The sequence below is a fragment of the Anomalospiza imberbis genome, chromosome 3 (genome assembly GCF_031753505.1).
Source record: "Anomalospiza imberbis isolate Cuckoo-Finch-1a 21T00152 chromosome 3, ASM3175350v1, whole genome shotgun sequence".
In the NCBI taxonomy this organism is placed as follows: domain Eukaryota; kingdom Metazoa; phylum Chordata; class Aves; order Passeriformes; family Viduidae; genus Anomalospiza; species Anomalospiza imberbis.
In genome coordinates, this window is record NC_089683.1 from 10,075,227 (window position 1) to 10,147,315 (window position 72,089).

Consider the following 72,089-nt stretch of genomic DNA (forward strand, 5'->3'; position numbering starts at 1 on the left):
GACCCTCTCAGTCTGCAGATGAGGTTTTGGAGAGGAGAGAAGGATGCTGTATTGCCTCATGCCTCAGGAGAGGGGAAATAGCCCAACAGGCCCCATTAGGTGCTGCTGGTCTGGCAGCCAATTGCACCCACTGCTTGTGGACATCAAGATCTGCTTAGGCAAAGTCTCCCTCCAGCCTCTGGAGAGGCCCAGGATGTGTGGCTGGGATGAGAGATCTGTGCCAGATCACCCTCCATCGCTGCTGTCCCTGCCTGGACAGCCCAGATGAGTGGGAATCCATGTCTGGAAACCTTCCTTGACCTTCCTTGCCCTTGACTTCTCCACTCTGCCAAAGCCCACTGAGGTTTGTCAGCTGACCTACAACCAGAGCAGTCTCAGTTGATGGGATACTTTATGCAGACACAAGTTACAGTGTTATGTGAGCCTTACAAAGGCTCTCTCTGACTTTTTTGGGAGTTATAAATTAATTACCAGAGTTTAATTTAAATAAATTTCTGTGAAGACACAGGAAATTTCGGCCCATGAAATGTTTTTGGTATAAAAAGCTATCAGGTCTTATTGTGCATGGAAGATTATTTATATACTTATATTTTTCTAAGATGTCAGAAACTTGTGTGTTTAATAAACCCATTCAGGACAGTCCTGGAAAGGAAGCAAGGAGGAAAGATGTCAGAGGGGTTATTGCAGTTTCCCAAGCACACAAGAGGTTTCAGGTGGCCATGAGGTAAAAGTTGATGTCTGGGTCACTTGCCAGCATCGTCACTGGCTGCATGTTCTTTGCAAAGGAAAAAGCCCATGAAAGGTCGTCAAAGCAAAAGAGAGTCTGAGTGAGGCTGGGAGAGAGCTGTGCACAGGACACAACATCCCTCAGGAAAGCGTGGGATCAATAATCCTGTCTGTTATGATTCCAAATTCGATCAACAGGGCAGCCCCTGTCACTGCCACCCTTCCATTCTATGCTGTAAGTGATTGCAAGCATTTCAAAGATTTTCATTTTGAGAAGTATTACATAAATAATTCTGGGATTTGAAATGTTCTTTAAAACTTTAAGAAAAAAACCTGAAAAATCCCCCCCCCCCTTTCAGGAATTGTCCGTTCTTTGTCCTAACAGAAAATACATCAAGCAAAGAACATTTGGGGTAAAGTCAGCAAGGCTTTTAAACTGACTATTTTTTATTGAAACCTTTGTTATGAGTATCAGTGATCAAATACATCATATCAGTATAGATAAACCAAAGTAAATGTCCAAGCTGAACCTTCAAACAGCCTGAGCACACTGTTTCTTTCTACTCATGATGATGAATTTGGTTCTAAGTTTTTTATTATTGAAGTGCTAATGACAGAACTGGATGAGTAATTCATAAGGAATAATTTACTCACTAATTCAGCCATTTTTCTGCTCTCTAATTTTTCATGAGGAGATTGTAATAGTCTCATATTCCTTCCCTCCTTGAATGTCTTCATCAAATAAGCTCATCATTTTATTAACTGCTTGTAGCCCTGCCTAGATCCCACTGGAGCAAGACACAGGATGTGTTCAGGGGCACACAGCAATCGCCAGAGAAAAAAAGGCATAAAGATGAGGACCCCTTGTCTCAGAGAAAAGGTGATTAGGAGACAAGTGGTTGAAGCAAACAAAATAATACAAGGGTAAAATGCTGGAAAAGGCTGTTATTTTTCCTCTCATAACATAAGAAGAGTATTCAATGAAATTGCAAGCCAGAAACTACACAATGTCAAAAAAAAAAAAAAAAAAAGGCAAAAAACCCCATAACAAAACCAAAAAACCCCCAAAAAATTACAACATTGGAATCTACTTCACAAGAGCATACCAGTGCCAAGAGCTTAGCACAATCCAAAGGAGGATTAGACATTTATATGGATAATGGGAATAACGGATCTGAGAAAATTATTTTAAAAGCAATATAAACCCTTTTGTTTCAGGGCATTGCCAAGTCTTGCAAGGTCAATTCTTCATGAGTGTTTGTGTTTGAAATTCAGAATATGAGTGTCTTGTTCTCTTATGGTCTAAGGACACAGCTTGCATGGAGTTTTTCTGTTGCTTGCTGGGAGAGGTGGAAACAAACTGGGTGCACAGTTATTCACAAAGCCCTGTCAATTTATTTTGTTACAGCACTGTCTACAGCAACATCACTTACCCCAGTGTTCCCAGGGGTGGGGAGGGCAGCCAGGTCATGGTCTGGATTGCAGGCTCTATTTCAAAAGGACATTTCTGGAGGCCTGTGTCAGAAGCTAACCGTGTTCTGTGGCATCAGCTGTGGCTGCAGGGGAAGGTGAAGCCAATTCCCATTTGCAAAGGACCAGGGAAGGAGGAGGGCTGGCAGCTGTGTCTTCACTAGGAGTAAGGGGCAGCACGTGGAAAGAGATGGAGACCAGGGAGAACCATCACCTTCCATCCTTAGTCTTCTCAAAGCACTTAGAGTTTGTATCAGATAATGAAGGAGAGACAACTCAAAAAGGCACCCAGAGGTCCCCTTCCCATTTCAACACCTAAATGTTCTGGATGTCAATGCATTCAGAAACACATTTCCTCATTTTTGATACCCAGCGTTTTGCAGCACCAAGAAAAATTGAAGCTTTTTTATGGGTGGGGAGATGAAGATCTTTTCCAGATCCTGTTTTGTATAAATTTCAAACCTTTAGAAATGAACCATCAGCTTTTGTCCTTTAGATTCACCACCTTTAAGAAATTTTCCCTCTCTTTTTCATAGCACACTAATTTATGGGATGCGATCTGTGAGAAGGTAGGCATTTAATCAGCTTAGGCATTAAATAGGCCCTGACACAGGAGCCTGGACAATGCTTCCACAGTTCCAGTTCCTTTCAGACCTGCTGTGAAAAATAGTCTCATGTCCTGTAATGAGAACAGTAAATTACAGGAAAGCATGCAAAGTAAAATGGCCATGAATCTTCCATGCTCCCCAATGAGACCCCCCCCCCCCCAACTAATTAGAAAGGTGAGAGTGGATTTTCCTGGAGCAGACCCAGAACTGGGCCTGCATCACCATTTCACAAAGTTACTTAGTGGCTCATGTCACTGGGTTTCCATTTCTCCAGGGTATTTCAGTCCTCCCGTAGAGGCTGGATCTGGACGTGTTCTGCTGATGCTCATTAAGTGATGTCAGCCAAGGCCATGGGTCAGGATTGCTCAGGGGAATTTTTCCTATTCTGGTTTCACTATAAATAAGTGCATAACATTGTAAATGCAAGGCTCCTAACCATCTGGACTCCAAGCACAGTTTTGACTAATCTGTTTCTTTCCCAATCATTTTGTCTGATAAATCCTGTCCTGTGCCTCTGTGTACCTACACTCACACTCAGAGGCCCCGGTGCACCTGTGCCCCATCCTGAGAACAAATGGCATGGCCTGGCCTCCACCATGTTACTAAACTCTCCTGACCTCCCAAATTGCGTGGCTGCTTCCAGGCAAGCCCATGGGAGTGGCCTCTGACCCAAGCCTGAAGTCCCTGAGATGCTGCCAAGGAACCTTTGCCCAGCACTGGTTACTATGAGGCAGATTCCTGGGAAAAAAAAAATAAGGACTGTACAGGTTACTGCCTGGCTCTAACAGGCAACTAAATACCATATGGGAGGATAAAGTCTTGCTTTAGAGGTCCGCATTTTCTCTGGGGCAAGGAGCACAGTTTGGTCTGGTTTGTTACTAAAAAAAAAAAAAAAAAAAGCAGAACTGACAAAATTATTTAGGAGACTGTGATTTCCCAGTCTGTTCATCACACCCTATCCTGGCTGGGCCATCCCATGTGAGCTAACACTTTGTATTGCTGCATCTCACTTCCATCCACCTGTGGGAACTCAAAAGAAACCCCATAATATTAACCCAGCCTTTGACCAGGAGAGAGTATCGAGTCACTGGCAGGGAGTAAATATCCTTCCTGTTAGCCAGAGATAACATTCATTTTCTCCATCAGCCTCTCAATGCACAAACACTGTCTGTCACTAGGAACTGATCTTAGAAATCTCTCACAAAGAACATCCTACACAGTAATGAAGTTTCAGGAATATAAAAAAAATCACTTCTATAATTTTCAGTCAGGTCAGTTGTGTTTAAACAGTACTGTCCACACACAAAATAAAACCAGAAATTTGCCGGCTATCCCGTCCGTCTTCCTATTTTTCCCCTCTGTTTAGGAGGAGCTGCTACATCAGGTGTCCTTCTCTTTCCCTTCTTAAGTAATGTCACTGCACTTTGTGGAACATGCCCCTTGCTAGATCCCCTAGCTGAGTCAGGCAGCCAAACCACCCAGAGACCAAGGAAATTACCAGGAAGATGTCTAAAGCCTCTTACTAAAACAGTCCAATTGGCGTGATGCCAAGAACACAGGCTCCACATCAGGGACAGACAGCAACGTGGGACTCTCATACCAGTGAGAGTCCATCATCAGCTCATGGTCCAGCCTCACACCACGAGCAGAAGGAGCCATTCTATTGACTACCAAGTCCATCAGTCTTCCTGTGGTGGAGAGAGAGGGGGCAAGCTCATTTTAAGGTATCACTACTGCTTACATAGAGAGCTGGCAGTCACATCATGAGATTACAGCTCCCAACACCATGAAAGCCCACAAAGCTCCTCTGCTTCCTCTCAGTGACTCAGGCTACAGGGAGAGGATGCATGAGTATTGTTGTAGGATACTGGAGTATCTGTGCTGTTATCAAGGTGCCCACAACAGTGACAAACCTTAAGAGTTCAGGCTGGGACAAATCAATCAGTCTGGCTCGGTACCTTTGGTGTACTTCTACTGGAAATTTAGGGCCATGCTAAAAGAAAAGGCTTGTGTCTTGTAACAGACATACTGCTCACAGCTCAGGCACTCCATATATGCAAATAAATATACTGTATGTAGTAATCATGGAGACTTTGGCACACACGTTCTCTGAAGTCTTGAAATGTGTGTGCTAGGAGCCAAACCTGCATCCTCAATTCTAAATCTCAGGGTGTGCTTTGGAAAGGTTGCTAGTCCTACTCAACACACTGGTTTGATGCACATTCAAATAAACCATGTTATTTGTAAAGGATGTGATAGACCAAGTGTGAACACTTGGAGGTATGAGGTGCAGAATTCCAGTAAAGTGAAAATGCCAGGGCACCAGACTGGACATGGGAATTCAATTTTCTGTTGGCAGAATTTTCTTTCTATTTTCTTTTGTTTGCATCTACTACTGTCTCCCCACAGAGTGCTCAGGAGATAGCAAAAATCAGGAATCATTCCCAAAAGCAGTCTGGTTAGAGCCACACAGATCTGGAGGTGAGGAGAGGTCCATAGCTTAGATCAGGGCAGCCAAGCCAGCCTAACTCAGAGCAGGGGCCAAGTTCTGGCCAGGCTTGACTAGTGTAGATGAGGCTAAAGTCCTCTGGGTACCAGAATTTGGTTTCTCTTTGGCTTACTTTTAGAAATATAAGGCTGAAAAGGGAAAATGTTTTTCTCTGTCACTTCATCCAGCCTCTCTACTCACTGCCAATGCCATCTGCAACAGCCCAGTGGTCTGCACTGCTGTAACGTGTTTTCTTGCAGAAAAGCCATGCTCTCCTTGAACATTCAAAACACCTTGCAGCCACCTCCAGTGGATTACAGACACTGCTGGCACACGCACCATAATGCAGAACCTGCAGGCATTGAAGGGAGGACATCAGCAAGGGACCATCATCCTCGGATGCACCTACAGTCACAATCCTTCCCATTCCCTTTGCTGTGAGCAGAGAAGTGCTGAGATTCCCAAAGGTTTGAAAAACATCCTTACATGCTTGGAGCAAGTGGGATTCATATGCTTTCTTCATCAGAATTCCTTCCATTTGCCTGATTAGCTGCTCTAATCAGAGAGAAAAGAGATGCAGATCCACCAAAAGAGTCAGATACCATCCTGTCTCCTGCACTTCCCCAGGCACTGACTGATGCACCTGAGCTAGAAAAAAGGATGGTGGGGAGAAGTGAAGAGCTGGTCACACACAAACATGCGTGTGCACAGACACAGGAACAGCAGACTGTAAGAAGTGACCTTTGGGGAAGCACACAGAGGAGCTTTGTTGTTCTTCCTCTTGGTATCAGAACTCAACATGTAAAACAAGGGGTTTCTAACTTACATTTTCATTCATGAGTGTCTGCTATACAGAGCCTAATTAAAGCCCCTCTGTTTCCAGATCAGTGAAAATATGCAACCTGTATATAAATGGTTTCTCTACAAGCTGAAAAGCCAAAATGACATTATTCAATTATATTAAAAAAAAAAGCAAATTTTAAACCTGGAGCAGTCTCAGAAGTAACTTCCAACTATAAAACAAAGCAATGTGGAAGCACAGCTTTGAGAAAACATGGTCCTGCTTCTCATTTAAGCAGACATATTTATTGGTGGTAAGACATAATGTATTTCAATCTCAGCTGAATAACTCACCTCAAAGGTTATAAAAGAGACACAAATCTGTTTTGAAAATACATTTCCTTGTGTAAGCATAAAAGATGCTTACACAAAAAATTTACATTTTTCAAGTATGTCATCTTTTCTGAACAGAAAAGCACATTAAAAGGTGAAGGCAGAAGTGTGCAAACTCCCAAGAAGATGTGTTTTATTTGTGACCCTAATAAACATAAATAAAGCAAGGCAGCATCTAAGAAAATTAAGAGCTAGGCAGAAATGTAGAGGAAGGTCTGACAGCAACACATCACAATAGTAAGAATTCTTTATGTCTAAAAGTGAGTTTTGGGAGTGTTTAGTGCTTTGCAGTGTAATGTGCTAAAGCAATTCAACCCAAAGAGGAAAGAGGAATTTGGGCTATTTGGATTCATTTGCCAGGAAGAGAAATCTTCTTGGTTTTTATATCATAAAAAATAAATAACTGACATCAAGGCACCATCCTTAAAGAAGACCCAGCATACGGATTCTGCTCTGAGCAACTTTAGCCTTCCAGGCTACCTCAGTTTTTACTGCCTTTTACTGCCTTTCCCTGCAGTACTATGTAGCACCAGGAAAAACAGAGATCCCCTTCACCATCTGAAAACAGCTGAGATGCATTTTCACTTCCTTGTGACATTTAGTCATCTTTCCCTGTTAGATTTTCATGTGTTTTACATGCAGTAAGGATTGAATTTCAAAGCAAGTGGTGGCCTCAAGGGGTGGGGAGGGGGTTTCCTGGGAAGAGGGGTTCTGCAGGGCTGGGCAGCCCCCAGCCCACATGGGCAGCTTGCAAGGATAAAGCTGAAGTAGGTTTCCTCCTGCAGGATTCACCTGCTCACAGATGGCTCTAGGCTAGGACTTTACCATTTACCATTTACATGTGCCATTACAACTTCATAGTTGATATCTGATGATCAGCTGCCAGGAACAGCACCAGCACATCCCCAGCCATTTCCTGGGGGAGGAGGTGACAAACCTGACACTGTGGCAGCTTCCACTGTGGCAGAGTGGGCGCAGCTCTGTTACACAGCAGATGCCATCACTTCCGATGGGATGGGAGGCAGGGTGCCCATGGCATCCTCAGCCTCCTCTGCTAAACCCATCTCTGCATTTATTTATTACTAGTGCCTAGCAGTCCCCTGTAATACTAGAGGTGACATTTTGGAAAGGAACATGTGAGAGGACGAGATGCTGGCACAAAACCTGGGAAACACTTCCTCTTGCATTGCACAGGAGATCCTGAACCCCTGTGCTCCTGTGTCTGCTGATGCAAATGTACCAGGAAGGACAGGCAGGAACTGTGGCTTGCCCATCTCTCAACTCTCTCAGTGACACCTGTGGGCCATTTGTTGCCTGAACTATTTTTGCTGTTTGCTGAGATTCAGTGAGGAGCACGATAAATATGAAACATAACAACTAGGCCACATTCAGCTCCTCACATTCTCAAGTATTTGACACCTTGAATGTGAAGAAAAAATAACTTACTGAAAGCAAATATGTTGAGTAAGAGCACTGAAACACATCTATAAGCACTGAGGTGTCCACAGACATGTCCCCATTCCTCCATCCCTCTATCCTTCCCTCCTTCCCTTTTTCCCTACTCTCTCTGTTTTTCTGAGGATGAATCGCACTACCCATGCACCATGGCCTCTTTTTTCAGCAGACCCCATCCTTTGTCACTTCTTCCATGCAGCCATTCAGGAGCCATGAGTTTGCTGGCTCTGTGCTGGCCTCCAGCAAGCACAGCATCTGAGAGCAAAGCCTACACACTTTTTGTAAATTTAGGTTCTAATCAAGCTGTGGCTTGATTCCCTGTTTGCAAAATGAGCATATTAATCCTTCCTTTATCCCACTGTTTATCAGCCTTGACTTACAAGATTGTAAATTGTCTCCGGCAGGGTAGTCTGTTAGAATGTGTGCTTGCTTCAACAGAGCCTTGAAACCCCTAGGAGTTTCTAAATACTGCTGTTCATGTATTATCATATTATTCATCCTGATTAATTTCTGGTTTGTATCTTTAAGCAAGACTGCTGTTTCCCAAACCTTAACTTCAGAGTCCACAAGCCAGATTTATCCCTGCTGTCGTGCCACTAAATTACATTACTGTTAATAATTCCTTGCTCTGAACACACTGGCTTGTACTACCCCATTTTGTGCTTCTTCTACAAGTGATAAAGGATAGCTCTGAGGAATTTTCATTGCAAAAGAAATCAATTCTCAGCTTGCAGAGGAAGATAGCAAGGGCCATATAAGGTGATCTCACACCACCACCACTCCCTTTAACAAGACTGTAATTTTTTTGCAAGCTGTACATCTGGATGCCAGCTTTCCAAGCACTGGGGTTGATCTATCGAATGCTGCAAAACAATCTATCTTTAAAATGAATGACGATGCAAATTGTTCTCAGAAAAGAAATCTATATAAAAAAAGAATATAAATTAAAGACTGGACATGTTGGCAGAGGAGGAATGCTATATGGTTTACATCAAGTTAATCCACTGCCAAAACTTTCTCTGATTTATACGCTAAAATGGCAACCCTAGACCAAAGGTAAAAGGGTCACATTGCCAACACAGAGCCTGTTTCTGCAGAGGCTCTGCACATGCCTAACTCCCTGTGTGCTCCTAGGCTGCTTTGTAGAAGAGCTCCGTACTGCACCACCACCTTGGACGTGGTGCTGTACCGTCCAGAGCCAGAGAAGGAAGAGCTGCTCAGCTGGATGCCCAGGAGCTGAGAGGAGTTTAGCGAGTGATGGCATCTCCTCCACACCCAGCAGGCCTGGACCCAAGCTCAGCCTTGCTCCCAGCCACTGGTGGCTTATGCAGGCAGGGAGGGCTGTCCTGGAGGCCCCCTTGGTCCCAGCACCTCCACCACAGCATTGGAAAGTCTCAGCTGAGAGGCTCAGCCCTAGACCCAGTGCAGTGACTGCAGTCCTGATCACATCCCTGTGGGATCCCAGACTTGATCCAGGGCAGTGTGCTTCTCACTAGCAGTGAAATCATGAACAGCTACCAACCTGTCCCTGCTGTGACTCCTTCAGCCACTAACCAGACTCTCCCCTTTGCAAAGAGGCTCGCAGCCAGCCGTGCAAGGTCCTGCACCAGCAGCTCCTGCAGCAAGGAGCTCCACACTAGAGAGGACAGGGAACCCTGTGCATGGCTATGGAGGGTGGATGTTCAATGGGACCCGGCCAACCTTTGGCCCGTGGGACAGGAACACAGCGTGATTTGTTACTTACTGTAGTTAGAGACAATATGCAGTGCACAGCTGAGACCCCTCCCTCCTTCAGTGGCAGGGGGGCTTTGGGGGTCATTTAATACTGTCCATTACACAAAAAAAATTTGCAAGAACCCTGAAACTGCAGCATGAGGCACTCATGAGTTGAGATGTGCCAGAAATAGGATTGCTAATCTGTTCTTTATTTAGTCTACTTTTGCATGTGTACTTGATAAGGTCTTTAATTACAGAATCTCATGTTTGCAGTTCTGTTACAAAACAAACACAAGGAAGCCCAAATCAAGCTGTACAAGAGCTCAAACAAGGGTTTTGCTAATTTCCCAGTTCTTAGTGTGAGTGAGAGCAGCATTTTTGGCCATCAAATTCTCATTTGCCAAACCTGTTGTGCTCCTCCTCCAGTTCTGCTATGCAGCCCCTTTGCTGATATAATGGTAAGCAAAGCTATTAGGAGTGCTGGGAAGAGCCATCAGAAGCCACATGTGGATTTGCCAGCCCCTATTACAGGCTGAGCAAGGTCCCAGCTAATTGATGAGACAAAGCAATTTCTGTGATTGAAAGTCTATATAGAGATAAAGTACTGCATTTTTATCAGGTGCAGCTTTGATTTTTCGTTAATTACTATACTAACTTTGGAAGGAGGGAGGGAAGTATTTATCCCACATAAGGCAAAGAAAACCAAAGAGTATACTTGGCAGAGACACACTGTATTTGTCTGGGATGAAAAACAGGACATATCTGCTGGTAGACAGCTATCCAGGGAGGTATTTTTCCCCTGCTGCACTGTTTCTTTTGGCAGCACAATGTGCTAACTTTAGAAGTGTCTGAATGCCTTTGCTAAACTATTAGCACAAAATAAGCTCCTTTGTGTTTCACCCATTCATGCCTCTTAATTTATGTTCTGGCATCACTTTTCCTTGTATTGTGCTAGTCAAGAGTCTGCACATGGGACCAAAATGTGTTTGTGCACAGGCGAGGATCAGGACAAGTGCCCCCTGAAGTCGATGCAATGGCACCAGAGAGCCAGACCCCACCGTGTCTCTTATTTACAATGAAATTCACATGTGCCTACCTTGAAATATTGCTCAGAAAGTAACAGTCTACCTTCCCCTGCCTTGGGGTTGATGGCAGGCTAACCCAAACCAGGAACAAGCCGTGGTAATGGGGCCAGAGCTGTGCTCCCCTCTGTCTGGGGTCCCTGCTTGCCCCATGCTGGCCGAGCCAGAGGCCACCATGAAGTCCATCAGCAGAGCCAACACATGCCTAAAGTGAAGGGATCCTTCTTCTTTTGATTAGTGTCTGTGTTACAGCAATATGTTTTATTGCCTGGGAAAGAGACAATAAAAAAAATCTGCAGCAATAAATAATGTGAAACAGGATATTCAAGAGCAATAATCCAAAGCACTGCATGAAGTGAGGGCCTTTCCCTTTAAACGCTGCACACTGCAAGTTCCCTGGGGCATCAAAAACCCATTCTTTCATGTTCTTTATGGAACTAAGGGAATTGCTGGTGCTTGACCTATCAAGAAAATATATATTTTTTAAAGGATGTTACTGAGCCAAGAAGTCTAATGCTCTGAAGTTTGACTGACACAGTTTGCAGAAACAGCTGCAGCCCAGGAAGTTTAAAACTTCACTTTTCCAAACCTAAAGTAATTCACCACCTTTCCAGTGAAAAGGACAGGGAAGCAGAAGTGCTTTGGGTGCATTTACTTCTGGGAAGAAGTGTACTGTTCAAGTTCCCTGAAGGCAGCTCCCAGGATTGTCCCTTAAGGCAGGCTGCTGAGCGCTAGGATGGGAGCTCACCTGAAAATCTGGGCTGCTGGAAAAGGCATGGCCAAACCCCAGGTAAACAGGCTGCTGATGCCTGTCTGGGACCCTTTTTACAGATGGGAGCAAAAAAAGGAAAAGTCCCCTTAACAGGAGCCTCCAACTTCCTTGGCTCAACCCATCCTTGCATAAACCAAGCTGCAGCTCTACCAGTTTGGAGGCCTGAGTTGGGCTTGGGGGCTTAGAGCTGTAGCTGCCTGACCCTGCTGCCCCCACACCTTCAGGGACAGCTAGGGACGACTGATGTCTTTGAAGCCACCAAAGTGGCATCCCCAGAGAGCTGAGCTCTGACACTGACATTTTCTCTCACTCACACACGTGTCCTGAGGCTGCACAGCTGCCAGAAACCATATGCTGAAAACACACTCCTCCATCCTGACACCTTAAGGGCTTTTTCTCAAATTTCAAGCCCTAGAAATAGGTACTTTTTATCCTTAACTGTGCCTTGTTCTACCTCCTTCACAAGGCGATGCTCCTGCAATATCTGTGAAGAGCTGCAGCTCCAAAGCAAAGCTCAGCTCACACAGGCAGCTCAGACCACAGATGTCTGGGAAAGAGGGAAAGAAAGATGGAAAGCAAGCACCAGTGCACCAAGTCTTGTTTCAGCCTTCCAACATAGGCCAACACAAAGACAGGATGACTGCAAAGCTGGCCGGCAAAAGTTAAATAAAGGTACCTGCCAGTTGGAGGGTCAATGTGATGCTAAGAAAACACAGCTAAGTGCAACATATGAAGTGGTCCAATGGAAAACAAGAAAAGCATCTACATTATCTCTTTTTGAACTGTTTATAGCTGGGTCTAATCACAGTCCTATTAAGGTCAATGGACAAATTCCAGGTATCCAGGGCTGAAGCTTTGGCTCCATAGCTTTGTTCAGGGGTATTAACAAATATGTTTCATGGTGTGTAATGTGTAAAAGCACCACTGCTGCCTCTTGGCTGCACAGTTCAGAACAAGGAGCAGGCTCAACAGCCCTAGAGCAGAAAGGCAGCTCTGTCTGCTGCAGGAACACATCACTTGATTCAGATGCAAACTCTCTAATTTATGCAGACAGACATACTTGTACACAGACAAACACGCTGGGTTTTCATCCCAGCGTATGGATGAGTGGGCTAATGAAAAGAGATGACAACTTTCTCTTACACACACGCAGTCACCTACACAAAACCATGCTAAAAATATTTTGTAAAGGCAGCAGTCAAGTACACTGAATAGGGAACAGCAGAATTAAGACTGCCTATTCATTTTGATACAGTTCTAAGAATTAAAGTTAAGCAATAATAGTATTGTCCTCAGTGCTACATTAACAATTCTTGCTGTATTTGTTCTGAAAGTACATGCTTTGTATTAAAAATATCTTCTTTTTTTTTTCTTTTTTTTTTTTTTTTTCCTATCTGAAATCTTGGGGGAAAAAACAGGAAACAAAATCCAAGTCTTTACTTGTAAAATTTTCTGGAGAGTTTTCTCAGGAAAAGCAAAAGCAAAAACAAAAATACTGAGATTAGGAAATGTCAGAGTTAGGGCTGCCCAAACATGGAGACACTTTTGATTTACTCACATGTCCATCACCAAATAAAGTGAACAAAAAATGCACAGCCAGCCCTGGCTTTTGAATTACTAACTCTGCAACCTCAGAGGCAGTCTTTTAACCAAAGACATCTATGCATTTAAATTCCAGGGGAAGATTCCCCTATTCATTTTTCTAAAAGGAAGATGAATCCTGTGCCAGGGTGCTTCCCCCACCTGAGTCACTGGCAGTGGTTCAAGCTGCCACCCCCATCTAAGAGCAGCCTGAAGGAGGAGACACTTCAGCCAAGTTTGGTGAATAAGCTCTTACATACTCTCCTTCAAATCCATTCCACACTTAAGCTGTTCTGTCCTTTCCCCTTAAAATGTCCCAGTTCCAGGCCTGTCACATAATTTCTTCACTCACTGAAGTCCCAGAATCCCCATCCTGCCAGCCATATCCCTGTTTCTCTCCTTCCCACGAATCTCATTGCTCAGACATTCTCAGCTCCCCATTTCCAGACTCTCTGCTATGCATTTCCAGTTCTCCCTTATTTTCCACCCTTTCTATCCCTCATGTCTCACCACCCCATTCATCTCTCTCTGTTTCTCTTTCAATTTAGTTCAGGCAGCAACATCCCTCCTGCCTGGGCTGAGCAGGATTCAGGGACAAGGTGAGGCCAAGCCCTGTGGTCTCAGTGCTCTGCCATTGCCAGGATGGTCCTGAACCTCCCTGCACTGGATCTGTGCAGATACACCACTTGGAGTGCAAATTAAAAAGTTCAAGTAAGTCACTGCTGAGCATGTGAAAATAAGAATTTTTCCTAAAACTCGACACCAAGGCAGATTTTAGTGACTACTGGAATTTGAGGGAAGGAGTAAAAAACACATGCTGAACATGGGATCTACCTGTGCCAAGCATACTCTCCCCATTCAAAAGCAATGATCCTCCCATCTTTGGTACAGACAAGCAAATAATTTAGACTCTTAGCTGTTTCAGGAATGATTCAACAGTAAGAGTTTTTTACATCTCTGTAGCATATCTTAACCAAGGCTTTTGGACATGGCTTGTAAGCCTTTGACAACTCTATTCTCCCAGAGGGCAGGAGAAGGATGGATAAACAGATGGAGAATGATGAACAAACCATCTGTGCACCCACAGTAACCCACCAGCTCCTTGGGGAGCCTGCAAGGACCCTCTGGGCAGCTCCTCAAGGGTGGGATCTTTCTAGATTACACCTTAACAGTCACATCTAATAAATGGTGGGAAATAGAAGGTGTGTTCCATGCTTATTGCCTCACAATTAATTATTTTACCTAAGCACAACACAAAAGCACATTCTTAACACGATGCTGAGACACCCATCTCCTCCTTCAGAATAGAACAACCATTTATTTTCTTGCAGGAATAAACACAAATGCTTGTCTTCCCTGACATAACTCCCTCCCTTAGCTAAGCCAGGGTCACTCACAGGACTTCTCCCCAGAAAAACCTGACCCTCCCTTCCTGCTTTCATGGATTCAGCTCAAAGCAATTCTCATACAGCTCTATATGAGCCGGCTTCTAGATATTATCTGTTCTGTTTCATGCCTACTTTTCTTTCCAGTGTCTAGAAGATATCCAGAACTTAATTTCAAATCATATTATGAAAGTAAATTCATAAGGACTTGAAAGACAGCACTGAGTCTTCCCAGACTACCTACCTACATTGATTTTACCACTTGGACCTGAAAAGCCTGAACAACATGTTTTGGCTACTACAGAGAACTTCACCAAAACAGGCAGGTGCTGGCATGATTTTAGGGCTGCAGGTAAAGTTCTCAGAGGAAAAGTTGTGCTCCATTTGCCAGCCTGTCTCTCCAGTTTATTTATTTGTGCAGCCATAACTAAGGAAGCTTACATAAAGACCATGAAATGCTGCTAAGAGGAAATGCAGTAACATAAATTGGCTCTCAGTGAATGCCAAGAGAGAAGGTGGGTAGAAAGGGACTTCTGTTGATGTGTGATTAATTTTGGGGGCTGGTGAACCACAGAATTAGGATCCCAACCAAGGATTTTCTGAATTTTTATAATTGTAAAACTGAATCCCAGAGCCCTATGAGGTGTTTGTACTGTTTTTATTCAGGTCCTCTATGGAGTATAGAGAAACATTTCTATTCTATTCACACATCACTTGGCTTATGTTGTACAGCAACAAATAAGTTTGTGATTCCTCCTGCCATCCCTTAAGTCTGGGTTGACACAATCACATCTGAGATTTCTCAAGATGAGATATATGTCCACATGTTCAGGAAGTCTGCAGCTACCATGGTGGGAACGACAACCTGCTGCTTCCCGCTGGCCTGAACACATTTCATGATGACTCTACACATCAAGCAGCTACAGGCACATCATGCAAGTCCACTGCTCCCCAGAATGACCAGTTTACTGTACCTGCAGTGTACAACCAATGCCAGATGTGCAGTAAATCCATCCAGCATAGCGGGAGTGGGACCTATGGCTCAGGCCCTCTGCAACAGGGCTGCGGTGGCACAGTAAAGTGCACTGCTTTCCAAAAGCACCAGACTTGTGCACAGGCCGTGGCCAACAAGTAGGCTCCTGGACACATGGCAGCCCAGATAGATCTATTGCCTTTTAACTCCAAACTGGTCACTTAACTTCTGGAAACTCTAGGCAAGTACAGAAAATACTTAAGACTTTCTGGGTAAGGCTTTGGTCAAAAAAAGTGATTACACCAGTAGAAGTGAACAGAACATCATGGCTAAATTTCAGCTTAAATTTCAGTTTGACACCAGGATCCACTGGTATGTTCTGCCTGCATCACAGGCTGATGCACATAAGCCATGGGCAAATGACTGGCTGCATAGTTTATAAATACTTTTTTTATTCTTTGTGAAAGAAAACGTTGTTTGAATGCATATTGCCAATGAAGCAGAATTACTTGCACTCAGTCTTTTGACTGTCACCTATGACAGATCTACAGCAAAACATCCTTTTAACTAAACATGTGACTGTTGGGCATATTTGATAATATATTTCAAAATTATCAAAGTCAGCTGTCAGAGAAATTAGATTAGTCATTATAAGTCTTCAGTAGTTCCCATGAGAACCTTGAACAGTTGGTGGCTCTTCTTAAAAGATTACAGTAAGCCTTGTAATGTGTTGTGATGAAAGTGGTAAAGATTTGGAATAAAGGGCAGACTGCTGTCTTTATTTCTGAAAGTAGATGGTTTCTAATTGAGACTTTTAATTATTCTGAATTTTATCAGTTTGTGATCAGAAAACATTGAAACATTGAAAAAAGACTTATATCTTTCCATGAACTGCTGGAAATGGTATTTTAAATTAATTCCTCTGAAAGAATCTGGTTCCTAGCAGCCAGTGTCAATGCCAACAGATATTCTTATTTCCAGACCATTTCTCCTTGTTCTCCTACTAATGCCAAGATGAGAAACTATGCTGATATGTGTTCACAGGACTATTAGACATTGGATCTTACAGTCTTATCAGTGAAGCAGAAACAAAATTGGCAGTATAATATCCATGACCTAAAAATAAAGTTGGCGAATTTCAAAGCAAAATTAGATGAGGTTTTAGCCATCATGACTGCTGATGTGCAATATAATAAAAAAATTATTCACTAACTTTTTTATTCCTTTCACAACTGGAAACTTCTATGATGTGTAACACAATGTGTAAAAATGGAAATCCTATAAATTCAAACAATAAAGGATATCACTTAAGTAATATTTAATCCAAAGAGGTATTCAGATAATCTAGACTATTTGAGAACAATGATTTCTTCAAAGCATTAGAAAAGATTTCTCTTTGAAACGGCTTGTTTGAAGTCATTTTGCACAGACATAAAACAAAAGACTCTCTGTTTAAGGGATTACATTTAAGGACCTTTTTTCCTTCATTTATTTGTTGGAAAATGCTGATTGGGGAGACCCCTAAATTGCAATAGAGAGTATTATGGCTGTCATTTCAAAGGAGACTGATAACTTCTTTAGATCTTTCTCCAACAGTGAGGTAATCATGCATCCTTGTCCTTTCATTATGATTTCTTAGCCCAAAATTTATCAAAGAGCAAAATTTTATAATGCTCTTTTTTAAAGAGCATTTTGATGTTCTTTACTGTCAATGCTTTCTTTTCAATTTTTTCCCTTTATCCATCCCTGAAGCACATACCTCACATAACACAAAAGGACTTAAACCCTTTAAAGTACATAATAGCATGGGGCTCATAAAAAACAAGGTATCTGATGACCAGGTTTTCAAAGTCCTTACTTGTGTGATTGTCTACATGATGTTTAGGCCATTTTTTCATTAGATATGAAAAATCATATTACCACTACACAGTTCTTTCTGTGATGAGTGGCTTTGGATTATGTGGGGTCCTCATGAAAACAGCTTTTTTCCCTGATGTACCCAGGCAATACAGCTCCTCCAAAATCATCACAGCAACAACAGCAATAACATGTTAAGTCCCTATAGACAGGGGGTTTTAAGAAGAGAAGGGATAGGTGTGGCTATTTTCCTGGCTGCCAGTGGCACAAAGGCCATGGAAATGTTGCCCAGGGTTCCCATGGGCAGCCTCTGGCAGAGCCAAGGCTGTGGTTGGAATCTCACCCAGCCTGCAAATGGTTGTTGGTTGTCCAGAAGAACTGCAGATACTCTGTGGTGAATTTAAGTTTCCAGGCTTTTCCCACTTGCTTTTCCCAGCTGTCCTCCACAAACCCCACCCGAAGCAGCCACGGTGTCCCTGGCTGTACCAGTACCAGTGAGGTGCTGAGAATTGGGATCCCAGCTCCAGTGCTGCCCAGAATCACTCACACCACTTGACTTTTAGCAGTGAGTTTTGGCCCTGACCAGCCCTTCCAAATATTGCTGAGGCACTGTCAGGGAGACAGTCAGGCCAGAGAACATTCCCAGGTGGTGGTTATGGACAGGGCTTCCCTGTTTTGGGAAGGAAAGGGGATGAAGTCCAGCCAGATGGATGCAAAACCAGGCCATGTATTTCTTGCTCTCATGGACAACAGTCCCTGGGGTTCGGGGATTTCCTCAGTCAGAGCTGGAATCTTTTTGGGAGTTTGTTCTCAATTACTTTATATTCCATGAGTTGTCTAAATGCATGTGAGATCCATGGAAAGCTTTAGCATCCTTCACATCTTTTGGCAAGCAGTTCCACAGCTCATTTCAGTGTTATTAATACCATACTTAAATGTAAGTGATAATAAATCTATCAAGTCTTGGGGAAATCTTCCAGGGGGTAATAGTTTTAATAACCCTTAAAAAGGTTTGCTGGGCTTACTGTCTGAGTATGCCTAGCTTCAAATTTCAGCTACTTGGTTCCTGTTAATGCCTTGTCCATTAGCTAGTAAAAAAGAAATATATTACTAGACACTTTCTCTGAGTAAACTGTGATGAAACCACTCCTTAACCTTCTCCTTTATATAATAAATCAGCTGAGTTCCCGAAATCTCTCCTAAAGAGGCATTCTTTAAAAACTCCAATAATTACATCAAATATGTTGAGGCATGACTTTGCTTTCAAAATGGAGCCCTTTTTGGCTGCATAAAACACACCTTGACAAAAATAAATAACATTCACTCTCTCTTTAGTTTTTGACATTATGAAAATGCTACAGAGAAACCTTTGGCCTGTCTCCAGGCCAGATAAACAATTTTACAATTAGTATCCTAGAATATCCCCTTATGAGCAAACTGTGCTCCAAAATAAAAGTGGATTTCAGTCCAAAAATGTTAGTCTAAGTGTGCTAAGGAATATAAACAGATTATTCAGCACTATATTCTTTGGGAAATTTTTCCATGGAGACAAGCTTTTTCTGAACACAAGAATGGCACTAATTTGTTCGTATGCATATAATTAACTTCATTCCACTGATTTTCTTGGAGATTTGTTAGAAGATGAGAAGTAATCTTTATACTTCACACCATAAAATGTGAAACAGTAGATCTTCTTACAAGATATGTATTGCCAAAGGAAGAAAAAATACATCATTACAGTTCTCTTGATTTGGTAGTGGAAATGCTTAGTGTTTCTTGTTAAATCTGATTTTCAGGTGTATTTTTTCTCACATCCCCATATTGTGCTCTTGTGTAAGACTGATGCTGAAATGTGATCTTCTGGTTGAATGAAACGGTGAAAACTGAAAAATAGGCATGCAGTAAATTTGTTTCATAATGATTATACAGTAATGTTCACTGCTGGAAAAATTAACCTCTCTTTCAGTCTTGATTTTCAAGTTCATACCACTCCTTAGACTTCCAGGCATATACTGTAGGAATGAATATATCTTCTCAAATGTTAATCTTTGATTTTACACATCCACCTTGCCAAATCTTATGAATCAATTTACTCTGCAGGGATTTCTTTTTCTGTAGTGCTGATACTCAAAGCACTCCCTGCACAGAGATGTAAATAACATTCCCATACACAGCATTTCCAGAATCCTCACTGAGGCAGGAATGAGTGCCTTTTGAGCAAAAACTGATGAGAGGACTTTCCGAAACAGACAACTTGGAGCAATATTACCACAGAGAATTATTACTCCATAAGTAAAAGTGTGTTTTCAAACTCTCCAGAGTGCCTCCACAGATTCAGACAATGTGCAAGTAAAATGTGTGGTATCTGAAGCTCAGAAGGAACTGTTCATACCAGAAGATCCAAATGCACATGAGAAATCTGTGTAGTATTCTCTGTTGAGAACTGAGATCTCCAGAGAAACACAGCTCTCACACTTGTGCATTGTGCCAGCTTTCAACAAAGCCTTGCTGGAAACCAGTGCTTTCACCTTCTGAAAAATTTGAGTTTCAATCTTTATGGCTGGATCCTGAATCCTGACTATGAGCAGGATGATTCTTGTTCTTCAGAGGCACACCAGATTTTATATATTACGCATTTGAGCAGTCACTTGATTCAGAGGATTGATAACTAAATTCTTACCACAGTGGATATAAAAATTAGGCAAGGCACTGCCATTTTGATAATTGTTTCTTCCTTTATTAAAATTTAACTTTAACATATGATTAAAATCTATAGTGACATTTACTGCAAGAGAAACAAGACCATGACAGTTGCATTGGCTCAACAGCTTAAAAAAAAAAATCAGGTACCTCAGGATTGTCTGAACAGCATTATTATGGGAATTTTCTAGGTTGCTAATACTTTGATAGCACTAATCATGCTTTGCAATTAACATCTGAACAGATGCTTGTGTATATCAAATCTTCTTTTGAAATTTAGTTCATTATCATAAGATTTTCCCTCACCTTGCAGGCCCTCTGCCCCATGGTGACACAGGGGAAAGATCTCTAAGCTCTCAAACAAGTCAGGCTGAATTATGATTCCACTAACCTCTTCTGTATTTTTCTTCACACCAACTTTTCTCATCATCAGTTTCAGCTTCCCATTAAAATGGATTTTTTGTTTAATTTTGCCTCATGTCTCCAGCACTGCAATTTAACGTCACCCTTTTTAATTTAAAAGAACATTGTTTTACAGAAGAAAGCAAGCAAGCAAGCTTTTCAATCTTTCTTATGCTTTTCTCTGGAGGGCAAATTTCTTCTAATCACTTTCCTGAGCATAAATTAGCACATGTAATTATATCTCAAAACAAAAGGAAGTGCATCAATGTATTACTTTGATTTTAGGAAAAACTAAATATAGTCAATCTAAGGATTTCTTACGACCCTTTTGACGCAGTTGTCATTGCCAAGGACCAAAGTGCTTCTGAGCAGAGAGCAAATAAGAAGATGTGGCACTTGTAATAGAACAGCCTTTCTGAAATGCAGGATTGGTGTCTGGAGGCATTATGGTTCAGGTCTAACCTGTCAGTCTGATGCAAAATTACACACACTTTAATTCTGGCACACTGCTGCAGTTTTGCTTTACAGAATTTTTTTCTTTTTTTTTTTTTTTTTCTTTTTTTTCTTTTTTTTAAACCACAGTCATCCTAGATCACACTCATGTCCTAAACACCAGACCATCCTAAACCCATGCAACTGCTGTTACGCACAACGGAAAGGACGTTCCCTGAAAGACAAGTGATCCTGTCTCCAAAGAATGATCCCCTGAGCAGCAGAGTCACAGCCTGCAGGTCACCATACTTATCTCTAAGGCCTTCCTCCCACTCTGGCCCTGGTTTTACTAAACCTTGGTGGCCCCTAGATGTCACACATCTTTGCTACACACTTTGTGGCGGATGAGAAGCTGGTTTGCTGTGCTGTTCCTCACAAGGGTCACTGTCCAGCTGGCAAGCATTTCTCTGCCACTGGTGACCCATCATCCTGACTTCGCAACGCCCTTATTTATTTACAATCATTATTAATTTATCCACTCTCACTTCCTAAGGTACTTTACAGGGCACTCTGATAAAACAAAGGAAAATACTAATCAGGATTAATAGCACTATTATAACCCAATGGATTCAATAGAATTGCAATGGCTAAGAGGGAACATTAAACTGCAATGAAGAACATATGCAAGAAACACAAGATGCTGGAAATTAACATCTTTTTTCAAGAGTTATTCACAACTAAGCAGCTGCAATAGATCCTTCATGTACCCTTCACTGTACCTGCAAGGAAGGGCAAAATGAGCTGAATTTTGCCTTTGGCTGAGGATGTCAGGAGGATGAACGGGTTTTGTAGAGTTCTCTATTTTCTACAACTTGTGTGCCTGGTCACATGTGGTGGGAACTGACATTGCCAGTAGTTCTGGTGAAGAGCCAGGTGGCATTAAGCACTTTTGGAGCCTAAATCCACTTTTCCAAGGAGACAGAGGCACCTGGGACAGGACCCACAAAGGGCGTGGGCTCCACAGCACTGAGGTGTGCAGCAGTCGGTTCCCAGGCACTCGCTGTCTCCAGCACAGGGCTGAGTGAGGCATTTGGGCTCCCTAAATGGAGTTTCCTGAAAACAGGAGCCACAAACCAGCCCAGTGGGCAAGGAGCCACGTAAGCCAGTCACAAAGAAACCTTGAGGTGGTGTCAAGACCTACCCCACCCAAGGGCGCTGTACTTGGATGGTGTTCACAGCCCCATGGGGTGGAGAGCCCCATTCCCACCCCAACTTGAGTGCCTTTTTCCCATAATACACAACCCCAGGATGCAGGAAATGGGAGCTCACATCATTCCCTGGCCTGAGGAAGTGTCTGCACATCAGAGAACTGGTTTCAGGGCTGTACTTTTTCCTTCGGGGCAAAAAAGGAAGATGCAGAGCATCTAAACTGCAAAACTTGCCCCTGTGAAAAGCTTTTCCAGTTCTGGTTTTGCTGGATTTCTTTTTTGTTTCTTTTTTGTTGTTGTTGTGTTTGTTTGTTTGTTTTTGGTTTTTTGGGATTTTTTTTTTTTGTTTTCATTGTTGTTTTGGGGGTTTTGTTTTGTTTTGTTTTGTTTTGTTTTGTTTTGACAAGGAAGACAACAAAAGTGAAAAAGAACATCAAATTTTGGCCAGAATAAAAATATATTCTGAGTGAAAAAGAAATTTTCCCTTCCTCTATCCCATGAAAGCTACACAGTGGCTCTTGCTGTACAAGGAGTAACTTTATATATCTTTAAAACCCTGCTGCCTCTTGGGTAAAATTCTAGGGGTGTATTAGAAACAACCAGCAATACCTTGCCAACCCTCTGCTAAAAGCAGTGGTGATGAAACAACCACCAAAACCATGGTCTGCAGTGGAAACAGGAGCTATTGAAGGGCCTGGCCCAGGAATACCATGTGCTGCAGCCCCGTGCCAAGGAGCACAGCAGAGAGGCTGAGGATTTCCTGCTGGGAAAGACGCTTTGGCATCCTGTGGTCATCCAGGTGAAGCCTGGTCCTCCCACCAGGCTCCCCAGGACCCAGCTTCTTGATGCTCACTCCCAGCAATGTTCTACGACAAGGAAAAGGACAATAAAGCCAGTTCCAGGTGACAACCCTCCATGGATGTCCCCACAGCATGGTGCCTCCACTGCTGTGCACAGTGCCACTGCCTGCAGCTGGGAACGCACGAGGCCCCAGACACAGACTGAGTCCTTGGCTGGCTGAAGCACAAGGAAAAGCCTGGGAGGTGGTTCTCCCTCTTGTCCCACTTTGACTTCTTGCTTTGAACTGTGCTGGAAGTTTTCTTCTCCTCATCTGTAGTTAATCTGCTCACAAAGTCGCACAGAATATGAAATTAAAAATGTGACAGGCATTTTTTCTGTTGTCTGCTTTTTGACAGCTTTTGGATGAGAAACCCAACTTCTGGCTTTTTGCCAGGAGGATTATGTTGTTTCACTTATGAAGAATGCATTTTTCATAAGCAACTATTTTACATTGCAAACTCTGGGCTCTTATTCCAGACAGATAGACTACTTTTATTAAAGTTTCCTCCAGGATCTCATCTGGCTTTTAAGTCCATGAGTGTTAACCTAGAAATACTGAAGTTAGAGAACTGCACACAAAGGTATATTCATCAGGTCTGGGGCTGCTCCCACACTGAATTAACCCTTTAGAAGTTAAAAAACGTCAAAACATTCATAAAAGTGAACACATTTGAGTATAATGTACGATTATGGAGAGCCTGTAAGTGGTCTCAGAAGGCTGTGATTGTGACCTGTAGCTGTGGTTGAGCAGGAAATGCTTTTCCTGCCTTGCAAATATTCCTGGGATTTCAGAAATTATTCCCATTTCCATATGTAGAAAAAAGAGAGTTATTTTACAGCTTTCATTGAAATGAAAGAGCAGAGAGACAGGCAGACAGCCCACAGGGCTGTGGTTAGGGCTCTCACCTAGGATGAAAGGGATTTCGGATCAGATTAGCTGTGCTTGCTGTGGTTTGCAGAAGGGACAGGGCTGCTGGGCTCTCAGAGGCACCAAGTGCTCATTAGGCTGCTGGCTTTTTCAGCTCTCTCAGTTGAAGATTTTCAGTTTTGCACAGATCATTAACTGTTCACCAGATAAGGGACTTGAAGCTAATTAATCTCCATGGGAGAGTGATGCCAAAACCACCTTCTTTAGGCCCCCGAACAGGTCAGGCACGACAGGCACCAGTCAGATGGGTGAGGCCCAGGAGCGACTCAGCTCCCGCAGCTCCTGGCACAGCTGCAGCCCTGGGTCTGCCCGCCGTGCCCGCGCCAGCAGCTACCTCTGTCTGCCCACCAAGGGCAGCGCTGAAAGGGCACTCTGGGAGTGGGGATGCACCAAGAGCCAGCCCAGGGGACGGGTGCTGGCTGTGTCACACGTCCCCGAGGTGCGAGCAGCAGGTCCTGCTCCACGGGACCTCAGAAACCTGGGAAAGTCCTTCTGCACAGCATCTTAACCCTGCACCCTCACCCACATCAGCCCTCTGAGGGACAGGATCCAGCCTCCAAGCTAGAAATTGGGCTGAAATAAAGATGGTTTCTGTCCTTCATAGACAAACCATGCCATTGCTGTGGCAGAACTCACGGGAGTGGAATGAAAGGTGACCCAAGTTGGGTTCAAGGTAGTCTCCTGAGAGAGGGGACCCTATGACTCTTTTCCTACACCCAGCACCACCTACACCCCTTGCCAGTGGTCACAAATAAAATCCTCCTTACTCCTTTCTCGCCTGCTCCTTTCACACCTCTGTCATGCTCACTGACCTCTATTATGCCCACTGGGCCAAAGGAAGGCTTTCTCCAGCTCCAGAAACTGCCCTTATTTGAAGGATTTCCTAAGTTTTACATAGATTTCCAGTGTCATGGGAAGCCAGCCCAGAAGGGAATCTCACCCAGCCTCCTGCATATTATAAGAAATTAATTCTCTAAAAAATTCCATAGCATGAGCCTAGCACAGGGGAATAAAATGCTACATTTCAGCATTTGTTTTTTATCCCCCTTTGTTCTTCTCTGATTATTCTTTTTTTTTCTTTGCTGAAGAAAATTTTAAAAAAAAAAGCAAAATGAAGGTGCAGGAGAGGTAAAATATGAATGGTGAACTCCTACTTGAAAATTCCCTAACTTAGGTTATTACTCTGGGGAGACGAGAAAGGCGCTGGAAAAAATGTGAAATAAAATATTTTCTACATTTATTTTTTCACTTTCTTTGTCAAAGTTGTTTTAATGTCAGGACATTTTTTGTACACAACCCTCTTACTGGGACCAGCCCTGCTGTGGGAGCCCATAACATTGCATATCCTGTAACCCAGACACCTCAAAAGGGGTACACAAATCAGGGCTTTAAATATTCCTCATCTTTTCCTGGAGGTGCTCTAGACTAGGGCTGGTGACAGGCTGGCCAGGGATACACTTGCAAGTGAGTGCTCTTGAGGTGACAATTAATAAGTGAAATTTAACAGTACATTATTTTTGATGTATTTCACTAAAGCAGTCAGCATTTTGTGTGGAGTGTTCCAGGAATATCTTTAGGATGAGTTACAAATATACAGAAAGCAAAACAGCAAGTTACAACACACAGCCTGCACACATCACCCCTTGACTCCATTGTGGCCCCGGGTGCTTATTGTGAAACAATTTCCAGTTTCTTATTTACCATGTTTTCTCTTTAAAGTCACTATTGCCTGGTTTCAAACTCACTGTTGGTCAAAACTGATGTTCTGTTTAAAGCAAGAGCAAATTATATCTCAGAGAACCAAGAGACGATGGCTAGAGAGGAAGATATCCTGGGTGTGCAGGGGGATGAGAGTTCCTCCTGGGGCTGAAATGATCTGTTCATGAGCACATGTGCTCTGTTGTGGGTAGCTCTGGCCTGGCCAGCTGCAGCTTTGACCTTCCCCCCCTGCATCTCACATCTGATTATCTGGGAATGCATGCTTGACTTTGGTTTTTGAGCTTTCAGAAGTAGATTCCGTCAGTGGCTAACATGCTGGTGTGAGTAGACACTAAATGAAATAGAGGAACCAGAATTAAGTCCAATGATGACAACCCCAAGCAACTCCATATTAATGGGAACTGCTGAGTATGCTGTTTTAGTTGGGTTTAGTTCTGAAATCTTCAAACATAGGTTGGTCTTGGACTTCCACCTTTTTCAGAAAGTCCTGGCCAAGACATTTTCTAGAGATGCATAAGTTTAGGTAGACAACATCAAAATAAATTTTAAAAAAACCCAAAAAAAACCCAGAAATTCCCCTCTTATGCCTCCCCTCCATTTTATCTGAGCTGCTCAAAGGCAGCAGGGCTCCTGCAAGGAGGATCATTTAGTGCCACACCAGTCACTGCAGAGCAAAATGCATGTGGGGAAAAATTAATTTCTTTAGGGGATGAAGTGAGCCTCACTCCTTAATTCCATTAACTGCTCTGTTTCTCCCAGGCATTCTGCAGGCAGCAAGGGAATAAGAAAGATCCATTTTACATGGTGAAAAGGACATCTTTGAAAAGGAACTGAAAATAGGTGGCTTGAGGTACAGCAGGTACAGCAGCTGTAAAATTATTCTGCTATTTAGGTTGGAATTCTAATATTTTATATATGCCTTGACACAGAGTTTTCTAAAATGTTTTCAGAGAAGATCTTGTGGCTGGAGTACAATGAACAAAAAGTAGAATGACTTTTTTTTGGTTTATGCTTTGGGATTTTTTTTAAACCCTTGCTCTTAGTCCCATTTTTGGCTTGAGCACAGTCACTAGATGGAGGACAGACTGTGCACACACACAAATGCACACACACAGAAACAAGCACTTGCTTTCATAATATCCGTCATCCATCCAAATCCATTTTGCTTTTTCTTCAAATAGAAAACATTATTAGCTTTACCCTTCACCCTTCAATTACCAAGCACCTCATGAGTCTTGCAGCGCTCCTTCAACTCCAGAGCAGTATGGAGCTCAAAGAAACAAACAAAAACAAACAAACAAACAAACAAACAAACTACTTCCCTGGATTTCCATGCACACTGATGACATAGGGCAGAGAGGAGACTGCAAAGTAGGAAATATGACTCTGAGAGTTCAGTATGGATTTTAGCTCTCTTCGCCCTCATTTTGGGTTCTTGCATGATTTTGAGATTGTTTTGTAATGTAAAGGTGGTAAATTCTGATTCTGTGATTCCTTCCTGTTCAGCAAGTCTAACTTTACACATCTGTTCTGCAGAGTTTTACTAAGGTGGATATCACTGACCAGAACAGAGATGGTGTGAATGGTCTTAGAAACGCGATGTGTTTGAGACCTGCCACCAAAGTCACCCACACAGACAATCTTCAGGCGTAGTTTCATGACAGTTCCTACCCACTCTTATGAACTCTAATGTCTGTGAAGTGCAGTGAACACCCTTCCTCACCAGCAGCAGTCCCATAACTCTCCAGGAACTGCTGCATGGATGTGCAGTGAGACCATGCTTCTCTTTCAGGTCACATCTGTGACCATCTCTTTATCCAGTGTCCCTAGAGGTACATTCAGTGCCTCTGGAGCTCCAGTGATTTACATGGCTGAGTGCTCAGCTTTGAGCTGAGCATGTCCTCCAGGGTCTCCCTGCAAGTACAGGACTGACACTTCTCTGCCAGGGCTTCACAGTATGAAACCTTCTCCCTTTTGGGGAGTGACAGGAAACATCTTCACTGTACCCAACAGCATTGCTTTCATATTTGAAAACTCTTCAGCTCTCTGAGCTCCTTTCAAACACAGAGTGAGCAGAATCTATGCAGTGGCATACTCTCAGCTCTGCTAAGACCCTGGAGCATTCTTTTGAGGAGATACAAACACCTTATTCGCACTATGGTGCTCACCTGAAGATCAGTCAGGCTGTTCAAATGCTGTCCCAGGAAACCAAGCATGTGCTATGCTGAGTGAAACTACCATTGGCCAAATGGCACACTCAGTGGTAGGGCAGAAAGTTGTAGGAAATGTGTAATAACATTACAATAATAATAATAATAATAATAATAATAATAATAATAACATGTAAGAATTGTGTCAGGGAGGGAAGCATTTGACTGAGACCTGAAAAATTATGGCAGATTTCTCTGCAATGTGTTATCCAGTGGTTTATTAAATTACCCAAAAGTAAAGGGCTTCTTCTGACCAAGGGTGTTTCATCACCCAGAACATGTTCCCACATTCAGCAACAGCTTTTGCTCAACTTCAACTGAATTCTCTTGCATCACCCTGGCTGTGGACACAGCTGTAAAATTACTCCCTTCCCTAGTCAATATAAGGCAAAATATTTATTTTAATAGTGCTGGCTAGGCCATTTCATTCATAATTGAATCAGTGGTTTATTTCTAGGTCTTTTCAATGACCACCCATTCATCTCTTTTAACCACAGGGTTCAAAGAGCTGCTGGAAGGCAGAATCTGTTCAAAACCCAGCACAAGTGGAGTGTCACAGCCCAAGGGCCAGGCTGTCAGCCATGCTCTGCCATCACAGCCTGTCAGCCTCAAAAGGCCCTGCTGCACAAAGGCCACTCCATCAAAGATCTCTACAGCCTCTGGCACCTTGGGGCATGCTTTCAGTGACAATGGAAAATGCACTGGTTGAGTCAAAGACGGCCCAACCCAAGCTCATCCCACTGTCCTGGTGTCCCCTTAGAGCTGCTGATGATCCCAGGGGAGCAGAGCTTTTTGGGTCCTGTGGTCTTTACCAGTGTGTGGCTGCACATAATTCACCACAGATGCACACTGAGCTCATGTTCTCATTTTTTTTTCTGGTGAAGGTGATGAAGGGAGCTGTACGTACTTTCTTGTTCCATTGCACACCTATCTTCTTGTACTATTTCACTGGTCCTGTCCTGCAGACAAGAATTGCCACAGAGCATCAAAGCATCCCCTTGCACAACAGTGCAGACATGGTGGTGCATGGAGTGATTTTCAATACTTCACATGTCATAAGGGAAGAAATCTGCAAAAGATTTGAAGCTAAGAGGTTTAGACCAGTGATGAATCTCAAGGGTGTCTTGCAGCAAGGAGTTCCCATGCACAGCAGTACAAAGAGAAGCCAAGCCCTTTCCTCAAATAACTGCCTTGTGCAGGTAGTGAAAGCTAAAGCTCAAAGAGTCTGTGATTTGGAGCAAACACAAAGACAGCAGACTCCAGTCCCTGTAAGCCCCAGTCCCAGCAGGCAGTCAGGCTGACACATACCCAGGACAGCTTGGTAACATTTTCTTTTGGAGTCCTACCTTTTATGTCTTCATATTCTGTAATTTTTTATACTTCCCCTTCCCCGAGCAGAATGTTTCACTCTGCTGCTTCTCGTCTTCTGTCCTTCCCAGCTTCTGGATACTGATGGGTACTGATGCTCATCATGGGATCTGAGCACCCTTATCTTTGCCCTGAAAGCACCTTTCTTACCAGATGTCTTTTCAGTTCTCTTAGGCACTGGGAACTATTTGTGAAATGCTTCTTGCTGCCCCTTGAATTGTTCCTGCCCTTTCTACCTCCTGTCAAAGTTCAGTTTTCTCAAATGAAGCAGTGTTCCAACACCAGTGTGGGAAGTGGAGGGAATTTGTCCTTTCCTAGATTCCCCTGGCATGCCATATATGCATATGTTGTCTTTGATGTTCCTGAGAACTTTTCTGGCCATGTCTTCAGGTTGACAGAGCAGATACCACAGTTAGGATATAATGTATTAATCATATTGAATAAATGCTTTAGCTGTTGAGCTGGCACATAGTGACAGACACAAGAAATAACTCTTCATCAGGTAGACAGACACTTTGATGGATGGGGACTACAAGGTAATTCAGTGGGGTTAATGGACTGGTATGGCAGAGACTGACAAAACGAAGGCTTCCCTCACCATTTAAACGGGGTCCTGGGGATACTTGGATTTGGTGCCAAGTGGGAGCTGGAATTAGCTTTCTGCAGAGTAATTGGGAGTTGTCTGTTAGCTGAAAATGGTTGTGCATTAGAGCAGACATGTCTTCCCACCAGGCTTGGTAGCTCCCAGCAGGTGAAGGTGTGAGCAGTCTGTAGTTTAACAGGTCACTGCCAGGTCACACTTTCCTCCAGTTTCCTGGGTACTGCTGAATTCCTTTCTAAGATTCTGGGTAAAGTGAGTGTCCCTAGCAAGTAACACAGAACTACAGATGGATAAAAGCTGAGAGCACAAGACAGCCTTTTCTGTTATTTGGGGTGCGATAGGCACAGGCTGTTCCAGATCCATGAGGAAAGCAAGTGTTACTCCAAACCAGAGGATTCTCAAGTGTTCAAATTTGAGGCTGCACCATAGAAAGTGTTTAATATTTCTGTCAGGGCACTTATAGAAATTAAAGCACTGGGTGTGAGTGGTCAGCTACCTGTTGACCCAACCTGTTCCTTGGAGACCCTGAGGGGAGCTCAGATAGCAATCAGCCTCAGTCAGCCCCACCAGACTACCCACCAGGGTTTCTATTATGCAAAAGAGGTGTCACAGCCTGACCCTCACACCCCATCATTAAAATTCCTCCGGAGCTCCAGCCCAGTCAGGGGCAGATTCCAAGTCCTGAGGGTGAGGTCATGTCTGCAATGAGCCCATGACAATAATTGCCATTATATGGTCCTATTTATTCCCTGGGGACATATTAATGTTGTTGCAGAATGAGGCCACGGGCAATAGATAGAGCATCTATTTGTGACTTTATGGTTTTTTTTAACTTGAAGTTGTTAATCTGTTGTTTCCCATTGCCTTGGTCCATCACACTGGATTCACACTTGGTCATGGATTGCTGAGTTCTAGATAATCAGTACTAATATAAAAAAATCTGGTTTTAAATAAATATAAAGAAGAGCTGAAGAGACTAAGTACTTGCATCCAGCTTGTGTGTGTATGTTGGTATAGTCTGCACTCAGCTTTTATGGTGTTGCTGTCCTTTCACATCTTGTTTCCAGAAGGTTTGGAAATTGTTATCTTCAATAGGACAAGGGCTTGAAAAGTACCTGACCAGGGTTTTACAGAGCTCAGCTGTGTATCAGTGTTCTTGGGGTTGGAGGCAGAACAGGTTTTGGGCTTAGGCCTGGCTCTAGCATAAGCTCTTTCTTTGGTTTTCTACTTGTTGTCTCCCAGGTGAATTTGCTTTTCTCCTTCATTATTGTTTATGTTTACAAGAAATGTTAATCTGCCAAAAGAAACCTCTGTGCTCCTGTTAAACTTGAGTATAGTGTGAGTTTAACAGTGGGTCACACCCAGGAAATGTGCAGACTTTTTAGCATTTTCTGTTGAAGTTTGTACTTCCTGCATCACCCGTGCATGGATATCAGGAGTGTTCTACCCCCTTAGCTGGGTTTTCCTTATTTATTACCTTCTTTGTCCTGCAGGGAAGAAATGAAATTTTAAAGATTACTCATTTACAGTTTCCAAAGGTTCAACATCCTTGTTGCTTTCCTGTGTGCTTCCTTTCTACTAGTAGACAACTCTTTGCAGAGGGACTGGATAAGTTTTTTTTTATATCTGTGGCCATAGGCCTACCATCAGTGGCAATTCTTCACTTTTTCCACTAAAATTTACTAAGATCTGTCAGCAGAATACCTTTTTAATACACTACTAAAGCACAGGAGGAATAAATTTGGGACAAGAGTGAATTACTAAGAACTTATCACTAGGAGATGAGAACTAAACAGAAAATATAATTAAACCAGCATTATGTAGCCTAGCTTTTTACCCAACCATTTTTGCCATTTTGTCTGTGTTACTCAGCATTAAAAAAAAAAAAAAGAGTTTATTTCAGGACCTTTCTGTTGCCAGTAATCACACTGGACATTTAAAACAATTTGTCAAGTTATTCTGTGCAGTGAGTCTGATCAAAGGGAGACTCTCTCAAGATCCTAACATGCTTCTCCGTTTGTTTGGGGGCTGAGTAAGGAAGTGATTTAAAAGAGTAGATGACTTTAAAAATTTTATTCTTTCATGATATATGAACACCTGCTCCCCCCAGTAAGTAATTAGCAAGGAATGCTAATGAGAAATTTAGAGAAGATTTTTAACATTGATCACAGCATTCACACTGATGTGCTCCACTCAGTTATTGTCTCTGCATGGTTACTGAGTGTCCAGGCTTTTGTACTGGAAGAGAAATTGATGGCTTTTTTGCTTTATTCATTCCCCTTTCACATAATACTCCTTGAGGTGGCTCTGAAGATAAATCCTTCTTAAGCTTCAGCCATAAATCAGAGTTGGGGTTGATGTGCACTCAGAAGATGTCAGCTGTCCATAGCTTGTGTTGGAGCCCGAGCCGCAGTGAACTGCTTGTTGTGGATTCAGAGAAAGCCTCTGCTTCCCACTGCAAATTCTTTCCCTGGGCAATTACAGATCCATGGAAACACCGTGCAGGATGCACCAAGAGTTAAAGTCTTTAATCTAATTTTATGTGAGTCTCTGCTTTGTTGCCATCCTTTGTCTGACAATTACTGTGCAATGCACAGGCAGAACTTCAATGCCATTTGTGCCACTGCATTCATTAGCATGTGCCATTCTGAGCTGATAAAACATAGCTTGTGCAAAACATTCAGCAACAGACCTGGCCCAAGCCTTGAGTCTTATGTGTCATTTGCACTTCAAATTCCTGAGAATTTGCTGCATTTTGTTCAGGGCTTGTATTCACAGTTACCTTTACCAGAGCGGAAAAAAGAGGGTTTAGTTTGATTGGTCTCACAGCTCAGGTGTGTGCTTGGCAGCAGCACCCACAGGTGCAAATGTGCCCAGGTATCAACAGGATCAGGTCTGAGGGCAGCAGGGGAGTGGGGCAATGGGCATTTCAGACATCTGGGCAGGTGGGTGAAGCAGAGGAGCTCTGTAAGTGAGGTGTGAGCTGACCACACACCACACAGACACCCTGAAATGCTTTATTAAAACAGTGAACGTTTCATGGCTCTTGAACGCAAACCCACGCACACAAGACAGGAGTCAGGACACTGCATGAGGGGTTTGGGTGCCTGTTCCTCACCATCACTACTGCCTGTTTCCATACTGCCAGAGGTTGATATCCTATGCTGGACTGTCCCCTGCATGGATTATTGCACCACATTTTCCCATGGGAAATTTTCACACAGCAAGACACTAGAGGTGTTTGCACTTTTTGGAAGGGGGGTAAGGTTCCCAAAGGGTTCTCTGGAAATCACATCATGGAACACTCCTCAGGCTCTGCTCTTCCAAGCAGGTCTCACCCGTCCACATCCTCCTGAAATCTGAGAGTCACTTCTCAGCTCTGGAGGTCAGTTTGCCCAGATCCAGTCAGAGCCATTCCTAGTTTACATTTATTTAAAACTGCTGTAACTAATCACTGCAGCTTTCTTTCCATTTGTCACTGAGTTTAAAAGTAGACATTTGGTGCATCTGGGTTTGTTCCAAGACACATATTTCTGGCTTTTTAGATAGGATAATTTTCTCCACTTGTATAATATTTTAGAGGAGTTGTGTAATTATTTCTTATCTTGATCGATATGTCATCAAAGTGGAAATCATAACCATCCTTCTGCTCATTCTTATGAGACATTTTTTCCATCTAAGAATCTACAATAGAATATTTACTTTTTCAACTAAAATAAATATTGCCTAGCTCAAGAGCCTCTTCTGAGACCAAGATTATCTAAAGATTTTCCAGTATAGCTCTCCAGAGAAAAAGTCCTCCAACTGGAGGATTGTTGAAATGTTTGGGATCTCCCAGATCTGTACCATCACTTTGGTGTTTAGGTTTGCTCCACCAGAATTCCACCTCACAGCCTACAGGGCTGCAGGATCCCCAGTTATGACAGCACTGACCAAATGGAATAAGTCAGTCACAGCTGACTGGTACCTGCCATTGCACCTAATCTCCATCCAGCACTGCAGAACATGGCTAGCTACTGCCTTTATTGCTTTTATTCCTTCACTGTCATCTAGTCCTTGAACCCAGTTCCTCTGACTTGAAAGAGTCTGAAATGCTGCAATTTCTGAAATACTGCTAGCAAGGAGCCGGCCGTGGACCAAGCATGACAGAACTGGTGACAGAAGAAAGCACTTAGCACAGAGAATATATACCAGGGTGATTTGCACAGAAGGATAGGTAGGTTCTTACTATTAATTCCTGAATATTTACTGGGCTTGCTTCAATTACAAGGCTTAGTGGCATGAACTTCAGATGTATGGTGCTAAGTATTTTTCTAAGGTCATGGGCGGTAATTGAAAGATGACTTTGATACTCACATTAAAAAGTTCTGCTAATAGGGAACAGCTCTGAAATCAGCCCAGCATGATGTCTTTCAGTCTTGGTAATAATGAATATACAAGTAACTCATAACAGTCTACTTGGTGGAAACAAAACATAATTTGGCTGGTCATTTGCTTTTGTTCATCTTTTGTTGGGGGAAAGGGTGGGGAGACAAGTCCTGTGGCAATGGCATTGAACAGCCCATCTCCGTTTTGAATCTGCTGAGATTAAATATATCCTTTCAACAACAAAGGCTGAACTCTGATCAAAGCCCCACCAGCAGCACGCCCTACAGTGGAACACACCAGATCCTAATTCCTGCCAGTGCCCAAGGGGATGTGAGTCTCCCATCAGTCAAGTAAGACAAGGACAAGAGAGAGCACTGTAATTTTCAGTTCAGCCCAACAAACCCTGCAGCCTCTTGGCTTGCAGTAACCTGGAATGCATCCTGCAAACAATTAGCAAGATGGCTTTTCCAAGCCCGTCAACACCACATGGCTCTTCTTTGATATTGTTTTGTTCTTCTTACCCTCCCTCCCAAGAGCTTTTTCAGGAACCCCACACACACGCTGCTGGGAGTACAATTATAGGACAGCATGTTCAAGTAAAAATTCATTCAGCATGTTTCTGGGATCCCTTATTTTTATGCAAGGGCCTCTGTGCTTCTTCTGCCTGTACCCAGTGTGAGTGCAGTTGTATGTATGCAGTTGTATGAGATGCTTGGACAAGCAATTGCCCATCATGTGCAAATAAAGGCTTGTTTTGTCAAGCAAATATATGTGTGCAAAAATGTACAGTCCTGTGTTGTAATTGTCTAAAATTGTGGCACGACAGTGAGTTACAACATGCACAGGGATAGCTTGTCTCTAAGTAATTACTTGTGTTCTGCACAGACCCTCCCAGAAGCTCCTCTCCAGCTGTACTGCAGTCATTTATGTAGGACAAACACTGATGTTAACAGACTGAATGAAAAAAAAGTATTTTCTGTACTTACAACTCAGATTTCTGAACTTCTATTATGGCTCAATTATAGCTTTTTGCAGGATGAAAAGGGGATCTTCACCAGCCTCTCCCAGGCAGACAGAGTTTAGCAGTGGACAAGTGTGTCATTTCCACTCTCACCTTACCTGCTTGTCTTTTGCTCCTCCTCCTGCACTCAGCAGGAGCAAATCTCTCCCAGCCTTCTGTGTTACCCAAAGGACCATGCTACTGTCAGCAGCCTACCAAGAGTTTCTGCTGAGAAATTACCTCCCAGGTAAGGGCAAGTCATTCACAGATAACGTGTCTGAAAATGGCAGGTTTGTCTATTGTGTCCTCTGTCAATCAGGAGAGGGGGATCCTGCTGCCAAGCTCTTCTGCTTATGGTCACTGCATGGAAAAGGCACGTACAAACAAGGGATAGCCCCCAGAATCATCAAACATCCAGCAGCTCCTATTTCCTTACTGCTGGGGGTGAGGGTACAAGGAACAGCAGCACAGTACAAGGACTATGGGCTGGTGAGATGGGTTGGCCACTTACTGCCCCAGAATGAAATATGGCTTCAAATCCAGGCTGAGCTATCAATGGTTTATGTGCTGTTGATCAAAGTTTCATCTCCTCTCTTTCTCTCTTCCAAGATACAATCAGGGTTCTAGGAACCTATGCAAGTTACCATAAGTATGTGGTATTGGGAAATTGATAACTATTAATTTAAATGTTTTCAAGTCAAAATTCTCTGTCACACTTTTAAATACTTAAGGAAGATGGGACCACCCACTCTAAGTCTGTACTTTTATTCTGTATTTGTGGTCTAGAAATAAATTGAGAATTTCCTTTTCTATTTTAGGAGTGCAATTATTTTAAGAAACTTAAAGTTGTTGAAGAGGTGCTTTTCCATGCATATTGTACAATCCCATATGAAAGAGAAAATATTAAAACAAAAATACTATTGCTTATCTGTCCATTAGCACTGAAATATAACCAAGCAAGCAATCAATACTATCAAATCAATTGTAGAATCATAGACTCATTTTGATTGGAAAAGACCTCTAAGATCATTGAGTCCAACAGTTAACTCAGCAGTGGCAAGTTCACCACTAAACCATGTCCCCAAGTGCCACATCTACACATCATTTAAATACTTCCAGGGATGGTGACTCAATAGCTTCCCTGGGCATGAAGAGAATAATAATGTAGCCCTGAGCTCCCTCAGCTGCTCCTAATCAGACTTGTTCTCCAGACCCTTCACCAGCTTCCTTGACCCTTTCTAGGAATGCAAGTCACTTAAATATTCCTTATTCAGCAACTGCTCTGTAAATTTCCACTGAAATCCATAATACATAAAAAATTATGTGCTCTATCAAACAGGGATGTAGTTACCTGCAGAGCTGCACTGCACTGCAGGGAAGAGTGGGCATGGGCATGGATATGTTCTTTTATTTTCTGTGATGCTGTGTTTATCTGTAGGTCTGTGTATACCCTTTGTGCCTGGCAGCTACCTGATAAATTGCATGGCCACTGCAAAGAGAGATAAACCCTGCCACAGCAATTTGCTGATAACATCAGTGTTCAATTTAAGGCAAATGCTAAATCACGGAAATCAACAGCTCATGCAGAGATCAGAGATTACTGGGTTTCAGAAGCTAACAAGCAGTGTGACTTTGCTCTGGAATACAGAAAATCATAGTTCAACTTTCCATGCAAGCAGAATAGTGAAAAGAGACAGATTTGGTAAAGTACTTCTGGGAATTTGAGGGCAAAAAGAAAACTTCTTCTGACTTTTAAAACTTGGGTTTAGTTGTAATAGTAGCAGTAGTTATAATAATAATTCACATATTTTATTTTCAAATAGCTCTTTCCAGTAGTTCTTTTAAAGGTGAGGGGGTTTTTTGTATTCAATAAACACAATCTCAAATTGGGGGCCCACAACAAATGGCATATTTGTGATCTCTGTCTGTGTAATAGTTGTTCTCAGGTTCATATTTCCTGTGTGAGATTCATTATTATGATCTAAAAAAATTACTTTATGTGCATGATTTGTAATCATTGATTAAAAGCAAACAATTCCACAGTTAACTCATTCTGCCAAATAGTCTTATATAGGAAATGTAAGTGACTGTAATTCAGTCAAAGCAAATCCAAAGCTGTATCCAAGCAGAATCCTCACTGCATTTCTTCTGAACTAACAGCCCCATCTGGGTATATTTTTTTAGTTTTCAATGCAAAAATTCCCAGTAATACCACAAAGGGATGAGATAAGTTACGTTTTTAACTTGGCAAAGCTTAGATAACTGCCTAACTGGCCATATTTTCTTACAGTTTGTTTGTCTGTTTGTTGTTGACAGCATAAACTGTAGTCCCAGACAGAAATCCTAGACCCACCTTATCTCAAAGAAATTTCATTCTGTTTCAAGAAAAAGTAGGATTTCAGCTTCATTGATTCACTTGTATTCATACTGCCTAATTGTCTTGAAAAATGAAAATTTCAGATCACGACTCCTAGTGCAAATCAACAAGGAAATGTTTTTGTGAATGTTCGTCCTACAAATTATCTGCCATCTGAAATGTCTTTTTCTCTTTCATTTCAGCAGAAAGTTTTTGTATTTTTTCCCATACTCTTTGACTTTATGGAGATCTTGGGTGTTTTCCGAGATTTCTAAACATTAATGTTTCCACTTCTAAACCAGCTGCTTTATATTTTTTCTACCCAACTCTTCACACTATCATCAGTCTAAATCCTTGGCTTTACAAGCTCTAGCTGTATCTGATAACCACATAAATGCAAAGAAGGGCATAATTCTGAAGAGTTCATACTCACATAAAAGCAATTTTCTTAAGAAAAATAGAGTCATGGAAAGATTAATATCAAGATATTTACAAAGTTGGTTTCTTAAGGTGTAACTGTCAGTGTCAGGAATGCGTATCACACAGATCAAAGGATGCATCCCACTTCAGCTGGGGACCAGCCCAAACACCCAAACATCTGAGACTGCTGTTCCCTATTGCTTAGATATCCTTGATGGCCTGGAACTAAACAATCAGAAGCTCTAGGAACTGACCTAAAGGCCATCTCCACTTTGCCCAAACCTGGCAGAGAGTGGCTGCAGTAGAAAAAGGTCTTCATCACTCTGTATTCTGCCTAATCATTGCCTAGCAATTGATTTTACTCCAGTTCTGAATAATTTCTGTACCCCAGTGTGTGTTCCTCAAGAAGAGAAGCAGCTTGGGAGGGTTTTCTGTCTCCCCATTCTGTGCCCTACCCCCTGTGTACTCACAGGGAATGGGAGGAGCACAACTTTAGGGCAAATCCTTCTTCAGGCTGACTATTGAAGGGACAAAGGGAGAAGTAAAAGAACCATTGACCCAGAAGAAGGAGTGCACCTACCAATTACTGTTCAATTGCTCTTAATCCTTAAAATCCTCTGGGAGCAGGATCCTCATTGGGCTAAAAAGCTCTGGCTCCTACCTAGGGATTTGGCACTAGGACAGGCAGTTGGCAGTAAAATTTGTAATGCTCAGGAGCCCCATTGTTTTCCTAGGAGCTGTATTTCTTCAGTTAGTGATGCTCCTCCCCTGGTGCTCTCCAAGCACTGGTTAGCACCGTACCTACGTCCATGGGTAAGTTGCAAATCCATACAGACCATTCCACAGTACAGTGTCATTAATCAGCTGGGTTTTCAGCAGAGGTCTCAGTATTGCACAAAACTCATAGTTTGCTAAGTGAAACCAGAGGGCTGTTCTTTTCCTCCAGCAAGCATTCCCCTTGCAAAATCCAGAACTATTCCATTTAAGTGTTCACAGTTGGCTGAGGGAAAGAACTCTTTTTTTTTTTTTTAGTATGTAGCAACCAAAACCAAATAATTTTTTTCCTGAGAGCTGGACAATGTACAACATCTCTCCAAAGTAAGAAATAGCTGCTTAGTGTCTGACTAAAACCAGGTCAGAAAAAGGAATCCAGTTTTCTAAAGCAATCACTGAATTATGCCCATGAACTCAGGCCTGGAGGCTACAGACAGACCTTAGTTTAGGCAGGGACTTAGGTCTTCCATCAAATGCTGCTTGAGAAATGGGGCTGAAAGAAGAAAAGAAGGACAAATCCTGAAGGATGGATGGATGGATGGATGGATGGATGGATGGATGGATGGATGGATGGATGGACGGATGAGAACTCTCCTTCCTTCCTTTCATCAGAATCCCTGTAAATCACATTCCATATCAGTTTATATGAACACAGTCTGCTCCGGAGTTGTGGAGTTTCACTGCCACTGCTGCTACTATGGTTTTTATTTTATAAGTTTGTGCTGAGAAGTGAGAAACCAGGTTGTTATCATCAAGGTCTCTGGAATCAAGTACCAGGTTTTAGCCCTGGATTGAAATGCATCTGATAATTTCCTGGTCTTTGGTAGCATAGGAGAAAAAATCAGCTTTTTATGTGAGCAGTGACTGGGGCAGCCTGACAAACCAGTGCCCTACCAGAAGCATTTGCAAGGTTTTCTTATCTTCATCTGTCCAACAGGAAAGCTGCAGCAGCTTTCTACAGGCTCTGATGTGTTTCTTTCTCAGTGTCAGGACCCATCACAACTCCTCATTTACTTTACTTTTTCAGAGAGAGGATTGTTTTAATATATTGAGCAGTCTGTTAATCAAGTTAATAACCTTTGCATTATTATGAGGACATGAAGACAGCAAGACTTCTTGTACTTTAACCACACAGTGGATTCTTGCAAGAGCAAGAATCCATTGGCAAGAGCAGCCAATTCCACCATACACGTTATGGCATATATAAATCCCTTCCTCCTAGAAAACAGCCATGTGGTTCGATGCCAGCTCTTTGCCTGGGCATGCACAGTGGAGAGCTTAGCCTCTGTTTAGAGGCTGTGATAGGCAGGGGATAAGGCCCTGTTGATTATATCCTTGACATCTGCCCTGGTTCTGAAGATAAGATTTGATGTAGATTTGTTGAGAGATCTGGGTGAGCCTTGGAGTTAGTAATATGGTGGCTAAAGATTTTTGCCTTGAAGACTTTTTCATCCAGTCACAGAGCAGGTGAGTGGGAGAAGCTATAATAAAAGATCAAATTCTTTTGTTCCAAAAACTATTCCCTACTCTTTTTTATGCCTATATTTCAAGTACTTCAGCTCTTGCCTCTTACTGGACCCTTCCAGTGACTCATTAAACCTTGGAGTCTCTAAAAAGAGAGACTCAAATCCCATCCCAGCTAGGCAATATCATCACATTAGATCAAATTATATTAGACCAAATTCAACCCACTATTCTGACTATTCCAGAAAATCTGTTGTTTATTTCTCTTCCACCCTAGAAGCAGAGTCTGAACAACTGATTAAATCTCTGTAATATACATAACCAGGACCTGTATGCAAAATTTTATCCATCTGTTTGTACCACTCAGTGACAGTCTCAAAATTACAAGAGAACTCCCAAACTCAGCAGGCATCAGCAGCTGCAATCCAGGTTGGCTCTTGAACAAATCTTGAACAGATTATGGCACGAAGGGGGTAAATAGCAGGAATTCTGTGTTTAATTTTTTCTGTTATATCTGCCTCCTTTAAAACCTTCTTCTACTCCACAACAAGGACAATTTTCTAAGCAAGTATTATTATTATATTTCAGTGTTATTGCTATGAAGGTGCCACCCACCAAAGAAGTGGCTGTTCCAGCCTTTGAATCAATCATAAAATCACAGAATGGCTTGGGTTGGAAGGAATCTGAAAGAACATCTAATTCCAAATCCCTGCTGTGGGCAGGGATGCCTCCTACTAAACCAGGTGGGAGGCAAAGCCACATCCAATCTGGCCTTGAACACTTCCAGGAATGGCTCAGCTTGCAGCAAGTGACAAAGCCGTTGTTTGAACAACCCTTTGAAGATCTCCTCTTCTCACAGGAGGAGGATATTTGGTGCAGGTTCTCCACTACACCCAGAAGAATCAATGAGAAGAGGAAGCTCTAACTCACAGTAACACAGCTCAATGTAGCAGACTGCAGGCCGAAGCACAGGGTGCCCCAGCACAGCACATGTTCTGCACAGCACAGGAGCCTCTGGATAGGACTGAGCAGCAGGAGAGAGGGTGGTGGTGGTCACTAACACAGACCAAGTCCCGACAGGAAATGTTCTAGTGACAGCAGAAACAGCAGAAGTGACCTTCCTCCTGCCCAGCCCCAATGGGGTGGTTTTGGATGGCAGCTCACCCAAACCCAGGCTCTCCTGCCCTGACCTCACAGTCCCTCTGTTACTCAATACAGACATTGGCTGCAGGTTTTACTTCTCTACCCTGCCCCACTCCTCCTGCTTACACAGACCCCAGGCAAGGTTTTAGCTCTCTGCTTTGCCATCTTCTAAAGCAAACTGTGTCTGTGGAACAGGGAGTGCCTGTAGGATAAAAGAGATGGCTGCAGGTCCCATCATGTTCTTTGCTTGTCATAAACTAAGCAAGAGATCCCAGATGCTTGTAATGTCCTCATTGCTGTGTCCTCTTAAGTATGGGTAACTCAGCATTCAGGGAGAACAAGGAAATAACACTTCTGCAGAAGGTCATTTGTTTTATCTTATTTCAGACGCTTGAGGACTTGTTTTGTTTTTCCTGTCCTCTTTATGAGATGAAGATTGCAAAACCCTGGTAATGCAAAATTCACTAATGAAAGTGCCACTGGCACACAATTTACTCAGAGCTCTGCTGCTTCAGAGTTTGGATTAACTTTGAATAACCAGCACACGTGACTCAGTTATTCTCAAATGTATCCTCACTAATGAGTCTGAAAATCATGAAAATCATGAAAAAGGATACTCTAAAGAATGAGGATTAAAATTATGACTATCATACTCTAAATAAAACATTGACAATTTATTTTTTTAAGATACCTTTTGGTTATTTGAATTTTGCCATTTGTTTTTTGAGGCTTATGAGTCTGTTCATGCCATTTATGAAAATGATGTATAAAGATTTCAAAAGAAGGAACAAAATATTAAGCTGAGAAAGAGAGAGCTGGTCTTCTACTACAGGAAATTGGTGAGAATTAAGCTCTTTGAGCACCCTTAAATTATCCTCTTGCAATATCTGGAAAAGCACATTTTGGATTTATCCTTAGAACAACTGAACTATGGCTCCCAACTCATTGCTTGCCTACAGAAATTTGGATTTTAAGCAAAACATTAAACACATGGGGCTGATAATAGAAATTAGGGATAAAAATGGAACTTGAATTGCTGCCTTATCCTAGAATTCTAGGACATCCTATAGTTCTATACTGCCTTAACAGTATAAAACTATGTTTAAACTGACCTCATCTTCAAAATCAGCCTGGCTGTAAGCCTCTGAACCTCACAGTCAGGTTCAGCTGGGGCAAGCAGTGGGGCTGTTCACTTTATTACTACATTCTGCCTTTTCTGAATGTGTGACAGCACGTAAATGGGGACATTTCCTCAGCAGCTTTAACACACTTTGAGTGCTGACTGGTTGCCATGGCAAGTCAGCACTTTTAGGCAGCAGGCAGGAAACAGGGACCTGCTTGTCCAACGGGAGCAGCTGGGGAGGGCCCTGTGCATGCAGCAGTGTCAGGATTTTGTAACTTCCCACCTCAGATATGGTCAAGCTGGCTGGGACTTTGCATCCAGCTGCTTCCTTTTAGTAGCTTCATTTTAGACAGAAGAATCAAGGGTAAATGAGTCACTGATTCCAGACCAGGAGATCAGAAAAGAGGTTTAAACACCATGAGATGTCGGCATTAGTGGTAAAATGCCACGTCTTGCTTCCCTGTTTCCCTTGCACCCATCCCATATATCACAGCCTCCTTGGCTGTGCCACTGAAATGGAGACTGCACTGTAACAAAATCACTGGGATAATCAGAGTTCAACTCCTTTGGAGAGCTGTTTGAATATGGGAGGGATAACCAATATTGGCATCTAAAAACCTAACTGTAACAGGGAGCCCAAAACAGGATATCGTACTCGGAGTGCAATCCCACAAGCGATGAATAGAGAACCGGTTCACAGGGTAATTCAGGCTGGAAAGGACTTGGGGAGGTCATCTAGTCCAGCCACCTGCTCAAAGGTGGGTCAGGAACCACCTCTCTGGACTTTCTAGCACAGCCCAGGATGCAGCCAGCTGCCCTCCCTGTGGGGGTACACTGCTGACTCATGCTCATCTCACCCCCTGAGCTCTGAGCTCAGCAGCCTTTGAAGATAATGACAGAAATAGGTGTCTGACCCATTTCAGACATCTGCTGCAGCAGGAGATGAATCACACTCCAGCAATGCCTGGCTCCCTCCACTGACTGCAAAGGGAGACCAGGGTGATTAGCTCTGATATAAACATCCATACCAGTGGTGCTTGCTTTCAGCCAGGTTAACCCTGCCTCATAAGCTTTGCTGCATCCCCAGATTTTGCTGCAAGATGTCACATATTTGCATGTGTGCGTGTGTGTGTGTCATGCACTTGCAGGGTTCCTTTGCATGTGAAGAGAGTACAATTAAGAAGGATATATATTCATAACAATGCACCAAACTGGAGGTACTTGAAAGAACTTATTCACATTTCAATGGCAGATATTCTAGCAAATATCAACCCTAGTGGTTTCTGAATGTTAGCTTGCTTTAAACATATGCCAGAGATTTTATTTTTAATACTAAGTAGCGTGAAGGTATTTTTCTCTTTCTTCTTCTATTTTAGTAATATCAGTTTGATTTTCTCAGGCGAAATATAAAATTTGCTTTGAAACAGTCAAGAGCATCAAATTCTGCATTCAACCCACACTGAGATCATCCTAAATTCTGTTTTTTCTCTATAAGAGTTTCAAAAAGGAGCCTGAAGTCAGCAAATTTGACTGACTTTAGCTCCTGGTAGAAAGGTCAGGTAAAGTTCAACTCCTTTATAACAGAGGAACAATTCAGGAGGTCTTTAATTGTTTGTCCTGTAGACTAGCACAGTCCTCATCTTACAGTGAACATAATGGTTAAAAATTACATTAAACCTCCCCTTTTTGAACAACTGCTCTCGTTCTGACCTCTCTGTAACCCTGAATATTAGGGCCTGCTATCCAGTTTGAATCACAGATGAGTGTTGCACTTTTTAGATGCATGTTAAATAATCCGCCACTTTCTTCTGACTGAAGTCAGACTCTGACTGTCTCTGCAGAAAAATCCAGGCAGATAAGGGAGAAAGCATCACATCCCATTCCCAGAAACCAGCCTGGACAAGCAAAGTACATATTCTTTTAATATGTATGTTTTGAAATGTTGAGAAATCATTGATCTTAATCTTAAAAGCTGCCTTTAGCTTCCTTTCATGTATTTTGTAGCAGCTTCCTCAGAAGTCCACCACAAGCCTTCCCAGTCATGACGATCTCATATCATCTCCAAGCAACTGACCACGTGCATACAAAACAGAGAAAGGGTTGTTCATGCTGGTCAGAGCAGATAGGAAAAAACCAAAGAGAAGACAGGACTCCCCCAGCGTAATTTTGAATAATGAGATTGATCAGCCTCTGCAATTCTTACTTCATGAAAATTGTGGATATCCAGCTGCCTGACTCCAATTGGGCTCAGACTACTGTGCCAGCAGAGGATGGTCTAAACATTTAATCCAGTGCAAGGGAGTTTTCAAATCAATTGCTTGGGTCTTAGCATAGCATTGCCAAGCATGCCTTCAATGATGAAGTTTTCTGTGGAAATATCACTCATACAGGTGCCTGGAGAAATTCTAGGGGATCCTTGGAGCAAGTGCTTTCATAATGGAGAGAGAAGCATAACTAAAGAGGAGTCTGGCCCATCATGCTAGGGGGTGTCTGAAGTAGGAACTGGTGTTCTCACGTTGGTTCTATCTCTTTATTTATGCCTTTCTGCAATCTAATGTTCCTCAAGTTCAGAAGTCAGCAGACATCTCCTCTTTAACTTCCTGTTTCTCTGCTAGTTTAAATTTTGGCATTGCATGTAACACAAACCACACTGGAATTTATACCAAGCCTGGGAGGACAAAGATCCTTGTTCCTGGAGAGAGATGCCTGAGCTCAGAAACACTGTGAGATGTGTCCCAACAGCAATGCAAATCCTGCTCTGTCAGGGACAGGAAAAAGGCATTATAGATAAACAACCATGGGGAGGTTTACATTGGATATTAGGAAAAATTTCTTCACGGGTAGGGTAGTCAAGCAATGGAACATGCTCTGCCCAGGGAAGTGGTAAAATTTCTGTCCCTAGAAGTGTTCAAGAAGTGTGTGGATGTGGTGCTTAGGAGTGTGGTTTAGGTCCAAGGTTTAAGACCTGGCAGTGTTAGGTTAATGGTTAATGAGGTTAAATCCTTTTTATGTTTATTTATAAGACAGCTAAAAGTGAATTCATGTTCAGGATACACATGACATAGTTATTAACAATAACCCCGGATTTATTAGTAGTAGTTCTAGCTGAGGTACATGTCCACCAGTTTCATAGATGGGTATAACATACCCAGATCTTCAGAGAGTATTTCAAAGAATACTCACAGACCTCAGACATTCCTTTCCTAAGCCATGCATGGACCATATTCTCTAGAAACATTACCAGCACTTTGGATGATGCTTTTTATCTGACTGCTGAGATATTACCAAAATTATAACAGGAAAAAAAAAACTATTTTGAAGCAAAAATACTGTTACTGAGACTAGCAACATAGCCCAGACTTCATTGTTTTAAATAAGCATCTCATATTTTGGGCAGAATGAGTAAGATACAGCAGATGTTCGATGCAAAATTATCATTTTCTACTCAGGAAGTTGGAGATTTAATAATAAATGTGGCTTGAGGATTCAAGTTTATAGTCTGCTCTTATGGGAGCTTCTGAGCACTCAGTACCTTTGAAACAAGACTACAGAATCTGTGAGAGATGTTAAATGAACTCCTCAGGGCCAGGCAAAGGCCAAGGCTGTGAGTGAAGCACTCCTGCCCAAGAGATGGGACAGACACCCCCACTGAAAGCAGCAAGCTCGTTCTGAGCAACCCAGCCTCCACCCACCACAGAGCAGCTCATGCAGTGCCCCCTCTGGGGCTTCTTGCCATCGTCCATGACCCACAACCTCTCCCTTGCAGTTCAGTTGGACAGACCCTGAGCTCAATCCATTTCCAAGGTCATCACACCCACTCCAAATAGTGCTTGCAACAGTAATTAAAAAAAAAAAAAAAATCATCAAATCATAGAATTACTGAATTGAAGGGACCTTAAAGATCATCTCGTTCCAAGCCTCCTGCCATGGGCAGGGACACCTTCCACTAGACCAGGATGCTCAAAGTCCCATCCAATCTGAACTCTTCTAGGCATAGGACAGCCACAGATTTTATGGGTAACACGTTGCAATGTCTGAGCAGCCTCACAATAGAAATATCACAGTACATCGAGTTTTTCTTAGTTCATTGCCTCCTTTTATGTCTTTTCATGAAAGTTGTAGGAAGCATCACATTTGCACAGCAGGCAGGGGGTATACAAAAGTTTAACAGTAATGCAAAGATCAAATAAACATCTTATAACAACAAAACCCTTGGCAGCTTCTGGTTAATCTCAATCTGCTCTCTGGTAGGTGTATAACAAGAGCTAAATATCAGTGTAAAGTCTCCATGGAAAGCCAGTTCTTAAAAAAAGTGTTGCAAATATCACGTTTGTTTCCTCAGATCATCCCATTTCTCCAGCCATTTGTGAGCAGGGTCTGTACACTCCTCTATAGATGTGTATCATGTGTGGCTGCAAGTCAGGTATCACTTCAGGGCCACTGCAGCAGGAATGGCAGCAGCATTACAGCACCCAATGCTCCACTGTCTGGGTGACCTCACAGCTCTCAGAGAACACCTGCTGTCAGCACTTGCTATCTTCTCTAAGGGCTGATAAGGTGTTGAATTTAAAATCTGCATGTTACCTCACCTGCCCCCAGCTCCAGTACTGGCTGAACATACTCTAGAGGTACTTAAGCAGTTTATTGCAGCTATAAAAGTCATGTGCCACACAAAGGCATTTTGGTAAAACATTATGCAGATATTTCTATCAAATACATCTTTCATGTCATTCGTTGAAGTGAATAAAGTCTCTTGTGAGGTCTCCCAAGTACCTGATTTGTGGTATTTTGAAATTTCATGTATCACTGCTGAAAGTTATATGAAAAGGAAAAAATACTTTAATACAGGGAATACAACAAAGGACACACAGAAGGCACACTCTCAGATGGAGCACAGCATCCCTAGGGCAGAACAAAAACAAGCCCAGAGCTTGTCTGGACAACACAGGAGCACCCCCACAGGCAGGCAGATTTGCCAAAAGGCAATTTGCTCCTCTCTAGGACAACCCAACCCAGTGAGAAATGAAACTGGGGGCTGCTGGGTGCTGGGGATGGATGCTGGGGACAGGACTGAATGGAAAATGGGGCATGGGGAGGAGGGGAGCTGATTCACATTTCAATGGCAGATGTCCTAGCAAGCACCAACCCTAGTGGTTTCTGAATGTTAGTTGGCTTTAAATATATTTCAGAGACTTTATTTTTAATAGTCTAGGTAACATGAAGATCCTTTCATTTCTTCTTTTATTTTGGTAATATAAAATTGATTTTCTAAAGGGAAATATAAAAGTCTGCTTTGAAGCAGTCAAGAGGACCAAATTCCCTGCACTGAGATCAACCTTAGCTCTGGTTTTGGTAACCAAAGCCTAAGGAGCTGAGGCTGTGAACATCCATGTCAGATTGGGTCCCATGCTGTAGGAGCACCCCTGAGGGACTGCAGCTATAGGTGATCCACATCCACACACCCTGGAGGAGCTGTGGCCATGGGGAAAACAGCAGTGCAGGGACACCCTGAGGGACTGCAGTCAGAGGTGACCCTCTCCATAGCGGGGACACTAAAAAAACCCTTTGAAGACAAGCTAGAATCAAAGAGCAGCAGAGAAAAACCTAGAGGGAAAAAATGGTGGCAGAGAAAACTGAACAAGCAGAAAAGCATCAGCAAGATACAGTTCCAAGCACAGCCTCAGAAGAAACGATGATGCCACCAGAGAAATCAGAACAGGATAACTGTTCTGTGACATGGACAGAAACTGTGACATGGGCTGAAAGTTCAGGGAAGCTGAGGCTAGGAAATGGGACATAACAACTGATTTAGGGGAAGGAGGACAGAAGGTGTTTGTTTGTGCTCTTTTTTTTTCCTTGGTCCATATTTATAAGGCATCAGAAATTTGTGCTGTTTGCAATTAAAGTAAGTAAAAATTCCCAGCATTGAGTCTGTTTGGCCTGCAACTTCCTCTCTACAGGAATTAGTGTGTTTGAGGCTTTCATCAAGGAGTTTCTCTGGCAAATCAGCTGCCTCTCCTCAAAGAAGCAGGCACAGAGTGCTGCCACAGAGGGCTGCCAGACGTACCTGATGCCAGAGACCGCATGCAGACACCATTTATTCCTGTTTGGGGGATGAGTGGAGCAGTGTGTTTTGCTGAAATTTGTTCAGAGGCCATGGAACTCTTCATGCAGTTTGCTTTTGCTTTATACAGTGCTTGTGCCATGTGATCTCAAGGCACTGGAACAGAATCAGCCAGTCCCAGAATTTCCTCTGTGCACAGGGTACATTTGCTCTGCATGTGTCTCTTAAACCAGCCCAGGCCAGGCTTGGACCAGCAGTGCTGCTGAATGAGATGGGGAGAAAATTCCCTGAGCCCAGGGTGGGAAGATCTGGGTAACAGGCTCTCTGTTACAGCTCTTCCTTAGTGAAGCCTGCCTGATGATTTCCAGGTTTTTTAAGATGTACAGACTTTCATTTACATGCACAAACACACGGAAATTTCTCAGCAAAATGGGATTTGTGCCCATGTATCTGCATTCTCATTTGGATGGGAGAAATTAGCAGCTCTATTTTTTTTCTGTTTAGAAAGATCAGATTATAGTCTTCATTAATTCATTTCTTATTTAAGTTATTGCCTGTGACAGACCACACACACTCTCTACTTGTGGCCCAGCATCTCACTCTCTCCCCACACTACACAATGTGTCTGGCTCCATAGAATCATAAATCTTGGCACAGTTCTTTAAGGTCATCAAGTCTAATCATTAATCCAGCACTGCCCAGCCCAGCATTAAACCATGTCCCCAGGTGCCACATCTACATGTCTTTTAAATATCTCCAGGGATGATGACTCAGCCACTTTCCTGAACAGCCTCTTTGAAAGACTGATCCCTGTTTCAGTGAAGCAGTTGTTCCCAATAGCCAATCTAAACCTCGTCTGGTGCAATTTCAGGCTGTTTCCTCTTGTCTTATCACTTGCTACTTGGGAGAAGAAACTGACTGCCACCTGACTCCAACTTCCTTTCAGGTAGAGAGTGAGAAAATCTCCCCTCAGCCTCCATTTCTTTATCAAGCCTGACTGCAAGCACAGCTCCTGACTGTTGTGCAGCACAGAGCTAGAAATCGCTCTTTCAGCAAGGCCGCCTGATAATAAACTCTGTGCCAAGATGTTTGTGGGCGACAAGCATGAAGATGAGTGTAAGTCAGGGCAAATGTTTTTAAAATTTCACACATGTGTTTATTTTTATCTTTTCCCAATATTTGTCCAGCTGTCTAATCTTCCTAAGAACTGCGTAAGTCAGGTTAACTCTTGCCCAGGGAACAATTTCATGCCAAATTCTCCCAGGCAGAACTAGAGGTGGGGTTTTCAGTCGTGTCGCCTCACCCCATCCTTCCCCCACACCTCCCAGCAAAATAGTCCAAAAAATAGTGTCTCTAATTTTCACCTTAAATAATATACTGTGGTAAAATAAATAAATTTCTTCAAAAATATAAAAATATTTTTTATCAAAGAAGATGTTTCTCCTTCAAGCCTGACCCTCAGTCATTGAGTCACTCGATGAGATTTATCCATGGTTTCAGTTATTACAGTCTGCAGCACAAGTCATTTTACCTTTGGTGGGCTGCTCCCATCTCTTCTCAAGACCAAAATTTCCAGTGTGTGCTGGTATAGAAACTTTGGACAAAACCCCCTCTATTTCTCTGCATGCAAATCTCAAAATTAAGGTATCCACCCACCACTGGTATCTCAGAAATACACCCCCACATTTTCCCTTGCTCTTCTCCCACACTGTGCTACCTTACCAGACTCAGTAACTTGGCTTCCAGCCTCAAATTACTCAGAAATATAATTGGCAATAAAAATGTGAAGAAGCCCCACTCCAACCCTCACACCTTACAAATACACCCTGGTAAGACAAACTGTGACATCCGAGTAAGGTGTTAAAGAGTCGTGTCCTGGAACAGTATGACACTGTTGTGGAGCCAACAGTAGGCCATGAGGGTCTTTAAGGGACTCAACCAATGCAGCAGAATCCCACAATCATAGAATGTCCTGAGTTGGAGGGGACCCACAAGGATGGAGTCCAACTTCCAGCCCTTCTCTGGATGCTTTCTAATAGCTTTGTATCTTTATCTTTCATGACAATTTTGACAAAGAGATAGCTGTAGGTGTTTCTTGTCACCTCCTTCCTTTCTTCCTTCTCCACATCCACACAACAGATCAATTTTTACCATGTCCAGAGGATCCTCCTCCAAGGCAGGACTTTCAAACCCTCCATGGGCTGAACTGCAGAGAAGGAGACCCGAGTGCATGGGGAGAAAGGCCTCCCTACACCCAGGGCTGCATTGTTCCATGAACTGTCCTGCACATCCACCAGTGCTGTGTGTCACACTGGACAAATTCATCCCACCCAGTGGCTTAGTGGATGCTTCCAGCCACAGGTCTGGTCATGCTTTCATTCCCTGTTGTGTCTGTGGGTGCTCCCCAGTCAGTCTGTTGGGATGCTGAGTGGGACCTAACATGATCAGGTAATTTTGTCCTTTGTCAGGGGTAGCACAGCTAGAATTTTAAGTCCAGCATCATTTAATGTTGGAAGTTTGTAACATTTCCAGTAACATTGCAAGAACAAGGTGCATACTGATCTCCTCTGCTGAAGAAAGCAAGACACAAGGAAAAACGACACACCACAGCTGTGGTCACGATGAAGAGACCAATTTATTTTTCTCTGACTCCAACATTTATAATTTTCAAAAGGTGCCCGTGGATTGGAGAGTGAAAGTGCCACCACTCCAGTGACACTGGACAAACTACCAGTCCATCAAATGTCTCCTCCTGTATGAAGGAATGCAAAACAATAAGTTGTTTACAGAAAGTTGTGTGAAAAGTTTTCTACAAGAATGTAAATCAGAAGGCTTTAGAAAATCTTTAAAAATCAGGCAATACCCCTTCCTGTATAGAATTAAAATAAGGAATAAGAAAAAGGAGATAAGATCTCAGATACGATAAAAACTTAAACTTTATCAAATTTGTCATCAGATGCTGAAAATGAATCTGAACTTTTCAAGTATAAGACTTGCATTGGTACATGCTGTTGCACACTTATATCATTAACCCAGAGCTCATAGATAACATTCAATAGATTAATTTCTGATTATATGCTAAATTTAATGCTGGAAGGGACTATCTGAACATTTGTTTTTGCCTCTGGAACATCTAAAACTTTTACACTTAACCATTTATGCAAGAACTACAAGCTTGTGCCTGACAACATATGTCTTCCAGAAATACCATATTCTTATAGTTCATCTTAGATACAGAAGTTGGACAGCATCATACCTTGCGCCAATCATTAGGAGGTGAATAGAACTGTCACTTTCTGTGGAAAGCATAAAAAGATAGATTTGTGTTGCACCACTAACAGAAGAAGTGTTAATGTCCAACCAAGCATGTTTCAGTATTACCCAGACCATGCTGATCTTCCCTGAAAAGATCCATGAAATATTTCACAGCTCTGCTCCCCTCAGTCTGATTTGCCATCGCCCAAATGCTGATGGTGCTGAATCCACATAAAGAGATTGAACTGCTGTAGGAAGAACAACACCACCATGTTGGATTTGTTCCTTGCTAGTCAGCAGTTTTCAGCATGCCCCATTGTGAGCCTTCACTCCTCCTGCACAGGGACTGAAAATGTCAGTCATTTCTGAGCAGTGTTGACAGGACGGGATTGCAGCAAGGCATGCTGACTAGATTTGCACAGCTATTCTAAAGATTAAATGCGGTTTAGACAGCTGGCAGGCACTTCAAGCTAATGTTGTTCCCAGGGAACAACACCAGCACAGTGCAGGCACCTTCTCCATGATATGAGAGGGAAGATGTTCTTTCAGACCTGACAGCCCTTTCCACAGGGAAAAGATCATAGAGACTGCCCATGAAGATTGATCCTGCTGTCCAGAAGCCATGGGTTCATCTTCCCTTCATCCTGGCAAATACTTCTGGGACCCCACCAGAAATCTTACAAAACAACCACTTGCTCCTCCTCCGGGACATCAACTCTCAGAAGAGTAGAGTGAGGGTTGGCAAGAGCAGCTTTTCTTCACTTGATGCTGCTTTATTGTAATTTAATTAAATGATCCACCTAAAGAGACACAAATGCTGCATTTGGAAGAACATTGATCTCGTGGACTAGTACAGAGGAGGGGCGGCAAGATGATTAGAGTCATGGAGCACCTCTCCTACAAGGAAAGGCTGTAAGAACTGGGTTCATTCAGACTGGAAAAGAGATGGCTTAGGGATGACCTAATTACAGCCTTCCAGTACCCAAAGGGAGCCTACAAGAAAGATGGAGAGGAGCTTTTTGCAAGAGCATGTACAAACAGGACAAGGGGGAATGGATTTAAAATTAAAACCAGTAGGTTTAGATTAGATATTAGGAGAAGGTTTCTTACCTGTGAGGGTGGTGAGGCCATGTCACAGGTTCCCAAGATAAGCTGTGAATGTCTCATACTTGGAAGTGTTCAAGGACAGGTTGGATGGAGCTTTGAGAAACCTGGTCTTGTGGAAGGTGTCCCTGTTCATGGCAGGAGAGTTGGAACTGGATGGTCTTTATGGTCCAATCCTACCCAAACCATTCTATGATTCTATGATTTAATCTCCAGATAAAGGAGAGAGAAAAAGCAACAGAGGATGAACCATTTGCTGCAAGACTCAAAGTCCATGAGTTGGATGTCCATGACAACTTGGATGGACAAGGTGACTTTCAGCTTTCATCCACCCTGTGGCATGGATAAAAAAAAGTCGTGTTAGAGCTCCTTCATGCTGATCTGAGAGGTTTCGTGCCATGGTGTAATAAATATGAAGTTCTCTTACAGCTCGGAAAACATGGTTGTGATTACTTACAAAAGATGTGACTTATCTCACAAAATCCTCCTCTGCCCCCTAGAAATGTCACTGCACCAGCAAACACAGCTTGCTTCTAGAAGAAAGACATGACTGAAGAACTAAGGCAGGCCAGAAATATCCTTGGGCTGGCACACAAGGAACACAATGCCAAATGGGGACAGGATGATGATGATGGACAAGATGAATGGTTCCATCGTGATCTGGCACCATTCTCATATGCTTGTGGCTCACTAAAAGGCACTACAGTGGGGATGCAACAAAAGCATAACACTTTCCTGGTGCTTTAATCTCACTGTTGAATGGACAAGGGCATCTTTCAGATGCTCAGGCTTTTAAATATTTGCAAAACTATTAGAGGAGCATTTTGATAATTGTGAGAAGTGGACTGACTTCAAAGGATAGTAAGAATGAGCAGGGAGTACTTGAGAAATGTAAAAAAGGGACCACATAAACAAAAATGAAAAAAAGTGAAAGAAATAATGTAGAACAACATCTATGGATCACATAGGAAAAGTTTGAAAGTAAAAATAATACTTTATCATGTTTTAACCAGGATGTCATGGCTTATTATGTGGACAAGGCAAGGTGGCTAAATGGGGATACCCACAGAGGGCTGAAAAGGAAATTGTCTGAGGGGAAAAGAAGCCAAGGAACCTGGTACACTTGAACCAGGGACTAAATTAATTCTATCCCAAATGCTACAGATACACATATAATGTAGGAAGCTGGGTCTGGCAGCAAGTATGTCTGAACAATTCTATCATGGAAGGATGGCTTCCTGAGTGGTGCCCAGAGTTTGGTTTTCTGAGCCTAGGAAACCAGAGGCTAAAAAGGTGTGTTAATTGCTTTCTATAAATACAGCAAGGAGGAAAGGGAAAGTAAACAGAGGAGAGGAAAGGATCCATTTAACCTAAAGCACAGTGTTGGCAGGAGAACAAATAGGTACACATTATAAAGAAATATACTTAGGCTGAAAATTAGAAGGCTTCTTGCCTCTAAAGTGATCGGAATCTCTTCCAAAAGCAAAACATAACATTTATTTGAACACAGACTTTCAGGGTGAATTCTTTCAAAAGCTTATGAAAGAGATTTCTGTGATAGCAGAGGAGTTGGCTAACAAACTGAAAGGTCTCTTGTTTCTAAAAACAGCTGTCTAGATCTAGACTAGTGTTGGGGAAGATGAAATAGGAAAACCTTATATATATGATTGCCTGGCAAAAGATTTGGAAAATACAGACATTGAGATGAGAACTAGATTTGAAATAACAAACCTTGACTACTGAATAACTAGAAAACAATAGTATAGCCAGGCTGAAAGCAATCCCCCTTTCTAATTAAACAATGCCCTTTACCTGCAGATAGGTCCAAAGGTCAAATGGAATGCTCTGTCTCACCCCCAATGTATGGTTCATCCCACACCTGTGACCCTCCCCTGAAGTATCAGGTATCTGTGACCCCATTGGCCCAAGTCCTGTTCCAGCCCACCTTGAAGCCCCCTGATAAGGTGTGCCCGAGGGACCGGACGCTCTCTTGGACCTTCCCCTGGGACCCTCACCTGGAACCCTCGCTCCCTCTCTCTCCCTCTCTCCCTGGGCCTGCCACGAGTTGCACCTGGCAACTCCAAGCAGGGCCTTTCACCCCTTTTAATAAACCACATCTTCTAAGACCTGACTTCAGAGATCTCTCATCCATCCAAACCGTCCTGGAGACCTGTGCTCTCTACAGACTAGTTATAAGAAGATGGTTCTAAAATGTTTATTTTGCATGCTTAACTAAAAATCATTCAGCCCGCAATCATACAAAACCCCACTGGTGCCTCCATTGATTTCAGTGCAGTCAAGTCCTGTTTGTGAACCTTCAACTCACCTGTTGCTACTTCAGCTCCCTGAGAGCAATGGGAATAGGGGAGAAGAGCCCCCTTTAAAATATTGACAAACACATTTCTTCCCCCAAATCATAAGAAACAAGACAGGAAAATAATGCAAACTTCATAAGCTCTACAGTGGAGTTACAAAGCTGTTCTGAAAGTGCCACTGGCACCTCAGATTTCATACAAACAAGAATTTATTTTTTTCAATGAGGGTGGTAAAACACTGACATGGGTTGCCCAGAGAGGTAGTGGATGTCCCATCCCTAGGAATAGTCAAGGTCAGGTTGGACAGAGCTCTGAGTAACTTACACTTTAAAGGTCCCTTTCAACCCAAACCATTCTATTACTGTACACGGCTTCGGTTCTCTCTAAACCTGTGTCTGTGCAGAATTACTCCAGTGCAGCTGTGATGCTCCAGGTTTATGCTGCACCTTATTCTGCAGGAGCCTCACTCACTCTGTGCAGCATTTGAGTGGAGCTGGGCAGTGCCTGCCGGCCCAGTGCCCCTGACTGCTCTCTGAATATTGTTGCTACATCAAGGTTCACAGAACAAAAGTAGGGAGCGATACATGACATCTGCAAATCTTTGAAGCTGCAAATGACTTTCAGAAAAAACAGTAGTGGTTAATTTGCCAGTGACAGAGAAGATAAAGCCCCACATTTTCCCTGTCTTTCCCATGGAGCCCAAACTCTTTCCCAGGGCAGCAGCTTTGGAGAGGAATATAGTTGAGCATTTGATGCACTATTTTGGGCTGTAAGAGTTGTTAATAACTTTTTGTAAAAATAGTCCATTAAGTTTGCTCCCTGTTCCTTTCCAGCCATTTTTCCTGCCTCATTTGCTGGGACTTGTTATGATAGGTCATTTCATGTGGCTCATTGTGTTGAGATATTTTAGTACATTGTTCAAGATGCAGCACTTTTTTGAAATAAATGCTGTAGTCTACTGCTTTGTTTTGTTTTGTTTTGTTTTGTTTTGTGTTTTAAACCCTGTCAGGTAACTGACAAGGGACAAGTTGACCTGCATTTTCTCAGAGAATTGATGCTTCTTAGATTTGTATAGAATGAGACATGGTGTTGTGTGGTTAGAACATCCAGCAATGGACTGATATTCCATTCTTTATTAGAAATTCAGAAATACCTTTTATTTACACCCTGAATTCTCAAAAATGCTGAAGCAGTGCCGGCATCAGGATCTACTGTGGGCAGCAGAAAGGAGGTCCAAAGGAGACCATAAAGATTATAAAGAGTCTAGAGGGGAAGCCATATGAGGAATATCTGAGGTCACTTGGCTTGTTCAGCCTGGAGGAAACTGAGAGGAGACCTCATTGCTCTCTAGAGCTCCCTTACAAGGGGAAGCAGAGGGGCAGGCACTGACCTCTTCTCTCTGGTGACCAGTGACATGACACTGTGTCAGGGGAGATTGGATATTATAAAAGGGTTTTTAACCCAGAGGGTTGTTGGGCACTGGAACAGGCTCCTCAGGGCAGTGGTCACAGCACCAGCCTGACAGTTCAAGAAACTCTTAGACAACACTCTCAGGAACATGGTGTGATTCTTAGGATTGCCCTGTGCAGAGCCAGGAGTTGGACTCAATGATCCTTGAGAGACATATTCTATGATCCCATAACTATTTCCAAGAAGAAAAATGTTCCAGATTCCAGAATGAAAATTATTCCTGATCAGCTCAGGATGTCCTGCATGCAGCCCTTACCTCAGTCCATGCTCCCTTCCATGTCTACAAAAGGTGGACTGAACTATCCAAGTCTACACTCTGCTGCAGCTCAGGAACAAAAAACCAAGGATTTTCTGTGATTTCAGTCAATTCACCCTGTGATTGGCTCAGTTGGTCAGAGAAGGATGTAAATAACACCAAGGTTGTAGTTTCAATCCCTGTACAGGCCATTTACTTAAGGGTTGGACTTGATGATCTTTGTTGGTTCCTTTCTAACTCAAGATGTTCTTTGAATCTGTGAATAACCCACTCTCTGCCCCAGATCTGAGTTGTTTTGAAATACATGGAAGAGCTAGAGCAGGGTGATCCCAGGGGCTGTGAAGCAGCCACTAACAGAAAGGAAGGACAACCAAGATTTTCCAGTCCCAGACACTTCTCTTTGGGAGCCCTTGGGGATGAGTGTCTCTTTTGGACATGTTCTGGTGTGGGTGAGGGCTGGGGATAGAGCAAGAACAGAGCCCCGTGCTGGTGGGCTGTCAAGGGGCTTGCCAGGATCTGAAGTCAATTCACAGAGTCTCTTTTTTACTGCTTTTGAAGATGGATGCTACATCTGTCCTTTCCCAAACTGCAAAGGTTGTGCGCGCACTTCAGAAGCTCTATAAAATAAAGCTTAATAGTTTAGAAATTCATCTTGTTGGCCCTTAGGTACTCCAGAGTGCATTTCATCAAACCCTTCCTTATTTGAATCCATCTAACCTGGCTGGATTTAAAGCCTCAGATATGATGTCTTAGATCCCTTTCAAAAGCAGAAAGGTTTCAGTTTCTAGGCAGGGCACCACTGACTTCAGGCTGGTTATCCATAAATCTGTATTTCTTGTTACCATCAAAGTGAGATAGAGAACTATTTCCAAATCATATCAGCATTTGAAAGAGCCTGAAGATCCTGAGCAGAAAGGATGAATTATCACCTTGGGTAAGAATTCTCACTTTTGCAATTTTTAACAGACTTTACTGAATCAGATGCTCCAAATGTGTTGTATTCTTCACTGGAAACTACTATTTCTTTTTCTGTAATTTCCTGGTTTATTTTTATCATCTGTGTGCCTTTAGTACACTAGTCCAAAAGCTATTTATTGTGGGAAGCATACACAAGACTCTTCCCTACTCAAACTGAGTACTTTGCGTTTCATTTAGAAATGCTGTGCAGGAGATTTCTGCCATTTCACATAGTATCATAAACATCTCTATGTTCAGAGTCAGTGAGAATTTGTTGTAACACTGAATTCACTGCTAGAAGATGCTCAAAACAGAGCAGATGAGCCTGGTATAAAAGCCAGCATACAGCAGAATCAGCAGTATAACTCTACCATAAGAAATTGCAATTTGTCTCTATTTGAGTAAACATTCACAGAGAAGTTAACTTGCTCAGCTTTGAACTAACTTTTCAGTCAGTCTGCCTGCTTTCATGTGATAGAAATAAGTAAAAACAAAGTTAAACCCCTGATATTTTGTAGCACAAGATCTTTTCCATAAATCCATGAAAAATTGTATCTTGTGTGCAATTATGTTGAAGACCCTTGACTATAGCTCAGCATTTCACCCCACTACACAAGGCATGAGCAAAGCAAAACCACTGTCCTTCTGCAGCTCTCCATTCACTTCAGGACACCAGCTTACACCTCTCCTGTCTTCCTCTGCTTCCCCTCAGGCAATCTCACTGGGGTGATGTGCCAGGGAAGGAACCATGGACCAGACTCAGCTGCAATAGGGGATGAAAGAAGAACTTGACTGAGGTACTGGCCAGAAGGATGCACAGCCATGTCCTGTCCCTGAGGGTCTCCTTGTTCTGAGACCAGAGTAGAAGATGGCCTGGGCTCCTGGATTTCATTTTCATGCCTATTATTTTTCTTTCAGAGTCCATTTTAGTACCCAATTTATTCAACTAGTGGTAATGATTACGGTTAACAACCCACTTAAAAATATAAAGTTATTACATGGAGGCAAAGGGATGAGCCCTAACCTTTGAGACAGAAAGGCATTTCCCCAGACCACGGGGATTGGTGATGTTGACACTGCAGGATCTAAACCACTCCTGCAAATTTGTTTTTCACCAAGAACTGACTTGCAAATCAGCAGAACTTCAAGTCCTGCTTGGAGCAACTGAGCAGCAACAAGCACTTGAGTTACAAAGGTACATTTAAAAATTTTAAGTAAATGGCAGTGCCAGAAAATGGCAGTACCAGAAAATGGTAGCCAGAGTGATTCTTGCACAAGTGCTCCTCCATCAAGCCATGACAAACAGTCCATGACACCCACAGAGGGAAACAGTCTCAGAAACCCCCTTAGAAGCTCCAGCAAGAGCCACACTCCACCTGTCCCTAGAGGAATACAGTGACCTTGGACAACCATAAATGACACTCCAGGCTCAGTCCTCTGTTCTGCCCACCCTACCCCACTCTACAGGGAATCCTCCACCCTGAGCATGTTCAGTCGCTCACAGTTCAAGCTCAGTTTGCCTTTATCACCAATATGTCTCCCCTGAGCCAATGCACAGAATTTAGAGGCGGTTTTCTTCTCAGCTGTCCAGCCTCTATCCATCAACAGAACAGCAGGGCCAACATACAGTAAATTTTCTTTCATCATCCACCAGTCTAATTCATGAATGGTTTCCAAACATTTAAAAGTAAAGGCCACAGATACCCTTTCTGAGCATTTGCAAGGTAACATATTGGCTTGTGAGTTCATGGAATGGTTTGGTTTGGATTGGAAGGCACCTTAAAGATCATGCAGTTCCAGCCCCCCTGTCATGGGCAGGAGCACCTTCCACTAGACCAGGTTGCCCAAAGCTCCATCCAACCTGGTCTTGAACATTTCCAGGGATATGGAAAGGACAGTTCAAGTAATTTAAAACAAAAATAACTATCTGTTTTGAGGGGAAATCTCATCCTTTTTCCTGGTCCTTCCATGAACCTGCTAAGTTTTGGCATTTGACAACTGGCTTGGCTGAGGACAAAAAGTGCCAGCCAGGCTTGTCCAAAGGGTGTCACAGACACAGTAAGAGGTATTTCAAATTCACAAGAAGAAACCTCTACATGAAAAATCTTGTTCCCTCAGCCAGTGCTATCATTTCTGTGAGTGCCACTAATGCTGAAAACCTGGAAGTCCTCATTGACAAATCATACATCTACAAAATTTTTTGGGTTTCATTTATGGGGCAGGGTATGTCATGTAACTGTCTTCAAAGGTCTCTTATAATCAGCTGCTATACCAAACTGAGAAGACATTTGAAATGTGTACTGTGGCACTCTGCTTTAGATCTAGTATTGCTACAGTGCTACTGTTCATTTCTATGAACAGTTTGGACAATGAACAAGATGGAATACTTTCAAAATTTGCTAGCTAGAATAATACCCCAATAGATAAATTCAGAGATTAAAAAGCTTGAAAGAAAATCATAAATGAACCCAACTCTGCAAGATTTAATTGATTACATATACATGAAAAATACTAAACTTGAGAAGAATGAATCAGAGGCACAGACATAAACAAGGAACACGTAGGTTGGCAGCAGTGCAGAAAAAAAGGGCCTGGAGTTACAATGGATCAAAAAACAAAGATGCACCAAGAAAATGAGACTCTCTGTGAGACAGGAGATAATTACTCTGTTCTGGCCCACTCTGGAAAATCCTCAACAAGACCACTGTGGCTCAATTAGAGAGAACAGAGACAAACTGGGGAGATTAAAGCACAGCAGCCAGAATGATGAAAGGACTCAAAACTGTGACCTACAGGCAAAGGCTGAAGAACAGGGGATTGTTTTCTCTAACAAGGGGGAAGTTTGAGGGGTTAAAACTTGTAGTTTTCCTTTGTGTAAAATGCTCAATACTGAGCTATTGCCCAGTAAAGTATGAGGAAGATAAAATCAGCTTTGCAACAAGAAAATTGTGGGCAGGTTATTGCATACCTGTACAAAAAAAGAGCCCTTGACATAAATGGGAGATTTCAGACAGACTAGATATGTTTCATCAGACTAGATATGCTTAATGCCATTCTCAGGGAGTTATCCTGCTGGGACTATGCCTGGTCTAGATCCATATCTGAGCCCACACAGAGCACAGCATCCTCAGCAGATGGAGTTAGTGCTGGACAGCTGAGAGGGGTCCAGAGTGAAAATCTGCCATGACCGGTACTGGATGTGAATGTGATCTTCTGCTCTGCTAAAAGCAAAGCTCACGTGTGGCCCCACCTAGATCCTGTATCTGACAGCAGGAAAAAGGGAGCACATGCCTTGTGGGAGCTGTCTTGGTGACTCACAGAAAGGTTTCTTGCCTGTGCTTTAGGAGAGGGAGAGCAGTTTGTTGTGGGATAGGCGAGTTTAAAGAAGGGGAGGTTCCTTAAACCAAGGAGATTGCTGCAGCATGTAGGCAAATCTTGGTTTTATAACAGAAGCAACCATTTGGAACAAGGTCATGACTGTTCTTAGCAACACTGGTACTTTTCTGCAGCACAAATCTACTTCCAACAGTATCCTCTCGTCTAGTCACAGGCAAAGCATGACACAGAGCAGTATTTAGTGAATTTCTTTTCTAATAACCCCCAAGAGCTTGAAATCTGGCAGGGTAAGGGCTTACTACAGTCCTACTGTTGCTGAAGGGAATTAAAAGGCGTGACTCAAATCCACCCTAACAGGCAGCAGATATAACTTCCCTCTCCTTGCTGGAGGTGCATCCAGCTGTGCTGCTCCTTTGTGTGCGAGCTGTCTTTGTCCTGCGTGGCCCATCCCATGTAACAGCAAAAGACTCACACCAAAACCTTTCAACCAACTCAGTGACCAGCTTCTGCAGAGGAGCTATTTCTGGTGGAGTAGCCTTGATCTGCATGAGCTCCTGGCATGAGAGAGATTTGACTGTGTGAAAAGGGATAAAGGATCAAGTCCTGAAATATTTTGTCTGAAACAACCTGGGAATGTTCCTCCATACTGTGAGCAACCCTGTACTCAGTCATCTGAAGTAGCTGCTCTGACAGGATTTAAGTCCCCATAATTAGGTCTTTCACATATAAAAACCCAAAGCACAGACTTTCAGTTTTAAATAGCCCTGGCCTGTGTTCACCTTTCTGCCTCAGTTCTCAGAGGCTCTGCTTTGTGTCTGTGGAGGCTGTGTCATTATCCACCCACAGCAGCAGCAGGAAATTTTCCTGGGCCTGAACCTAACTTTTGTTTTTAGTTCAGTTTCTGACACCTCGCTCCCACTCCCGTCCTCAGGAACAGCTCCCAGGGAGGGTGAGTCACTTCACAGCCTTGGGAAGACAGAAATGAGGGGCTCCTTCTGGCTCCAGCCCTTTCCTAAAGCAGTTTGCACAGTTTGCAGGTACAGCCCCTGGAGGACTGCAGCCAGCACAGAGATTTTTCCCTGTCACTGACTAGGGGTCCCAAAGATCTTAGAGAAGGTCTAGAGAATTTTCTCCCTTTGTCCCAGCAACTCACACATTCCACATTCCCTCTTCCCAGCTAAGGTGCCACTGCAAACAAGGAGGTGCAAGCCTGCAGGGATGGGCAGCAGGCAAAGCAGCAGCTGCTGGCTGTGGGAGCTGCTGGTGCCTTCTGCTGTACTTTCCACAGACCTCCCTCCTTCTCCCATAGCTGGGCTTGCTCAGGAGGTGCCATCCTCTGTCTCTGTTCTAGAGGTCTCCTCACTGCCGTGCTCTGCGTTAATTTCCTGGCACCATCTCAGCCAGAGAGAAGCCCAAGACAGAAATACCTGGGAAGGTGGTGATAGTGCTGCTGATCACCTTTACACCCCTGACATGGTGACAGGATAGTGGGGAGGTCTCTAGTGGCACCTGCCAGCTGGGAATGTTCTCTGGAGAGAGGAGGCAGAGAACTGGCAGCTGACAGATAGCTCCACGAGCAGAAGTAAGTTCATTTTAGAGACTTTTTAAAGATTGGAAAGAGTTAATAATAAGGTCTAAATGCAATCTAACATTCAAAGGAGAGCTCATGTTTAAAGTAGGAGATTTGGTCAACTTCAATGGAAAATAATTACAATTTTCATCCCTGACACAAAAGGGATGTGTCTGTATGAGTTTTAGAGTGCTTCAAAGGTGAGAATTTAGATGTCCTAAACACACATTAATTTGATGATTATTCACAGATCAGGCTAACCTCATTGGCTTACTGTGCCTGCAGGAGTATTTGTCTAGTCATGGATAATTGTCAGAATATTTATAATTATGGTTTGGAAAAGCATAAGAGATCTGGAGATCCATCTGAACCCTCTGAACCTTCTCTTTGCAAATGCAGGCTGGCAGCCTCACACAACTGGGTTTTCCTGTTGAGTCCCCTGGCACTGCTGTGTGTGTTCCTGGCTAGACATGCCACAGGTGAAACCTCTTCTGTGTGAACAGAGCGGCTTTTCGTGCAGTCTTAGCCAGGAAAGCAAACAAAACTGAAAGGCAAATGTTATCTGACCACTTATAAACTTCAAAAGCATTTAAGGTCAAACTGTTATGTTGGTATATAGATATATGCTAAAAAATAGCAGCATGTGGAAGGGCTGAGCAAAGAAGCTTCCTGTGGTTTGCTTTTCTTTTTTTCAGACTGGATTTCCTGTCAGGTGCACCCAGAATGAGAAGGACACAGTTATGTGGATCAGGAGGAAGAAAGTCAAAGGTGATCCCTGATGAGGACTGAACAGGTAGGAGTTGTGAGTATGACTGAACTCCAGGGCTCCTTTCCCAACATCAGCCTGACATCAAAGGTGCTCCAAGCAGTCCATGGCACATATGATGTCTGTCATGCAGCTCTCTGACACACAGGCATTTCCTCACAGGCACTTCCACAACCTCTGTGCAACACGGACCTGCCCACTATTAATGTTATACATAACCGAGTGGGAGAGACTGAAAAAAGTACACTGAAATTAGGCACACGTGTTCAAATTGCCATGTCAAACTATAACCTGATGTAGATATTGAAGTTCATTATGGAAATTTCACTTTTTTAACCCACCTACTTGGGGTTTTTTCTGCGCAAACTCACAATTCAGGCATTCTTTGCCCAATGATGCATTATGCAACTTGTTAACCCTCCTCATTGCTGCATCAAGCAGCCTCCACCCTCAGGCCAAGGTGTTACCTGTGCTCACAGACAGGGCTCACAAGGACAAACAGCAACACAAATCCAGTGGCTCCCAGGGTGGGTAAGGTGTCTGCTGCTCTGCTCAAGGGCACATTGCACACCAGAGCAGAGCAGAGATCTGGCTGGGAAAAGGCTGCTTAAGACAGTGGAGGGTCAGCGTGCTAGAGCAGCCAGCACTCCTCCAGAGTCTGCAGGGAACCTAGAGATGGGGAAAATCTGATGTAATTGTGACCATGGGGCTGCTGCCCTTCCCTGGAAAGACAGGCCTATCTGCATGCCAGGCCCACCACAGCAGCAGGCAAACTCATCCCTTAAGGGTACAGACAGCTAGCATTGGACTTGAGGGCTTTGTGGCCACTCAAAGGTGAGGATTCAACCCTGAATGTATAAACCTAGATGTTGCCTTGAAAATAAAGCAACAATCTACCCCCTCCTCAGGGAAGATGTGAGCTTTGCCATGGCTGACAGCACTGTCTTGTCAGAGGGCATCTTCCTCTCATTATTAGCTAAGAGACTCAGCTCTGTCCCAAATGACTGCTCCTCCTTGAAAGCTTATGGAGAATTGAGCTGGGAAACCTGTATGGTTTCACCTCCAGCTTAGAAATGCCAGAACTGAGACTGAACCAGGTCTGGCAGCTTAGCAGGGAGCAAAAGAACTGAAAATCATTTCTGTGGCTTTTCAGAAGCAGGCATGAAGGACATGACATGTTTTAGGATTGCTGTCAGAGGGGGAAAGGCTGCCTTCTTGTCAACTTAATGCTGGAGAGGCCTGACCGGGTTTTATTGTTGCCCTCAGCACAGCACAGAGTCTGTGCTGCTCTGCCCAGGTGAGAGGTGGTTATTCATTCACCAAACTTCAAACGCTGCAGGAAAGTCATTTAGCACCTGAGCACACACACATAAATCATCAGCCACCTTAAAGAGTATGAGGAGCTTTAAAAAGCACCTTGCCTCCTCCTCGGTGCACAGCAAAGAAAGCACCAGCCTTTGATAAGAGAAGCATAGAAAGCAACAGCTGGTACAGGCATTGAGTTAATTCTTGGCTACCAGCTTCAGCCCTGGGACTCCACCTTGCAACACAGCTTTCTCTTTCAGTCTGTGGAAGCAGAGAGAAAAGAAAACCAAAGTGTCATCCCAGTTTTAATGATCTATTGCTTCAAGCCATACTTGGGGAAAGCCTCAGACTGAAGGGAAAGAGCATGAAAAATGCAAGGTTCACCTTCAGGACAAGGTCCCCAGTGCATGTGTCTTAATGACAGCCTGCTCTTGGCTTATTTGGCATTTAATTGCTAAGGTTACTCCTGCTGTGTCTTCTGCACTGCAGAAAATAAGGGTGATCTGCAGAAATGAAGGTCACAGATGAGTAGCAGATATCTCTGACACTTAAAGCCTTGGTAGATGTGAGTGGGGATGGCAGAGTTAGGGGAACTACAGCATTACAACACTTTCCCTCATCCCACCCAGAATTTATCAGCCAGAGTAGCCTTACAGCTCCCTTTGCCTACAGGGAAAAGTAGCTCTGCTGAAAGGAATAGTTTTTTACAAGGGACAACTGCTTTGGTGTTGTTCCCATGTTGGACAGCCTTGAAAGAAAGTGCAAAGCCAGTCCCAACAGAAAATTGTTCTGTCTCTGTGCACAATCCCAAAGGCCCACTTCTGAAAGCAGGGAATCCCCAAAAAGCCTTCTGCAGGTTTGAAATAAGTTATTCAGGAGAGAGAAAAAATGTTATTTCCATGCATCAATTTTCCCTTGTTACATGAGTAAAAGGTGACAAATCTCCATAATGCACAACCACCTCCATGGCACCCCCTCTTTGACTAGAAAATCATCCCTATGGGCTCTGTTTTGTCAGTGGCTGAGAACAACATAATAGAGGCACAGTAGGATGTCCCTGCCACCCAGCTGGTTTATGGCTGACCAGGGCTGTTGCAGAAGACATGAGGGGTTTATGGATCAAATTAAATCCTGATTCTTCTAACTCAAGGCAACAAACCATCCTTATTCTGAGTGATGGAGAGGAAAGCCTCCAGATGTCCAGCTTTTTGGCTTGTTGGGAAAATTTTGCCTGTAGGAGCTCATTTTCCCACACAATTAAACTTATGCCCTTTTTAGTTTAGGTGTCATTCCCTCTACAAATGTCAGAGGACTGAAGAGAAGGGAAGATGAAAATAGAATTAATCCCTTAGGCCAGGGAGGAAGCCAAACCATGGTTGTGTGACAGCAACTTTCTTGGCACTCACTTGGATGTGAGGAAGGTCTTCTATACAGAAAGCAAGAAGTGCTCTAATATTCTTGGCAGTGTTAGGTTCATGGTTGGACTCCATGATCTTAGATACCTTTTCCAACCTAAATAATTCCAACCCAAATAATTCTATGACTCTATGAGTGTAAGACTGGCATGTCCTACTGCACCCCCGAAAACCCCAGCTCTTCCAGCTGGTAAACTGGCACTCATCCCCATACACAGAGAATATAAAACAGAGAAGCACAGCAGACCCTTTCTGAGGGTAGATAAGGCTTTCCACACTTTTCTTTTTCCCTCTGTTGTCACAGAATCATAGAGTACTTTGACTTGGAAGGGACCCACAAGGACCAAAAGTCCAACTCTGAAATGAATGGCCCAGAGAGGGATCAAACCCACAAGCTTGGTGTTATCAGCGCCATGCTCTGACCAGCTGAGGCAATCTCAATCACGACAAAACAAACCCAGAATCTCACCTGCATGGCATTCATGTTTGACAGTAAGCATATATCTACATATCTCAGCTGAAGAGAGGTTTTTCTTCCTGTCAGGCTGGCTATGTACATTAGCAAAGGGAAGCTTAACCGGGCCTTTACAGATCTTCATTTTTCTGTTACACTTGCAATATCACAAGTTTCATCACTAAGCCAAAACCCAAGGCATTTATTGTGGCATCCAAGCTGCAAATTGGAATGTCAAGTAAAATGAAGACTTATAGCATTGCAATTCCCCAGGACAAAAGAGGGGCTGCTTCTACAAAGCACTTCTGTCAGCTCCATGGAAATCCTTCCAGCAGGCTTAGCCTATGAAGGAGGAATTTACAAGCTGGCGATGATTAAAAGCCAGAATTGTGAAAATTGCAAGCAGTCCTTGCTTAAAGGGCTAATTTGATCCAAGTCAATAATAGCATATCAAATGGAAAGGCAGTTTGTATTCAATATATAATTTCATCCTCTCTCAAAAATGCAGGGATAAACTCCACCACAATCCTGGATATTCATTCTGATCACAAGTTGCAGATCTGTCACTTCACATCAGCACCTATTACCTCTCAGATTCCCTTCCAAGGAACATTTGGGGCCTGGCACATACCTGGTTAAGAGTGCAAAAATGGGGAGAAATGCAAAAGGAATGTCCGGATTCTGCCTTCTTTATATTCAGGTCTGGTTTCTGCACTGAGTAAAGGAGAAGAATCTGGCCTCAAGGGGTCTCAAAGGTACCGCAAGGCAAGGCAGAAGAACCTGAACTGACTCTACCCACTGCTAGTTTCCTTTGCATGCAACTCTGGTCATGCAGTGCTCCCCAAATAGAAGTTCATACCTTTTCACCTTCAGAGCTGGCCTATTTCTGCTCTCTGGTATTTAAAAATAAGTTTCTCTCCATCCCAGGAAGGAGCCATGCTATAAATATCTCTATGCAAGTTTCCTAAGTCCTAATGTTTCTCACAGAAGGGTGCAGCTCCTTGTCCAGAAGTGACAAGCCTGGCTGGGTTCTGCAATGCCTTTATTAATGTCCTTGTGCTGCTGTGACTGCAGAGAAGGAATGGAGACACGGGCAGGAGCAGTAGTATTGCTGTAGCCATGGTGGTCTAGACACCAGCAAGATAAAAGTTAGGAAAATATCTTCAAACTCAATCAGCACTGGTGAGGCCACTGAGAGTCTTGGGTTCAGTTCCGGGCCCCTCACGACAAGAAAGACATTGAGGTGTTGGAACACGTCCAGAGGAGGAACAGAGAGCTGGGGAAGGGTCTGGAGAACAAGTCTAATGAGGGACCTGGGTGAAGGTTCAGCCTGGAGAAAAGGAGGCTCAGGGGGAACCTTAGCACTCTCTAGAACTCCCTGGAAAGAGGTTGTAGCAAAGTGGGGGTCTCTTTCTTCTCCCAAGGAACAAGAGACATGACAAGAGGAAATGGCCTCAAGTTGCACCAGGAGAGGTTTAAATTGGACATTAGGAAAATTTTCTTCCATGAAAAGGTAGTCAAACATTGGAACAATACCCAGAAAAGTGGTAGAGTCATCATACCTGGAAGAGTTCAAAAGACATGTGGATGTCCTGGCTAGGGGCATGGTTTAGTGTTGGACCTGGAATTGTTAGGTTAATAGTTGGACTCCATAAACTGAAGAGTCCTTTCCAAGCTTAATGATTCTATGCACTTTAATAAATCAGCTCATACAGGAGGAGGGTTTGGTTGTGAAAACTGTGTTACCTCAGTGTTTTTAACTGTGCCTTACATTGGGCCCTTCAAAAAATAAGACATGAGTTTTCTTAAGAACCAGTTGAACTGATGGAAACATTCAGAATCGTGTAAGGGGAGAGGGGGCCTGAAGGGATAATGTGTCTTGCCCAGGGAATCAGCAGCAAGCCCAGGAGCACAGCAGAAGCCTCTTAACACTGTGCAGCCGTGCAATAGTAGAACACACTTTTCTTGACTGAAAGGGGCTTATTAAAATAGTTAAGCAATATAAACACTGCAGAAACAGTGGTGCAGGCATATATGTGTATCTAGTCCCACTGGGGAGAGAGACCAGCTAACTGCTGCATGGCACCTCCACACTCTGAGACACACTGGTAGTGCTATTTCAGGGATTTCTAAATCACCTTCTTGCTTCAAACACTTTTCACATGAAACTAATCCCAGCAGTATCCATGAGCCAGGCCTGCCAAGAGGGACGCAGATCAGAGCAGATGTTCAGGGTGGCTGAGGCTATTAGACACAACCAAGCCAATAATGAGAAACTTTTTTAAGGAACATTAGCCCTACATCCTTGAGATGTGAAAAGATTGAGGGGGCATTTCACACCCTACTTATTTCTCCTGAGATAAATGTTTTCACCAGCAAACCCTTTCAGAAGCATCAAACTCTCCCACCAGCATCTCAGCATGTGCTGCAGTGTCAGAGCCTGTGACCCAGTGACAGCTCCAGAGACTTTGAAATCAGCTGCTGGATTAAATGGACTGTGTAGAAACACTAGGTTTGGGTAATTCCAAGAAATACAAGTTCTGTGACTAAAAAAAGATGTTCTCAGACTGTTAAATATTTAGCTGCCAGCTGGGGTTACTATGGAGAGAGGTGGCTCTGTTGGTAAGGAACACTGAGGACAGGATTTAAAGAGCCTGTAAGGAAGAAAAGCAATTTGGACAAAAATACATGTAAGTGTCAGATGGACAGTCACAAGTTCAAGACCTTTCAGGCTGGTCATTTGATGAACATGGTGGTATCTCCTTTCCCTTACGTTTTCTGAGTCCTGTACACAGCAGGCAGTTGGCTTTCAAAAGGAGAAGAAATACTGAAAGAATAAAAAAAATATTTGTGAGTCAGCTATAAAGGAACATGAGGAGAGGGAGAAGAGTCAGGTGTCCCTGGGACCTCCTCGGCCTCATTTACTTCTTATCTACAAGGGTGAAAACATAGGCAAGGAGAGCTGAGAGTTTCCTCTGCTGTCCAGAAATGACACAGGTGAAGGGCAAGCACAGTGCAGGGAATGTCTGTGGCCAGATAAGAGCTGTGCAGAGAGTCAGATAAAGGTGACATTTCTTATCCAGTTATCAAGCAGTCTGGGAGTCTGACAGCCATGCTATGTGTTTGATATGAAAGGAGGGGACTCCCCACATGCCCTCCACTCTGGCTGCTCACTTCTAGCTGGTACTCTGTCCAGCCTGGGGGAAATATTGCTGCCTTTGGAGGGGCAGAGTATTTTCCTCTGCTAAAAAACCACATATATCCAAAACCAAAAAAAAAAAAAAAAAAGCTTGTACAAACTGCCTCCAAAGCTGATTAAACTGTTGAGCAAGCTTCAAAAGCAAGCAGTGCCCTACACACATTTAATCCATGAGCTCACCTAGGAAGCATCCCTTTGTTAGGCCAGTGACTACAGCCTGAGCAGGGAGAGGACACACCTCGGCCTTGACAGTGCAGTTTTGTAGGAGTAATTTGTTGATCTCGAAGCATGAAGCTGAGTTACTGAGGGTGTAGGAGGAATAAATGTTCTGCAGGAGCAGCCCAGCTCCATCAGTTCCAATCAGTAATACTTGGTTGCAGACTCTCACCCCTGTTTTTCCTTCCTCACTGAAAACAGAAAAAAACAAAGCTGCTTTCCATGACTGACAGCTGTGGAAAATAAAGTCAGCTGTTTTGGCCACAAAACCGGGTGAGCATGAGAGCCGTCAGTGACTCAGCTCCCTGTCACCTTCCCCACTGCAGGTTCGTGCTGCTGCTGGCGAGAGGCGTTCAACGAGGAGCAGGCGGTGGAGGAGGCTCAGGACTGTGGTGCACCCTGAGATGGACAGAGCTGCTCACAGGAGCTCTGGAGTTATGTTCCCCAGGCTGTGTCCTGCCCTGCACGTGTCCCTGTGTGCCATGGGGACAGCCTGCGGCTCCCTCAGCTGTCCCCCAAAACAACGTCTGAACAGAGGGCGGTGGGGGAGTGGAGTGTGCTATATTTGTGTCTGCACTGCTCCCCATGACAAAAGATTCATCAAGCACAGGCAGGAGGGTTCCACGTGAAGCCAAAAGAAAGGCTGGAGGTAATACTCAAACTTATTAGTTCTTGCTCATGCATACACGGGGAAATGTTGCACATGTGCTGCTGCATCACAGGAACCATGAATCTCCCCTAGTGATGCTCAAGAGAAAAACAGGGACTGAAACCTCTCCATAAGACAAGTCAGATGAAAATTTTCCATCTGTAAAGGTGGGAGCATTCAACAGACTCCAGTTCTTCTAAGAACATTTAGGAAAGGGCCAAAACTCTGGTGCTTGCCAGGACAGAGGACATTTACCTTTTTTCTAAAAATGTCAGACTCATTTATGAAGAGTGGAATGAGGAACAACAGTCACGGGCAGACAGGAATGACTGGGAAGTGCACAAGCAAGATGTGAATCCTAGCAACAAATACAACCTTCTCATCACAGAGGCTTAAATGCTTCCCATTTAGGAACTGATTTGATCCAACAGCTCCTCACAGTTTGTACAGACAGGAAATACCCGAATTCAATAATGTAGCAATATGGTTTTCCTATACCAGGGAAAAGGTCCATTAATCTTGGCATATTAATAAATGAGCACCTATTAGCCAGTAAATAGGCTGGAGATCAGATTTCAAGTGCAAGGAGGTGGTGCTAAGAGAAGCTTTCTGATGAGACAGGTAGAGGTCAAGAGAGGAAAAAAACCAAATTCTGACAGACTTTCAGAGAGATTTTGATTATAAGGGACAATCACAGGGAATTAGCATGCCCTGGGTGGAGAGAGCACACAGGCACCTCTGTCTGGGTCCAGGTGGGGTCTGCAGCAAGGAGCAGGGCTCTCAGTGCAGCTGCAAATGCCCATGCTAAGGGGCAATGCCAGGGACAGCAGGGTCCACTGTGGCTGGGGAGGAGCTATCAGGCTGATGTGCCCAGTGGCCTGGTGGGTGAGCTGGGTAGAGTCCTGACTTCTGTGTCTGCTGCATGGCTGATATCTCATCTGATCCTGTCCTGCCAAAGGGGGCAGTGCTGGAGCAGGAGCCACAGCTGGAGCACACGGATCTCTGTCTACCCAGTGATGATTGGGATGCTGCCAGCACTGCACGTTCACACAAGGAAAACAGAATTACATGGCAAAGTGGAAATCACGTGAAGTTCCCCTGGGTGTTTGGCTGCCATCAGGGAGACAAAAGCATTGGGAGCACACCTCAGTTTTTGAGCTCCATGAAGCCGCACATAAATAGGAACAAGACTACAAGCCATGGAACCTCAAACCCTAAAGGTCAGTGAGGACCCTCCCAGTGCAGGGCACAGCCACAGCACAGGAAAAGCTCTGTCACTGGACAGAGCAAGCTTGGAGAAGGTCCTCTCCTCTGCACTAGCACCTCGGCTCACTCGTCTCCTGTCCTATGTGGGTGAGGACAGGATACTCTGGTCCTTGTCACACCTGTGAAACTCACTCATCATCCCTCAATTTA

The 72,089-nt window shown here is 43.3% G+C and overlaps 1 long non-coding RNA gene across 1 annotated transcript; it reads right to left on the bottom strand.

Moving 5' to 3' along the window:
* Positions 1-22,393: 22,393 nt before the first annotated feature.
* On the bottom strand, positions 22,394-24,046 carry LOC137471995 (uncharacterized). Its single transcript, XR_010997952.1, has 2 exons — positions 23,775-24,046; positions 22,394-23,492 (listed from the first exon to the last, which is right to left on the bottom strand). It is a non-coding gene; the product is annotated as an uncharacterized lncRNA (long non-coding RNA).
* Positions 24,047-72,089: the final 48,043 nt, after the last annotated feature.